Genomic DNA, 72,089 nt, shown 5'->3' with positions numbered 1-72,089 from the left:
TAGTGATGATGGTTTAGTGCAGACCTTTTTAAATCTTTCCCCTGATGAACAGAAATTAGCTGGTATATATATGGTCCAGCATCTCATTACATTATTCAAAGGCCAACATTCTGATCCAGGTCCCTTACCTGATATATTAATAGAACTACTCTCGCCACAATGGAGAGGTCTAGGTACTGACTTGATTAAAGTAATTCTAGAACATCGACACAGGTATAATACTTTCCTGAATACACGGTTTGTTCCAGCTCCACCCGTAGAGAGAAAAATGTATTACATAGACAGACAGAACCCCTTGCGAGAAGTGCATCCAGTCCAGAATGCTGATAATTCCTTTAGACGCGTGTTTGTGTACACGCCCATAACGAAAATGGAACTGTTAGAAATGAAGAAATTAGTGCCCTGTCACGATAAAGATCCAGCAGGTTTCCACCGCGAAATCAAAGACATGTTACTCATGGGGGATTACACCTACCCCGACATTATGAAAATATTGAAAGTGTTAATGCCTTCCGGTATTTACGAGAAACTGAAAGAAAAGGATTGGGAGGTAGGAGACCAAAAGATAGATTGGGCTGCATTAGAAGACGAAGAAAAAACTCGTACCCCAGGAACAGGGCTTGGGGACAAATCTAAAAAATTACCAGGATTGTTAGTGCAAGTATTGCCACGTTTATTAGCAACCAAAAAGGAGGACTGGGATGCTATCTCAGCCTGTAAACAGAAACCCGATGAAGACACTAGCAATTTTTATTCCCGATTTGAAAAATGTTTTGGTATTAATAGTGGCCTGAAAGCAAGTAGCGAGTCATATCCACATCTTTTCGTAACAAAGCTAGTCGAAAATTCCCTGCCCCAAGTTAGGAATCGTGTACAGAAAGTCGAGAGCACATGGCAAGCAAATACACCTTCACAAATGTTACAGATGTTACAGTACCACCAGAATAGAATTAGAGAGGAACACGAACACGAACAAAGACGCATGAAAGACACGAAAATGAAAATGTTAGTTGCTCAGTCAGTTCCAGCTGACGGTCAGAAAAAGGGCACAACACAGTCAAATAATTCACCAGCTCCTGTTAAAGGGACATGCAACTATTGCAAACAGCCAGGTCACTATATAAACGATTGTGCAGTTTTGAAACATAATATACTTACTGGAAAAACTAAAGAGAGACCGCGTCCTCCTAGACAGGATCAGGTCCAACAACAAGTACCACAGAATATCCAGCCTATGCAAGCCTCACAACAGACAGTACAGACAGTAGCTGTGCCACAACCACAACCGATTGCTGCAACTCAACATGCATCACAGCAGATCTACCAGTATGCCCAGACTGATTATCCCGATTATCAGCGATACACATGAAACAGCCTAGAGAGGGAAGTTGGCTTGCCTCTTATTGAGGTTCCTGTAGATCAAGAGGGTCCTTATGTACACAGTCAGGTATTAGGGAAAGACAGAAAGTTTTTAATTGATACAGGGGCAAGCCGTACAGCGATAAGTCATGACGAAGTCCCAGGGGCACCCCTCTCAGGCTCACAGAATGTTTCCCTTGGTTTTTCAGGCAAGCCTATTATTAATGAAGTATCGCAACCACTTCCCCTTGCAGTTGGTCCATTAACACGTACTACAGATTTACTGCTCACGAAGTCATGTCCAGAAAACTTGTTAGGTATCAAGACTCTGAAAGCTCTAGGAGCTGTTATTTGCTGTTCTCCGGAAGGAGTACGGTTGTTTCTACGTGACTTTAAAGGTCGCTATGTACAGAGAGATATTGATCCCCGATTACAGAATGTACCTGCACATTTATGGGCGCAAGGCCCCACTGATGTAGGTTGTATGCACATTACACCGTATCGAGTCACACTCAAGCCAGGTGTTGTCTTACCACGAATTCGACAATACAAGTTACCCCCCGATGCTGTAGTGGCTTTACTGAAAATCATTGAAGAGCTCATTGCACAAGGAGTGGTTGTAGAAACCAACTCGAATTTATGTAATTCACCTATCATTCCAATTCTTAAACGTACAGATCCCAATGCACCACCAGTTTACCGATTGGTTATTGATTTGCGCGAATTGAATAAATGCATTGTACCACAGTACCCTGTGGTCCCAGATATCTCATCTCTATTGACAGCCATTGATTCTGAAGCAACGTTCTTTACTGTTATTGATCCTAAGAACGCCTTCTTTAGTGTCCCTATTGATCCGGAAAGCCAATACCTTTTCGGATTCTGTTTAAATGGACGAAGCTTCAAATTTGCACGCGCACCTCAAGGATTCACAGAAAGCCCCAGCATCTATAGCCAAGCGCTGAAACGACAACTCGACAGTATACACATGCCTGAAAACACTGCCCTACTCCAGTATGTCGATGATCTGCTGATCACCGCTCGAAGCGAACCTGAATGTGAACTAGCGTCACTGACGGTTTTACATTTCCTGGCTGACAAGGGGCACAAGGTATCCCCTTCGAAGCTGCAATTCTGTGTTCAGCAAGTTGTTTACTTAGGTCACTTGCTGTCCAAATGGGGGAGACAGCTAACGCCCGATCGCATCCAGTTAATTGCCAGTATGATACCACCCAGGACACAAAAGGAGGTGTGGGCTTTTATAGGCCTCACTTCTTACTGCAGACAATGGATCCCTCAGTATGCATTTCTAGCAAAACCACTCATTCAGTTAACAACTCAGGAGGCAGCGTCTTCGACTGTCCTCCCTTGGACTCAGGAACATACACAAGCTTTTGACGACTTAAAGAAAGCCTTATGTCAAGCACCAGTTTTAGCGACACCATGTTACAGTAAGCCTTTTACACTTTTCGTCACAGAACGTGAAGGTACTGCATTATCGGTACTCACGCAGGATCAAGCAGGTTCACACAAACCGTGTGCTTACTTCTCTAGCACATTGGATCCAGTAGCCCAGGCTCTGCCTGCGTGCTTGAAATCAGTTGCAGCAACAGCTCTAGCAATCAGACAAAGTGATTCAATAGTGTTAGGACATCCATTGACAGTACAAGTTCCACACTCCGTGGAAGTTCTTTTAAATCGAACACAGACTCAACACTTGACTATAGCAAGATTGACAGGTTATGAATTGACATTATTTCAGCCACACATAGAAATTAGACGTTGTAATACATTGAATCCTGCTACACTTTTGCCATTAACTGAAACAGACCCATTGGCACATGATTGCATTGAAGTCATTACTATTACGACGAAACCCAGACAAGACTTGACAGACACTCCATCACCAGATCCAGACCTGACACTTTATGTGGATGGTTCATGCATGAGAACAAGTACAGGAGAATTAGTGGCCGCCTACGCAGTCACAACAGAAACTGAAGTCATAGAAACAAATTGTATTGACATCTTGTCAGCACAAGCAGCAGAGCTCATTGCTCTGACCCAAGCCTGTATTCAAGCCAAGAACAAGAGAGTTAACATATACACAGATTCCCGTTATGCATTCGGAGTTGTCCACGACTTCGGTGTCCTCTGGCGAGAGAGAGGTTTTTTGACTTCTCACGGTGCCAAAATTCAACACGGCCCCCTCATTCAAACTCTATTAGATGCAATACATCTGCCTACAGCGATATCCATCATGAAGTGTAAGGCACATACAAAAGCTACAGATACTATTTCCCAGGGTAATGACCTGGCAGATCGAACCGCAAAACATTCAGCGCCGAATCAGATTTACGCCACCGACCTGACAAAGACAATAGTCGCGACACCGACACATTGCATGACTGTTAAGGATCCCTCCCTAGATGTAATTGACATACAGACACATGCTACACCAGATGAAATCAAGAAATGGATTGAACTAGGAGGGACCCAGACAGATCAAGGATGGATGACAAAGGGAAAATCCACATGGTTTCTCCCCGACTCTATGGTTCAAGTTATCATTAATACCGTACACAGTCCAGCACATTTAGGAGAAAAAGCCATGTTAGACAGTATTCAACATCTCTGGTTCAATAAACACTTACGAGCAGCAGCCAAACAGAAAGTGCGTACTTGCATGATTTGTTGTCAGTTCAACCCAGGTAAAGGCGTTCCCGTAGAGCAAGGTGGTTTTCATCCTCCCGATCACCCTTTTGAAGTCCTCCAGATGGATTATATTCAGATGGAACGTTGTCGAGGTTTTAAATATGTCCTCGTAGTTGTATGTGCACTTTCCCGTTGGACAGAAGCATATCCAGTCCCAGATTACACTGCTCCGACCACTGCCAAGCAGCTGGTTCGTGAATTTTTCCCTCCATATGGTTTGCCCCGTGTTGTATACTCAGATAACGGTCAGCCATTCTCGTCCGAGCTTATGAAGCAGGTATCACTCCTGCTAGGCTACCAATGGAAGTTCCACTGTGTCCGACATCCTGAAGCAGCAGGTCTCGTAGAGAGACACAATCAGACCCTGAAAACTCGTTTAGCAAAAATCTGTAAGGAGAAGGGTGTCGACTGGATCGTAGCTTTGCCGTTCGCCCTTTTTTACATGAGGATGGCCGCCCATTCCAGAACAGGGCTATCCCCGTATGAGGTGGTCTTTGGTAGACCACCGAATATGTGGGGGACGCCTTTGCCAAGAAAGATCACTGATGTCGATTGTAATATGTTGACAGATTACCTTGCCTCCTTGATGTCTGCACTACAATCATGTCGTTCACAGGTCGCTGCAGCTTTTCCCGACAACACCGAGGTGAAACCGCATGACGTTGTTCCAGGAGATATCGTCCTTGTAAGAAATTTCGACAGGAAAAGTCCACTGGAGCCCAGGTGGCAGGCGCCGAAGTTGGTACTTCTCACGACGAGGACTGCAATCAAGATCGAGGGCCGCAAAGGGTGGCTGCACTCCAGTCACGTGAAGAAATTTCGTGCATTGCCAGAGACTGACTCACCCTCCCCCTCTAAGGACTGTCCAGATTCTAGTGACTCTAAACTTCCCCTGATAGAGAAAACTCCACAGCAGGAGTATAAAGAAAAATTGAGGTCTAGCAAGTCAGACAGTTTAATTGTTTAAGTCCTCCCCTAGGTGAATCGGTTAGACGTGTTTTCTGACATGTATCCCCTAGACCCCAACAGAGAGAGAGATAGACAGAAACTGCTCAAGAAACGTGAATATTGCAAATCTCTTCGCAGCCACTGTATTGTGACTTTATTGATTATGTTTTTCCTAAGCCTTCTGATCATTGCTGCAAGTGTGCTTCTCCACATATACTATCCTATATTCAAGCGTGACAATTCTACCTTCAACGTCACTGCCGAGCATTCCTTTAGTGAACTGCCCCCACACAAACTTTCTTACAGACTTGCGCTGCGCAACAATACATTCATTAGTATGTTACATCATTCCCATCAGACCAGTAATGCTACTAATTGTTGGATATGTGGCCGACTCCCTCCCTATCAGAAATACAAAGGAGTTCTGCCTCTTTTTCCGGACCCGTTCACACATAATGGGTCCTGTGGCGCATGGTTTAGTTTAATAAACTCTCTAGATTCAGATTCCGTAGTATATCAGGGTAACTGGGTATGGGGAAACCTGAACGTCGTTCTGCATAAAGTCTGTTTCCCTGACAAGGAGGGTCTCCCCAAAAGGACAGGAACTGATCTAGAAAATGAAGTATATGGATTAGGTAACTTTACACTTAACCTCATGATTCTCAGTGTTGAATCTGAAACAGAATCAGTCTTGCCCGCCATGTCCGTACTTCCGGTCAAGGGTGAATTATGTGTCAGAAAGAATGGTTCAGTACACCTGGGTCATAGTAGATGTACTACTGTGATCGAATTCAGTGATAAGGGCAAGTCTACCTTCAAAGCTTCACGTCATTCCTACTTCATTTGTGGTCATACTGCCTATATACGCTTACCTCTAGATTGGGATGGCACCTGTTACATTGCATTTCTTCTACCACCTGTTTTCCTAGCCCCTCCTGATTATCATAGAAACACCCATCTAGTACACAATAGACCACAGAGAGATCTCCCGATTGTCGACTATACTGAAACGGCATGGGAACAATATACAGATTTCAATAAAGGTTTCTTTCCCTACCTAGGTGCTGTCTCTAATAGTAAACTGATACGAAGATTAACTAGAACCCTTGAAGCTGTAGTGAATGAAACTACTTCCGCTTTAGGCAACTTAACAGAGGAGCAGTCTGCGATGCGGATTGTTGTTCTTCAAAATCGTCTCGTCCTTGACGTCATCCTGGCCGATAGGGGCGGAGCCTGTAAGGTCATCGGGTCGAGCTGCTGTGTTTTCATTCCAGAAAACGCGCCAACAGTATATAGAGCCATAACTCGCCTTCATAAGATTGCAAGTCTGATACATCAGAATCCAGGCACCTGGACTTGGTCCGGTTGGTTCTGGACAACGTTGTCAGCCTGGGGATGGAAAGTCCTATCCTTCCTAGGTATTGGCCTTCTCATAGTATTCAGTTGTTGCCTATGTCTGCAATGTGGGCCAGCGATTTGCGGCTTGTGCGCCACATCATGTATTCCTCATTCAAGTCCTCCTTCAAAACGCCATAAGAAGAAAGAAGAGCAAATTATGTTACATGAACAGATTGATAGATTAATGAGGATTGATATATCATGAAGGGTCCGTAGGGAACAAGGAGGGAATGAGGTAATCTGAATTTTTATGGTCAATTGTGTCCCCTATCGTAGACCCCAACGGCTCCACGTACATGCTTCTAGTACATGTAAGTTCCCTCCACAGCCAGCTATGAAGACGCAAATATATTTGCGTCCAACGTTAACATGTCCTCTTTCAGATCCACCATGAATGGGTCAGATCTTCCGTTCCTAAGTGTGCCTTGCCAATGTCTTTATGTGGTGCACTTTCATGATTTCTAGCTCTGGCGAGTTAGGCCCTGATTTCTGCCATCGAGCCTCCTTCTGCCTTCTGCCTCTGAAAGCCACAGCCTACTGCTTCCTGACCCTTGACCTACTCCCTGCGCGGCGAGCTGTGCCAGGCTCGGCCAGCCTTGCTTGCCAAGACCGTATTCAACCTTCAAGTTATCTGCTCCGCTCCTCGAAAAATACATTCCTGTCTAGCAGTTTAGGTAAACATCCTTCCCAGCTGCAGAGCAAAGGGCCCGGCCTTTCTGTCTCCATGCAAGTAATTCATAGCCTCCGTTACCATGGTAGGCCCATGGTCCCTGCTTTACACGTAGACACGCAGTTGCATATACACGCATTAACAGTCAGTATAGAATAGCCTCTGCCCAAGAGACCTTTCCTTCTAGATAATACAGTTCCTCAAACACAAGATATTAGATATGATTTGGGATTAGGTTGTTCTGACACTCCAGACTTCTGTCTCCACATGTAGGGCTAAAAATGTCAAGTCCCCTTCACCCTCCAGTTCCGCGTCAATCATACGTCATGCTGCTGCGCGCGCATCCCTGCCACCTGTTTTTGCTGACTCTGCAGGATCCTTCCAGGGATCCACCCACTTATGACACCTTTATGTGACGTTTCTTGCACACACCTCCGTGTACGCCCTAGTGCACGCCTTCTGTTACGTATTTCTGTTCTTATCTCGTTTCTCTCAGCTGTTACGCCTTCTGCATTCATGTACTGTATGAAATGACTATATATACGATTTCTTGTTAATAAATCATTGTACATGTCCATTGCAATTCCTACCCTGAACCCTCGTGGCGATGGGTCATGCTACCATTGGTTCGAACCAATTCCTTTTTAAGGAATAAACCCCACTTTTAAACCTCAGATACCATGGACTCTGCCTTCTTATTTTGACTGAGTTATTCTTATTGAACTTTACCGCATAAATTAAGTATAGGTAATTAAGATTTACCAAGATTTACCAAGTTTAAGCTCGGCAATAACCCATCGTCCCAGTTGATCTTCTTTAACTCTCATAACTTCTCCCAACCGAAGCCTCTTTAAAATAGCCACCCCCCTTGTCGTAGAACTTTGAGACGCATTTTCAAACATAAACTTATCCGACAACACATAGAAAACCTGTTCACAGACATCTACCACTCAGCCTCCAAAGGTCCTACTAAGATGGACCTTATATTCCACACTGAGAGTCCGGAAGACTGGATCTCCATGATTAGAACGCAACTGTGTATCGCCAAAACCACTTCCACTGTCCGACAGCTGCAAACTTACCTCCATACTCCTGAACCGTACGACCAGAAGAGGGACCACATCCGTGACCATCTACACGAATAAAGTGATACAAAAGGGGATGATGGACGGAGCGTTTGAGCAAATCAAACAATCACCCCCAGTCAACTGATCTGGGTTTAATCCATCACCATTCTTTAGCTCACTCAGCCACCCCAGTTCAGACATGGCCATATGCAAATCAATCTGACCCTGTGCCTCATGGGAACAGTCCAGCCCGAACTGCCAAGCCCTGTCTTCCCTGGACCGGAAACAAGCATCCTGGGACTGGTTTCGGATTCATAATCCTTATCAGCTAGGCTATCTTGAATCCAGTGGCCAAGTGAGCAAGGGACTCACGTCTGAACATACCCTGCCAACTTAGGGCGAACAAAGTGATACAAAAGGGGATGGTGGACGGAGCGCTTGAGCAAATCAAACAATCACCCCCAGTCAACTGATCTGGGTTTAATCCATCACCATTGTTTAGCTCACTCAGCCTCCCCGAGTGGGATGGGTATGCTCAGACGTGAGTCCCATGCTCTCCACACCACTGGATTCAAGCAAGCCGGGCTGAAGACGGCTGGAATGCCAGAAACCGGTCCTCGGAAGCTTGTTTCCAGTCCAGGGAAGGCATGGCTTGGCAGTTTGGGCTGGACTGTTCCCATGAGGCACAGGGTCAGACTGATTTGCATATGGCCATGTCTGAACTGGGGTGGTGTGGAGTGCAAAAAAACGATGGATTTAGGCCCAGATCTCTGCACTGGGGTGAATGTATGACATTGTTCTGCATTCTGTCCATCAACTGTGGTTTTTGCATCTACACAAATGGCACGGTCCTTATTGAGGCAAACAATGAAAACCTTGAAGCTTTCAACTCCCTATTTCCAGCACTAAGATCTGCCCTCCCTTGTCTACCGCACCATGCCTCAATCCCTAGCCCGACTACAAACACAGCTATCGCCGAAGCCTATGTTTCTCTCTTCCACCCACCCGGTACCGCTCCGGCCCGCTATGTTCCCCTTCACACGCCGGGCCTCGCCATTTCCCAATTCACGCATACAGCCAACCAGCCACAACAGGAAACGCCATCCACACCGTCCCCGCCCCTTCCCACCAGTCTCACTGCTCCTACCAAGCTTTTCCCCCAGCCCCTTATGGTAAGCGCTTCCGCTGGATCCCTCCTCAACTAACTCTCAGACGTAACTCGCCGATAGAGACCACTTCACCCAATAGCTGCATCCCAGCGCTCAGACACTCAAAGCCCCCCAGTCCCTCCCCAGCCCCTCCATCTGACCTCTCCCTTGATGTCAAATAAAGCCAATCTGCCATGCTCCACCAACAAAAGACCTCAAGCCCTCAACCTGATCCACCCCACGCAAGATGATGCCTCTGAAACCCCTAACTCTTCCCACGACGCCTTGGCGAAACGTCTCGCGGCTCTTGAAAGCCAAATTGACGTAATCACCCTGGGCTTAACTGAAATCCTCTCTAACCTAGTTAAAGCCCGCAGGCCCCTGAAATCCCCTCCCGAGACTCCCCATACCTCCTATGCAAACAGCCCTTCCGGGCCCACAGAAACCCCTGATATCCAGCAGCAAAGCCCCCCCACCAGGGCCTTGAAATCATGCCCACAAGAAGCCTCTAAAACCGGAGCCCCCTCCCCTAGGACCAAGATCAGTGCATTGTTCGATATAAATCACCTGACCTCAAGGCCCATTAGAACCGTAGCTCCTATGTCAGATAACGAAGCAGCCATCCTAACCTCCGCATATGACACTTCCTCCTCGGACTCTCCTCAATCCAAAATCCAAGTGATCACAGGCCTCCGGAAAGACATTCCCTGCACAAAACCCCTGAGACGGACTGTCCTCACCGCCATACCTAGGGCAACCAAAGAAAGAACCGCCAGCAATCAAAAGCTTTTCACCAACTGCTTACTGATCAAATGCAGATCGGCCTCACTTCACGCAACGGAACTAGCTGAGGCTATCCTCTCACATGACATAGACATTGCGTTCCTCACGGAGACCTGGCTGAATAAGACATATCCCCGTTCCTAGATATATTGGTACCTCCTGGTTTCTCCCTGATCACCAAAGACAGGATAGATCAGCGAGGAGGAGGGGTTGCCATTATCCACAAAAATTGTTTGGTCATCTTGGAAACCACATCTTTCGATTACGATTCATTTGAATGCCTCTCCTCCATCATCAAGACCAAAGATAGTGGCTCCCTACTGTGTCACTTACTCTATCACCCCCAGGCAGAAACGCCACATTTGGAGATCAATTATCCGACATGATAGCGCAAGGGGCACTCGGTGATTCCAATAACTTAATTCTCGGTGACCTGAATCTACGATGGAACGAGAGAAACAATCCCCTAATCCAATCGCTTTCCAGTCTCCTATGTGATCAAAATCTTGCACAATTCAGTACAGAGGAGACACATTACAAAGGAGCCACACTGGATGCCATCATTGCGCAAAAGAACTCAATCACGGTCAACCACATACTTCCCGTCGATTGGTCGGATCACCACATGATATTATTTCATATCAATCACCCCACCCTCTCCCAACAACACCCACAACACCCTCCCAAATGTATGAGAAACCTTTCTCAAGTGCCCTTGGATATCCTGGAAGATCAGCTAAGCTCACTTCTCCTGGCTAACATAGCCTACCTCTCCACCAGTGACCTCACTGACCGGTATAATTCCGAACTAGTATCCTTACTTGACAAAGTAGCTCCACTTAAGCTCAAGAGGAGCAGAATCACTACATCCAGAACATGGTTCAACTCTGACCTCAACTCAGAAAGACGAACATTAAGGGCCAAAGAAAGAAAATGGAGAAACAACCCGACCGCCATCCTTCGTAATCAACTGAAATCAGCCCGTAGAAAGTACAACAACCACATCAAAAACAAGAAATCCAGCTTCTTCCGCGAGGCACTGGACAGTGCCAGAAATAGACCGAAGGAGCTCTATAACATCATCAGACAACAAACCTCCAAGCCAGTGGCCTCATCCGTACAGGCGTCCAAAGAACTCTGCGACAACTTTGCCCACTTCTTCAATGACAAGATCACAAAAATTGAACTATCATTAGCCTTCAACAGTTCACACCCCACAAAGAATATCACGGCTGTTCCTCATGGTCTCTCTCCTGGCTCTTTGCCCACCCCTTTGCTTAGCTTTCACCCTGTTCAAGAAACGGAGATAATCTCGTTGATCTCCACTGCCAAACCATCAGCGCATATCTCTGAGCCAATTCCTCCCCTTCTAATCAAAAAAATGGAACACGCTTTTGCACCACTTTGGGGCAAAATCATAAACAGCTCTTTAAAAAATGGAGCGGTTCCTGATTGCCTAAAAATGGGACAAGTCACCCCCTTGCTGAAAAAACCTGGTCTTGATGCATAAGATTTGAACAATTGTAGACCTGTATCAAACCTCCCCCTGCTCTCAAAAACACTTGAACAATGCGTTCTTCATCAACTAACACAGCACCTGGACAACATCAACCTATTGGACCCCCACCAGTCTGGTTTTGGAAAAGGTTACAGCACAGAAACTGCAATACTGAACATCATGGATGATATCCATGGATCACTAGACTCCGACAAATACTGCCTCCTCATTCTCCTTGACCTCTTGGCAGCTTTTAATACGGTGGACCACAATCTCCCCATCGGGGCTCTTCAAGAAAGAGACGGTCTTGGTGAGGTAGTTCTCAAGTGGTTTTCCTCCTTTATACACAATCGCACACAAAAAATAAAAATCAAGAACTTCACCTCCGAAATGCAGCAAGTCAACAAGGGCGTCCCCCAAGCATCGGTGCTCTCTCCACAACTCTTTAACATCTACATGGAACCACTATCCAAACTACTCAGCCAAGCCAACATCTGCTTCCACCTCTACGCGGGCGATACGCAGATCTATTTGGAAACTACCTCTCTCAAAGACATCCAAAGATTAAACGATGTCTTGAAAGATGTTCAAAACTGGCTGACTAACAATCCCCTAAAACTGAATCCAGACAAGACCGAGACACTCCTCATCTCGAACAAGGAGGATGACCCACAAATCGCTGAATGGTTAAAGGCTATTGATGCGCTCAAAGGGAATCTTACTCTAGCAGACTCTGTCAAATCTCTAGGCATCACCTTAGACCCAAAACTGAACATGATGAAACACATTAAGAACTCGGCCAAAAGTGCATTCCTTAACCTTAGACTTCTGAACAAAATCAAACCCTATTTTCCAATAAAGGATCTCAAACTGGCCACACAATTTCTTGTACTGTCAAAACTGGACTACGGGAACGCAGTCCGAACAAGAATTCCTAAATCAAATCTAGCACCGATAAAAACAACATTACATGCGGCAGCCAGAATGATCACCGGCATCAAAAAATCTGATCATATCTTACCTGCACTTAAAGAACTGAAATGGCTTCCTGTAGAAATGCGGAGTAGCTTCAGAATGGCCTGTCTAACCCACAAAGCCCTACATACAGGCAAACCTGACTACCTGGCAAAAAAACTCAAAAAGGCAGGTCAAGCCAGAAATCTGAGAAGCTCTAACTCCCTCCTACTCATCCCACCTAAAACCAGAAAGAAAAGAACAGCGGACTGTTCTTTCACTGAAAACGCCCCAAAGTTTGGAATTCCATCCCTCCGCACGTCAGAACCATATCCTCTTTTGTGGAATTCAAAAGTCAACTCAAATCCCTATTCCTTTCCCGTTCCCTTTGTGGTGGACAACACGGGACAGTTGGCAACCATAGAGCTATGTGACCCATAAGAACCTTGAAACCAAAGATGCTCTACATGACAATTATGCTGCTCTATACTATGTCCCTCGTTCATTGTCTATCGCTCACTTGTCTTGTTTCTGTTGTTTATATATTTTGTTCCCACTGTAAAGCACTCTGATACCTTCAGGTCTTGACAGCGCTATAGAAAACTTCTAAAATAAATAAAATAAATACTCTGCCTGATTGAGGGGGACCTCAGGGATCCGTGGGGAGTTTTGAAGAGGTGGCCCATCAGCATCCTGGTAGGGCCCGTGCCCATTGCATCACTTTCTCCCCCCTCCTATATTATACATCATGCGCCGGCGGTCGGCCAGGCTGTGCAGGCGACATTGCAGGGAACTGGCGGATCTCTGTGATCAAGACTCCTCTGTGAGGTGCAGTGGGGCTCGGCGGCCATACAGGGCCGCGGTGTTGCAGCGTGTGAGTGGCGCAGTTGACTGGCCGTTACCTTGTTACATTGCTAAGTGGCGGCGGTCAAGCTGGGCCCGGGTCGAGAGGAACGCCCAACGCAGCATTTGGGGCTTGGTATGGGGCTGCGCCCCTTGTAGGTCTCTAGACTTCAGTCCATCCCCCCATCTTTTCTTGTGTCCATCCGTTGGAGGTTCGGCGTTCTGGCTGTGCCGCGGGGGAGTAATGCGTGTAGGGTCGTCATCTGGGGACCCTGCTGGGAGTCCTCCTGATGTGTTATTGAGCCGCAGGGACTGGGGTATACCTTTTGGGACTCTGCCCGCTCTGTCGTGGGGTGCATTACTGGTTCCCTGGAGCTGCTGAAAGTGGGGCGGCGGGGCAGAAGAGACACATACTGCTGGATTCTACTCAACTGGGATATCCTTGCTTGCCTGCAACTGGGTGCCGTGATCGTTGCCGACCTTCGCCTCAGGCTTGGTGGGGGTGAGTGGGCCACCATGACGAGGGATAAGACGGGCGGCGGCCCAACCAAACAGAGTACGATTGACAAATTCACAGGCCCGGGGTCCAAGGCAGCGGCAACTGGGGGTTCCCAGTGCACAGTGCCAGGCAATACTGCCCTCATGGCCGCCATCACACAGTCCAGGGATGCCCTGGAGGCCAAAATCAGGGCGGTGGGCTCCAATGTCATGCTGCTGCACCAAGACTTGCGGAACGCAGTTACCTGTATCACAGAGGCAGAGATGAGGGTCTCTAGAGTGGAAGATGCAGTTACTGTGCTGCAGCAAAACGTATCATCTCTCGAGACCGCACAACAGGGCCTAGCAGCGAGGGCAGAGGACGCGGAAGGGAGAGCGCGGCACAACAACCTGCGCTTTGTGGGCTTCCCGGAGGGCTGCGAGACTGGCAACGTGGAGCGGTTTCTTACAGAATGGCTAGAGGGCTGGCTTCCCGCCAGGGAGCTATCAATGTGTTTTGTGGTGGAACAAGCACATAGGGCCCTGATGCAGAAACCTCCTCCGGGAGCTCGCCCGAGGCCTATCATTGCTACACTTCTCAACTACCATGACCGGGATGTCATCCTGAAGCAGGCCCGAGCCAAGGAGCCGTTGCTATTTGATAACACACGTATATTGATCTTCCCAGACTACACGCAACAGGTGCAGCAGCAGTCCTTTTTGGTGGCCAAGGCCTCCCTTTGGGAGCTCACCCTCCCCTATGCCTTGCTGTATCCGGCTCGGCAGCTCATGGTGTATCAGTCTCCTACACACTTCTTTGATACATCGGAGGAGGTGTACCTATGGACGACGAGATGGTGCGGCTGGAACTCATACACCACCTGGGAGGGAGTCTGACTCCTCTTCCAGTGGACCCGCCAGGAGCCAAATCAGGCAGAGGGGGAGAGGTGGCAGGCGCTCACAGTCCAGACGTCGGTCCCAGTCGGTGCGTGCATCAGCGCATAAGGGGTCAACTTCAAGACAACATGTTTCGGCAAACTGATCGCAGTGGGACTGCGTAATTTCTTCACCTTAACTGATTACATTGACCGGAGGAGCACATATGAAGGCCGATCTCTCTGTGGGGACTTATGTACGGAGAGAGGGCCAGCTGACAATGGGGTGTGACATGGGGATCCATTGGTGGGAGAGGGGTGGGACCTCCTGTCGGGGTCGCGACAGGTGATTCGCAGTTCTTGAGGTACAGGGTAGGGGGGTCAATTGGGTTGTGGTTGACCTCTCAGCAGCTTTTAATACGGTGGACCACAATCTCCTCATCGGGCTCTTCAAGAAAGAGCCAGTCTTGGTGAGGTAGTTCTCAAGTGGTTTTCCTCCTTTATACACAATCGCACACAAAAAATAAAAATCAAGAACTTCACCTCCGAAATGCAGCCAGTCAACAAGGGCGTCCCCCAAGGATCGGTGCTCTCTCCACAACTCTTTAACATCTACATGGAACCACTATCCAAACTACTCAGCCAAGCCAACATCTGCTTCCGCCTCTACGCGGACGATACGTAGATCTATTTGGAAACTACCTCTCTCAAAGACATCCAAAGATTAAACGATATCTTGAAAGATGTTCAAAACTGGCTGACTAACAATCCCCTGAAACTGAATCCAGACAAGACCGAGACACTCCTCATCTCGAACAAGGAGGATGACCCACAAATCGCTGAATGGTTAAAGGCTATTGATGCGCTCAAAGGGAATCTTACTCTAGCAGACTCTGTCAAATCTCTAGGCATCACCTTAGACCCAAAACTGAACATGATGAAACACATTAAGAACTCGGCCAAAAGTGCATTCCTTACCCTTAGACTTCTGAACAAAATCAAACTCTATGTTCCAATAAAGGATCTCAAACTGGCCACACAATTTCTTGTACTGTCAAGACTGGACTACGGGAACGCAGTCCGAACAGGAATTCCTAAATCAAATCTAGCACCGATAAAAACAACATTACATGCGGCAGCCAGAATGATCACCGGCATCAAAAAATCTGATCATATCTCACCTGCACTTAAAGAACTGAAATGGCTTCCTGTAGAAATGCGGAGTAGCTTCAGAATGGCCTGTCTAACCCACAAAGCCCTACATACAGGCAAACCTGACTACCTGGCAAAAAAACTCAAAAAGGCAGGTCAAGCCAGAAATCTGAGAAGCTCTAACTCCCTCCTACTCATCCCACCTAAAACCAGAAAGAAAAGAACAGCAGACTGTTCTTTCACTGAAAACGCCCCCAAAGTTTGGAATTCCATCCCTCCGCACGTCAGAACCATATCCTCTTTTGTGGAATTCAAAAGTCAACTCAAATCCCTATTCCTTACCCGTTCCCTTTGTGGTGGACAACACGAGACAGTTGGCAACCATAGAGCTATGTGACCCATAAGAACCTTGAAACCAAACATGCTCTACATGACAATTATGCTGCTCTATACTATGTCACTCGTTCATTGTCTATCGCTCACTTGTCTTGTTTCTGTTGTTTATATATTTTGTTCCCACTGCAAAGCGCTCTGATACCTTCAGGTCTTGACAGCGCTATAGAAAACTTCTAAAATAAATAAAATAAATACTCTGACTGATTGAGGGGGACCTCAGGGATCCGTGGGGAGTTTTGAAGAGGTGGCCCATCAGCATCCTGGTAGGGCCCGCGCCTATTGCATCACTTTCTCCCCCCTCCTATATTATACATCATGCGCCGGCGGTCGGCCAGGCTGTGCAGGCGGCATTGCAGGGAACTGGCGGCTCTCTGTGATCAAGACTCCTGTGTGAGGTGCAGTGGGGCTCGGCGGCCATACCGGGCCGCGGTGTTGTGGCGTTGCGGCGTGTGAGTGGCGCAGTTGACTGGCGTTACCTTGTTACATTGCTAAGTGGCGGCGGTCAAGCTGGGCCCGGGTCGAGAGGAACGCCTAACGCAGCATTTGGGGCTTGGTATGGGGCTGCGCCCCTTGTAGGTCTCTAGACTTCAGTCCATCCCCCCATCTTTTCTTGTGTCCATCCGTTGGAGGTTCGGCGTTCTGGCTGTGCCGTGGGGAGGGTTGCGTGTAGGGTCGTCATCTGGGGGCCCTGCTGGGAGTCCTCCTGATGTGTTATTGAGCTGCAGGGACTGGGGTATACCTTTTGGGACTCTGCCCGCTCTGTAGTGGGGTGCATTACTGGGTCCCTGGAGCTGCTGAAAGTGGGGCGGTGGGGCAGAAGAGACACATACCGCTGGATTCTACTCAACTGGGATATCCTTGCTTGCCTGCAACGGGGTGCCTTTATCGTTGCCGACCTTCGGCTCTGGCTTGGTGGGGGTGAGTGGGCCACCATGACGAGGGATAAGACGGGCGACGGCCCAACCAAACAGAGTACGATTGACAAATTTACAGGCCCGGGGTCCAAGGCAGCAGCGACTGGGGGTTCCCTGTGCACAGTGCCAGGCAATGCTGCCCTCATGGCCGCCATCACACAGTCCAGGGATGCCCTAGAGGCCAAAATCAGGGCGGTGGGCTCCAATGTCATGCTGCTGCACCAAGACTTGCGGAACGCAGTTACCTGCATCACAGAGGCAGAGATGAGGGTCTCTAGAGTGGAAGATGCAGTTACTGTGCTGCAGCAAAAAGTATCATCTCTCGAGATCGCACAACAGGGCCTAGCAGTGAGGGCAGAGGATGCGGAAGGGAGAGCGCGGCACAACAACCTGCGCTTTGTGGGCTTCCCGGAGGGCTGCGAGACTGGCAACGTGGAGCGGTTTCTTACAGAATGGCTACAGGGCTGGCATCCCGCTGGGGAGCTATCAATGTGCTTTGTGGTGGAACAAGCACATAGGGCCCTGATGCAGAAACCCCCTCCGGGAGCTCGCCCGAGGTTTATCATTGCTAGACTTCTCAACTACCATGACCGGGATGTCATCCTGAAGCAGGCCCGAGCCAAGGAGCCGTTGCTATTTGATAACACACGTATATTGATCTTCCCAGACTACACGCAACAGGTGCAGCAGTAGCAGCAGTCCTTTTTGGTGGCCAAGGCCTCCCTTTGGGAGCTCAACCTCCCCTATTCCTTGCTGTATCCAGCTCGGCAGCTCATGGTGTATCAGTCTCCTACACACTTCTTTGATACATTGTAGGAGGTGTACCTATGGACCAACGAGATGGTGCGGCTGCGAACTCATACACCACCTGGGAGGGAGTCTGACTCCTCTTCCAGTGGACCCGCCAGGAGCCAAATCAGGCCGAGAGGTAGAGGTGGCAGGCGCTCACAGTCCAGACGTCGGTCCCAGTCGGTGCGTGCATCAGCGCATAAGGGGTCGACTTCAAGACAACATGTTTCGGCAGACTGATCGCAGTGGGACTGTATAATTTCTTCACATTAACTGATTACATTGACCGGAGGAGCACATACGAAGGCCGATCTCTCTGTGGGGACTTATGTACGGAGAGAGGGCCAGCTGACAATGGGGTGTGACATGGGGATCCATTGGTGGGAGAGGGGTGGGACCTCCTGTTGGGGTCGCGACAGGTGATTCGCAGTTCTTGAGGTATAGGGTAGGGGGGTCAATTGGGTTGTGGTTGGGGGGGGTTTGTTGTGTTCTTGCACTGCCCGTTAGGGTTCTGGAGCTGATCAGATTCTCAGTTTCTATGGAATTTTTGCTGTATATGTCAATGAGTTACATGGGGCCCGCACAGGACAGAAATGACGGACAGTACACTGAGGCCTCTGGGCTCCTCCAGGTCCTCAGCTGTAATGTTAGGGGGGCGCTTGATAAGATCAAACAGGGGGCAATTCTGAAATTGGCTAAGCGCGCCAAGGCTGACGTGCTAATGCTGCAGGAGACCCATCTCATGGGAACAAAGGCACTGTGTTTCCAGTGCTTTGGATTTGTCCAGGTCTTTCGCGCAGGGTTTATTAGGAGTTCCCGGGGTGTCGCTATTTTTATACATCGCACAGTTGCGTACACACATGTTAAGTCATGGGGTATATACAGGGCAGATATTTGTTTGTGCAGGGGACAGTGGGGGGAGATACTTTGGTCCTGGGTAGCGTTTGTGCCCCCCCACCTTTGTCCTGGGTTCTTTTTGAGAAAATTATAACCATATGGGAAGATGTACCTGAGGGTTTGGCGGTTGTTGGTGGCGACTGGAACAACGCACTGAATATGGCCAGGGATCGATGGAAGTCAGGGGGTCAGTTGGAGGGCAGACATCCCACAAAGTTATGTTCCCTGGTGACAGGTCTCGATTGGGTCGACCCCTGGCGTAGGCTACATGGTACAATGCAGGGATACACCTATTTTTCGTCAGTCCACGGCTCCTTCTCCCGCCTGGACTACTTATTTGTCCCAAGGGCATTTGATCATAGAGTGGTGGCAGCTGACATTCTCCCACTGGGACTATGAGATCACTCACCAGTGGCCCTTACTATACGGGCCGGTGAGGCCCTTCAACCTGGAATCTCCAGAAGGAGGATTACAGGGACCAGCTGGAGGAGGCTATAGAACAATACCTGAGGATTAACATTGGCTCGGTTCTGGGGTGGCTACCTTATGGGAGACATTGAAGCCCACGATTCGCGGGGTGGATATCTCTTTTTGTGTGGCTTCTTGTAAATTGCGCAGAGAGGCTCTGGTACGGGCAGAGGCCACCATCCTTGAGTTAGAGGCGGGCGGGAGGGAGGAGGGAGGGAGACCAGCTTGATGCCAATTGCGGCTAGCGCAGCAGGAATAATCTCATATTCTTCTAAATGAGGCTCATCAGGCGTGGCTGGCTACCAGCAGCAGGGTATATCAGTGAGGCGATAAATCGGGTAAGCTGTAGCATAGGCTGTGTCAGGGGACACTTCGCCCCCAGCCTCTTCCGGACATTACGGGGCGTACGGGCTACCCTTTTTGGATGCATCAGCTATTGCTGGGAGCTTCGTTGAATACTATGCAGCCCTGTACGTCCCCACGGAAAGCCTATCTGCAGAGGTCATTGGTCACTTCTTGGATTACCTCCCGCCTAAAGCGTTCTTGGATGCTGTGCGAAAGGAGTTGGAAAGCCCACTCACCGAGGAGGAATTAGGGGTGGCCTTGGGGGACTTGAGCCCTGGCAGGGTCCCAGGCCTGAATGGCTTCCCGAGCAAATTTTAAAAAAAATATTTCCGGCAAATGAGGCCCCACTATCGCAAGGAAGTGGAGGAGGTCAGGGATCAGGGGAGACGACCGGAGAACTGGAGGCACGCGCAGGTAGTAGTCTTTCATAAGCTCGGCAAACCACCCGAACACCACGCCTCATACCGTTCCATCTCCCTCCTGAACGTCGAGGCCAAGATAAGGTTCATGCCCCATCAGGTGACCCGCCACAATATTCGATGGGCTCATGTTGCAGTAGCTAAGATTCAGGGTCTAGGAGTACGGGCAGTGCTTCTGCTGGCAGATATGGATAGGGCCTTTCTGGGAGTACGGGCAGCCCTTCTGCTGGCAGATAAGGATAAGGCCTTTGACTCTTTGAGCTGGGTTTATTTATTCATCCTCTTGCGACAACTGAATTTTGGAACCCGATTTTTGTCATATTTAACCCTGCTATACACGGACTTAACGTGCGGGTAGCGGTCTTTGTTTCTTCTACGTTTCCATCGTGCGGGGCACCAGGCAGGGGTGTCCGCTATCCCCTTACTTATTTGCCATAGCAATGGAACCACTCACTGTTTGGGTGAAAATGGATGCACAGGTCTCCGGCTTTGAGTGGGAGTATGGATTGTATGATCGTATAGCTCTGTATGCCAATGAAGTGCTATTCTTTCTCACTAACTTAGATAAGACAGGCCAATGGTTGATGCGAATAATGCAGATCTTCAGGGAAACCTCTGGATTATATATGAACCCTCGAAAGTCCACCCTGTGGGTCCTGGGTGAAGGGGGTGTGCTCAGTTCCTGGGCTTCATCAGTGCAGGGGGTCCATGGGGGACTGAAGTATCTGGGAGTCTATTTGTTTGACTCCCCTGTCACGGCGTGGGTTCGTAATCTGGCACCCATATGGGACCGAATGCCGGCGGATATTAAGACTTGGTCTCATATGCCCTTATCAATTTATGGCCGGTTAGCCATATTTAAAATGGTTTCACTCCCACGCCTGTTGTATCAATTACAGAATCATCCCTTTCCGGTCCTCCCACAGTGGTTTCGCCGAGTGAATGCGGCCTTGGGTCAATTCCTCTGGGAGGGTGGGGCGGCTAGGGTGGCGCTACGGACCTGTTTTCAATCTACGTATTGAGGGGGACTGGCAACCTCGGATATCTGGGCATATTATACAGCTTTGCACCTACTTGTATTAAATGAGTGGTGGTATGGGGATAGGTCGGACCCGGCATATGCCGTTGAGCGACAATGTATGGGGGACCACACGCTACATACGATTCTTTACTCTGCCCCGCTGAGACGCTAGTTACCGTCTGCCACACAAATTGTCTTTCAAATTTGGAGACAGGTGCTACGGAGGATGGGTTGGTGGAATAGCCCATTCGGGAGACCCCACTCTGGTACAACAGTCGTTTTCCGCAATTGGCGTCCCTATAGGGGTTCAGCGACTGGGATAATATTGGGGTTTATACCTTGGGTGACGTTATGCGGGGTACGATTCTAAAATCTTTTCAAGACATTCAGAAAGATTTTCAGATTTTCAGCGTCTTTACTATAGCCAGACCACGAAAATATGCCTTAAGAGAGTCCCAAACAACATGAGGAGGAGCTGTTACATTATTTCTTGCAAGAAATGCCTTTATTTCTGTTTTACAGAGTAGTACCCAACTCTCTTCCAGTAGATATTGCCTATTAAGAGTCAATCACTTAGAATGAGCCAAGATTTTGCCTAATTCGACCTCTAAAATAATCATGGAGGATTCTCTAATTAATAAAATTCAGGGCCTTGGATATAAGAAAAAAGTCAATCCGTGAAAAAGTGGGGAATCTGCCCGAAAAACAGGTATATGCGATTTTAGTCGGAAATGCTTCCCTCCGGGGATCGATTATGTCTAAAGTCTTACTATAATTTTGAATAATTTTAAAAGTTTTAGGTTTTAATTGATTTTTGGAAGTGACTGAGGAATCAATCTTTGGGTTTGCTAAAAAATTGAAATCCACCCCTATGATAACTTCACCGGGAACATGTATTAAGGATTGAAATACTTCTTCACATGGCTCAGCATTATCTTTAACTGGGGCATAAATACTAGCGAAGGTTGGGTATCTACTCCCCAGCTTACAAGTCTCCCAACACCACCTTTCTCTCTTATCTCTTACAAAAATTCACTACCTCTGCTTGAAATTTCTTACCCATAAAGATCGCTGTGCCGCAATGTGTTGGGGAGGAAGAGGATAAGCCACGATATGCTGCCCAGGATCTAAACATAGAGAAATCCACTAACTTCCCAACTGGTATATGGGTCTCTTGAATTAAATTTACAGCTGTATTTTCCGTCTTAATAAATGATTCAATGGTCCGCATTTTCTTTTTATTATTGAGGCGGTTACCATTAAAAGCGACCACTTTTAGAATTTCCTTTTTATCCATTAGTGCACTATACTTTTTTGCTCTGAGAGGGGTCTAAAAAATAGGCTGAACTTTGAATTAGATAAATCCTCCATTCTACTGGGGCGCCCCCAAAGATCTATCATTGAAACCACTCTAACACCCACAGGGTGTAAATTTCCTAATATAATTTGGATGAGTTAAGATATGGATCTCTTTTTCTCTTGTTGTTCCAGCACACCCCCTCCACCCTACCCCCCATGCCCCTCCCACCCCCCGAGAAAAGCCACGGTGAGCAATCACCATCCCCGCTCACACCTGAAAGGGTTACCCCACTCCCCAAAACTGGCTCCTTGATCTGTGCCAGATGTTATCGGTAAACCTACCCCCCGACCTCCACCCCCAGGACGTTAGGAAAGAGAATATAGCACCAAAACCCCTAAAACAGCATCTGGGCAGGAGCCCTGCGCTGAGAGGACTTGTTGGAAATTTGTTGCAGTAGTTCATGGGCTTTGAGGACATTGCAGAATACATGAAATCTTCCTTTTACAAGCACTTTTACTGTTTTGTGCGATCATTGCCTGTGCCCCCTGTTCTTTAAATAGATGCAGCATTTTAACAAATTATTTCTGCCTTTTGGCTGCGGAGGCAGCCATGTCAGGGAAAACACAACATAATGGTACTTAAGAAGAGTAGAACTGTCGTTGCTTTACTGCTTTGGATAGAATTTGTTCCTTCACCCTATAGTCTCCAAAATGGACAAGGATTGTCCGCAGGAATTTGGCGTTGGGAGGAAGATATACAGGCGCGCGATGGGCCCTCATGTGAATCAAATCCCCATTATATTCTGGGAGGATATTTTTTTTAATAAAAGAGTCGACCCATTGTAGTGTCTGCTGACCCTAAAGGCTTTCCGGAATACCACAGATACGAAGATTAGAGCATCTAGAGTGATTCTCAGTTCCTCCAATTTGTATTCCATTGCGGATTTTTAGCTCTGATAAGCGGCTACCTTATCATTCATGATAGGGACTTGATCCTCCAGCTGTGATATCCTACTTTCTCTCTAGCGCCTCTAGATACTCTCTAGCACTTCTGTGCCAGGCGTAGATCCAGATTTGGTTTTAAAGAATACAGGGTATTTCTTAAATTCCTTAGATTTTCCAGCCTCAGCATCACTTGTGGAAGTAATCATCTCTGATTCCTCAGATATTTGTGCAGTTGAGGCCCCCCACAGTAGAAACAGTGAGGACGGGGCTAAAATGTGTGTCCAAATCGGCTGAGGCATCTCTCGGATAGTCTTTCTGAGAAAGCTCTGTAGCAGCCATCTCCAAATTTTCTGTAGTCACTACCAGAACCTTTCTTGAGGATGCAGCGTGATTTGCCTCGGCTGCTGTTTCCCCTACCCATTTTTTAACCCTCTGGATCAAGACTGGGTAATCCAGATCAGTTGCAGCAGAACTTTTAGAGACGTTTTGCATGTTGAGAGTTCCATCAAAAGGTTTCTTTTCTTTTCTAATTTACACCTTTGCTCGCTTCTCCCTCGTCTGTACTCTGCCTCCCTTCAAGATCTGAAGAAGAGGGGGGGTTTGGCCCTGTGGGAATGAGGGTAGGTTGGGCCACAATATATTTGAAATAGACAGTTTACCTATACCTCAATGCTGAATTCAGACAATGAATGCTGACTTAGGGATAAACCAACTTTATTAGTTTTATCCCGACATTGATTTGTGTCATTTATTTATAACTTAATTGTCAAAATCTTTCTTTTGTGCAGAAACAAGATCGTTATCAACTTCATGTATTGCCATATACTTAAATACAAACAAACAAATCCTCAAAATAAACAGTGAAATAAACACAATGGTGAACATATGATTGCACATACAAAAAAACTTTTTTGCTTGTAATTGTGGCGTGTCATGGAGCAATTAATCAAATACTTCCATCTGCCATTCTGGAGGGCCGATCTGGAGGGCACAGGAAAACTTCCTTGTGCTGCAACTCCTGGCAACAACCCCCCACATTGCAAGCACTGCAGTCGCACGTGCTCCGGTCAATAAATCAGCCGCTGACATTCCCGGCTGTGCAACCATCGTCTTGAAGAGGTGAGGGGGGAGTGTCCTATGGCACGCTCAGCCGACAGCCCGCATCCATCTTCGACCTTGCTTGATCCAGTATTAATGTATTTATCAGCTTCTAAAATTTACTTGTTGTATTTTCTCCTTTAATAATGTACATTCCTTGCCAAGAATGTACCTGATTATCACACTTTACTGTGAGTGTGCATCATTATATTACTGGCGACGATGGACCCAACAGGTGTTGAAGAACCCTGCGTGACTCGCAATTAAGGAATTCCTGAAACGGCATGTTTTTAAAAACGAGGGAAATTCAAATCTGAAGTGGATTTAGCGACTGAAGCGAGTGAAACGAGAAAAGCGGGAGCTGCAGCTGAAGCAGTAAAACTATTTTTGGCAAGTACGTTGTACAAAGTTAAAATTTGCTTCTAAAGTGCCTACCTCCTTCGCTGCATTTTTTAAATACCCCGTGAGCTGTGCGAACTGTGCCTCGAGCGTCTTTGTTTGTGTGACGCGTTGGGAAGCAGGCGTGTTTCCTTTTCATCACGCAGCTCGTCACACGACGTCTCCTGACTTCTCACTCGTCACGCAAGCTCAAAAGTGACGCGCATACTGTTTTACACGCATCTAGCAGGGATATTCTAACTTTCACTCGTATTTCATGTCTGAGGCAAGTTTTTGGATGTTTCGAAGCGCATTTTGACTGTCTCTGCGCGAATTCGACCAAGGAAAATGGAATGAGGTGGTAAAGATTAACTTTTCAAAGGTATGCAGAAAATAAAAACGAAAAGGAATACAGATTATCTTTTTCTTTGTTGAATATTGAAGGAATCAATACTGTGTGCCAGAAAAAAGGAAGTACAGTGGATCCTGCGACTATTTCCTTCTAAAGAAAAGTAAAGCAGATTTCATTATTTTTCTTCATTATTTTAAATTGTTTGTGAGAAGTTGGCCTGATATGTAGTGCTCACTATTCTAGTGATCACTGTGTATCATTCCAAACGACCCTTATTGATGATTGGTTGTAAGTCAACCTTATAGACCAGCTATCCTAGTAGCATGGACAAGAGCAGTCTTTAGGCTAAACTCTAGAGGGCGTGTTAAGCCAGCTGTTATACCATCACATATACCCCTTGAACACCAAGTGAAAGGACACCACACAAGTTGTTATGAAAATAAAAGGATATTTATTTATAACACAACAGCCCTGGACTCTTTATGAGGACAGGGCGCTAAGCACAATACAAAACTCTTAAAGAAATACTGAAAGTCGCACAATTTACACAAATGCCTGAGGGGCACGAAAAACCATATACTATGGAAGTGGAATGCGAAATTACTAGCAGGTAAGTACTACTCTCAGAGGCTTTAGAACCGCTGGGCCTACAATGCTGAACCCTTAGATTAGAAGCAGGAGGCCTAGGGGCGTCGTGTGCAGAGTGGAAACTCTCACGCGTAATGCGGGACAAAGTCTATGGATACTAGTAAATGCAAAGTTGGTGTTCTCGGGCGAACCCGACTGGGTAGGTCAAAAACGAAAGTGGATCTAGACACTTAGAGAGTGGATCTACGCTGGAGCACCGTGGTACTTGGTTTACCTAGCCCAGGGGCTGCGGCTGCATAAGGTTCAAGTGTCGTCTGGAATCCTCGTTGACGAACCAGGAGCCTGAAGTGGAAGTTGCTGGCAGGCGACCAGTGAAGATGTTCCGGGCTGATCCGGGGACGGATCAGTGAAGAAGAGTACCTGTAAGCAGAGGGGACCAAGTTCTGAATCACTAGCCAGTGATTACGTGGGCACCAGAATGGCACCGGACGAGGTCACTCAGCCAGGCGAAGAGGTGACACTGGATTCTGCTGCTGCACGGACCAGTGGCACTGATGTCGACCAGGCTGGAGGTCTGCGAGCGGTCCCACGTCAGATGTCTGCTGCTGGCGATGCTGGATCCGGTGAAGGAGGCAACAAGCCTTGGCTACGGCAAGCCCACGTGGCGACACAAAATGGCGTCTTGAGTGGACCAGGAGGGTCCGAGGAAGGTCCCCTTCAGGAGGAGACTAGGGCCAGTCTAGAGGAGCTAGACCAGCGGTGTAACAATCGTAGGACGTCGTCTGGAGGGTCACTAGCCAACGGGCAAGTGACCGGACAACGTGGCAAGCGACACAGAAGCAAAAGGGCCCCACGCAGATCTGGAGGATGCTGGGGGGCTGGTCTTCGGGGCTCGTGCTGCTTGGGGTTGGGGCTTCTCTTACCCCAGTGCACCCACTCTAGGGTCCCTCGGTGGTCGTGCTAGGTCAGCGTCGTGCTGGTTCTGATGATCGCCGGGTCCTCTGGTCTTGTCGCAACTACGGTTCTCAGCTGTGCTGTAGAGGCAGGTTGCGGTCAAGAAGGGCAGGGAGTCTGGGTCTCGTCGAGCTGGGCAGTCTGGTTCCGGAGGAAGGACGTTTCAGCAAACCGCAAGATACTTAGTTGGTGTCTGCTGCTGCAGGGTGACTACTCCTTAGTCACAAGGGAGAAATCTTGAGAAGAAGTCTTGAGTTCCTTTCGTAGAAAGTAGTTTCAGGATTCAAAGATGATCTAATTTGGAAGGGTCCCCGCTCCTACCTTTATTCTAAAGAAAGGGGCTGGTACGCGACTAGGTCCTGCCCATGGGTGGGACCAGGAAGGGGGTTGGTTACACCCCTCTCCCCTGTGCGGACTTTCCCCAGCGCAGGGGCTGGTGTGCCCCTGGAACTGGTTCAAGCCAGCAGATGCATAGTGAGCACCGGGGTGCCACTTGCAGTCACCTTCCTCCTGAGCCCTGCCTACCTGGGATACACAAAACGCTGTCTGGGATGGTGCTAGCACCGCCCCTGACAGGAAACCCTTTGTCCAAGCTCTCCTCGCTGGAAGGACTCCCAGCAGCAGGAGGTCAGACTTGTGTCTGTGGTGGCAGCATCCATTTTGTGATGCTGAGGATCGAGTTAACTTTAACCGGGGTTCACAGTTACATACATGTCGTGTCCCTCTAGAAGGGTGGAATGCTAACCCCGTCACCAGAATTGGTGAAGGGTTAGTATTCCAATTCGTATGACACCTTACTCGACATGTTTTGATAAAGCGATACCAAAGATAGCAAATAACCGCGAGGATTATAATGCACTTAAGAGTATATGGTACGCGTTATCATAGAACAGCTATTAGGACTTGGTTCCGCAAGCTGCAGACGGGCTCAGCTCATGCCAGAGCACCATCTCACATACTTCCAAGCACTCTGCCTTCAGGATTGTTAAGGCCTGCCATAGGAGTGACTGATAGGAATACATGTGTCCATTTTAGGGTTAGGTATAGGAATACTATATCTAAAGCAAAGGGTGATTACACCACCTTGCCCCAGCTGTCGTGCAGCCAGTTGTGTCAGATTTAGATGGCCAGCCAGGGTGGCATAATACATGCTGCAGCCCCTGGTAGGCCCTGGGTACACCTATGCCCTGGATACCTAAGGTATACTGTACAGGGACTGATAAGGTGGCCCAGTACCAATTGGTATGTACCTAAGGTACATGGAATCCATTTTACAGAGAGAGCAGTGGGCCTGGGGCCCTGAATAGCAGGGTCCCAGGTCAACTAAGTCGAAAAACCAGCAAAACACCAGGCAAAAAGTTGGGGGTAACCATAGTCAGGTATCCACCTTCAACTAATTTTGCCATGGAAAAAATGGAAGCCAATTTTTGACTCTTATTTACTGGCTATTGGTGGTGAAAAGTTTTCTGCAGTCAGGAAACAAGCTGTTTTGTTGAACAATTTAGGTATTGAAGGAAGGAACATCTATGATAGTTTGGATCCCATACCTATTGGTAGAGGTGCTGGTGAACCTTCTGATGTATATGAAATGAGTGTACTACTCTTGAAAAACCATTTTGGTGCACAAATTAATGTTGTCATGGAGAGACACAAGTTTTTTATGCGTACACAAGGAAAGACTGAAAGGGTTGGAAACTACGTGGCAGCTCTTAAATCTCTTGCGCAAACTTGCGAATTTGAACTGTTAACTGATTCTCTCATTCCTGACCAACTGGTTCGTTGCACTAATGATCTGAAGATTCAAGAAAAACTCTTGTCCAAAAATCCAAATTTGAAGGAGGCCATGCTTATCGTTGAAAGTGTTGAGCATACCTCTACTTGGGTCAAAGAGATTAGCAAGGGTCCTACTCAGTCTGATCCTGTTTCCAATATTAACAGTGAAAATCGACACATTTTTCAACCTGAAATGAGTGTGGCTGCTGTAAGTAAAATTCCTTCAAAGCTAGAGAAACCAACTTTAAAGACTGAGAAACCTAGACAAAATTACAGTTTTAACAGGGAAAATAAATTTAGATGTCCCAGATGTGGAAGTGAAAAACATGGACAGAATTACCCAAACTGTTTTGTCAAAAGTACTGTTTGTAGGAACTGTGGTAAGAATGGTCATTATGCTGGGATGTGTAAAAACAGCAAAGTTAATTTTGTAGATGACGAAGAAGAGTACTCTCAGGATTCTATTCACTGCATTACTGATTCGCAGGATGATGTTGTTAACGGAGTGAATCAAGTTGATGATGATATTGTGGTTATGCCCTCTTGTGACATTCACATTGCCAACAAGGTTGTTCCTGTGCTAGCTGATTCTGGTTCATTGTACAGCCTTATTAGTCATAAATTCTGGTTCTCAAATTTTGAAGGGGACAAGATCAAGCTTTTGACCCCTGACATTAATCCTGTTGGGTATGCAAAACAAAAGATTGATTTGATTGGGTACTCCATCCAGACCATTTCTTTTAAGGGTAGAGAAACTGTTGGTAAGGTGTATGTTGCGAAAAGGGGGGATAATCTTTTGGGTTGGCGTCATCAAAGGAACCTGGGGATTACAATAAATCCCAATGCTCCTGAACAGGTCATGTTGGTCTCTCACCTTGGTGATTTTTCTGACATTTTTGAAAAATTTCCTGAGGTGTTTAGTGATGATTTGGGTCTTTTGAAAGGATTCAAGCATAGAATTATTTTGAAAGGGAATGCAAAACCTGTTGTGCACAAGGTTCGGAAAGTGCCAAACCTTATGATAAAACCTCTTCAAGATGAAATTCATAGGTTGTTGAAGTTGGGTGTGGTGGAGGAAATTGAATGCTCAGAATGGCTTGCGCCAATTGTTTTGGCACCTAAGGACAAGGGTACCAAGATTAGGATGTGTGTGGACCTCAGGAGTCTAAATAGTTCAATTTGGGTGGACAGGCAGCCCTTGCCTAATATTAATGAGATTTTGACTAGGTTGGGTGGGGCTACTGTTTTTAGTGTTATGGACTTGTCAGCAGCGTACCACCAAGTCTTGTTGGATGAGGAATCAAGGCATCTAACGTCGTTTGTGACTCCTATTGGTGCTTACAGATTTATCAGGATGCCTTTTGGGCTGGCTAGTGCAGCTGCATGTTTTCAGAGGATCATGAAGAATGTTTTATCTGGAATTGATTCCGTCTTGTTCTTTCAGGACGACATTCTTGTGTACGGAAGTGATATTGGCAGGCATGATGACGTTCTTTTTGGAGTTTTAGCTAGGCTCAAGGAATCTGGTTTGACTTTGAAACGTGAGAGATGTAAGTTCAGAGTCAAATCGGTATCTTATTTGGGGCACAATATATCTGGGGAGGGTATCAGTCCCAAGATTGATCTGGCGGAGGCTATTCTTCAAGCTCAACCCCTTCTAACAAAGATCAAGTGAAATCTTTTAATGGTTTGTCTGAGTATTACTCTAAATTTATCCTTAACTTTGCTAGTGTTATGCAGCCTATTAGACTGCTTTTAAAGAAGGGCGTGGTTTTCAATTGGGACAAAGAATGCTCGATAGCTTTTGAAACTGTTAAGTCTCAGATCGCAAAGATGCCAACTTTGGGGCATTTCGATGTACAAAGGAAAACAATTCTGTCCACGGACGCGAGTTTACGTGGTTTGGGGGCTGTTCTTTCTCAGTTGGTGGATGGCTCGGAGAAGGTCATTGGTTTCGCCTTACGTTCTCTGAAGGGTGCCGAGGAGCGCTATTCAGTTATAGAGCGTGAAGCCCTTGCTTCTTTTTGGGCTATCAGGCACTTCAGGTTCTACTTATGGGGTTTACCTTTTGTTGTCAGGTCTGACCACAAACCTCTTGTGCAGTTATTTTCCTGTAGGAATGTAGAGTGTACCACTCCAAGGATCAGGAGATGGGTCGAGGACTCATGGAATACAATTTTTGTGTAGAGTATTTACCAGGGCTCAAAAACATTCCTGCTGATTTTCTTTCTAGATCGCCCCTTGATAGGTTGGTCTTGTGTGATTCTGAGCCACCTGTTGTTTCGTGGGTGAGGGAATCTGCACTGAATAAAGTGGAATGGAAGGATAGTTTTTCGAGTGATCCGGCCAGAGATTTTGTTCTGGAATCAACGGTCAATGGATGGCCTGTTTTGAAGGACGTTCCTGATCCTGCCAAGGGATACTGGAATGTGAGGGATGAATTAAACATTGTCCATGGTGAATTGTTCAGGGGCGACAGGTTGATTCCTCCGTTTGGGATGAGGGAGAAGATTATAAATTTGGCACATGAAGGACATCTTGGTCGTAGTTTCACCAAAGGCTAGAGTCAGGGAAACCTATTGGTGGCCTGAGTTAGACCTAGAGGTAGAAACTGTTGTGAAGGACTGCAGTATTTGTGCTGGTAATGATAAGTCAAGGAAAGTGAGCACTGCCCCTCTTTCCCCTGTTGCTATACCTGAGCGTCCTTGGTCCAAAGTAGCTGTGGACATCATTGGACCTTTTGAGAACCTAGCTCCTTCACAAAGGTTTGTTGTTGTCCTGGTTGACTATACTTTGAAATGGTTATCTGCTTCGTGCATGGGTTTTGTTTTGAGTAGGAATGTTATCGAATTTTTAAAAGATGCCTTTACTTGTGAAGGGGTTCCCGACATCTTGGTTTCGGATAATGGTGTTCAGTTCACCTCCCAGGAAATGTCTGACTTTTTGAGAGATTTATCTATCACCCATCATAAGACTGCTCTTTATTCTCCGCAGGCAAATGGCCTGGTAGAGAGCATGAATAGGTTAATTAGAGCGTGTGCTCAGACTGCTTTGGAGAGAAGTCTCCCGCTGAAACCTATTCTCAGGGAAAAACTGTGGGCGCACAGAAACACTCCTAATAGCGTGACTGGTTTATCACCTTTTAAGAAACTGAAAGGTAGAATTGCTGGTTCTAAGCATAATCCTTTGTGGCTTTCGGTTAAGGACAGAGGTTGTGTGGTCAAAGATGAAAGGCTGGAGAACTATCAGGAGAAGTACAAACAAAGATTTGATTCTTTAAAAGGTGCAAAGAGTGTTTCTTGGAAGGTGGGTGATTTTGTTTACGTTAAAAAAGCGGTTTGGTCACCCAAGGGTGAGTCAAAGTATTTTGGGCCTAGGCGCATTGTTAAGGTCATGAAAAATGTGGTTATGCTTGCTGGCGGTGATGTTTGGAGTATGTCTCGCTTATCAAGGTGTGCGGAGGGGGGTGGTGTTGTGAAACCTGGTTCTGACGGATTTGTGGAGAAACGTTCCAATCACTTACCTCAGAATGTTTCTTCCAATCACTTACCTCAGAATGTTTCTTTTCGCAGCACAAGCACAAAAGTTAGAAGACCTCCTTTGTATCTTCAAGATTACTGCTCTAAGTGAATTGCTCTTTTGTTTTCTGTTCTTCTTGATTTGTTCTTTTGTTTTTTGTTTTCATTCTTTTTGTTTTTGTTATTATAATAAGGGAGATGTGTTGTATTTTCTCCTTTAATAATGTACATTCCTTGCCAAGAATGTACCTATGTCATTGGATTGGAATGTGATGTAGGGAGGTTGGGATCAGTTATTACTTGGTCTTGGATTGAGCAACTTGCCTCCCTGTTGGGTGTCAATAAACCTATTATCACACTTTACTGTGAGTGTGCATCATTATATTAGTACTGTTACCCCCAAGGGTGTCCTCCTGGCGCAGGGGGATAAGGGCAGGAAACATCAAGGAAGAATTAACTGTCAGAGATAAGAAGGTTTTGATTTTTTACGGAACAAAAGATGATTGAGACTGAAATGGAGGCATAGGGAATAGTATTTGGAGGTCAAGAACAAAAAGGAGCTACCGCCTGCTTTGAATTTGTATATTTAAATCCCTTGGAGTAGAAATGTTTTGCGATTTCCTAATTGCGAATCTTAAAGATTCGCAATTAGGAAATTGCAAAACAGAGCCTTCATACATTTGACCCTATATCTTTCTACACCATTTTTCGAATGGCCCTCCCCTAACGATTATTAGATAGTACATTATTTAGTAGGCCAATCCATAAAACTGATCGGACAACTATTCAATTTGCATTTCAACTATTTTGGTCTATGCAATTAATCAGTTTGAAATGTTTCTACAATTTTCATGTTCCTCCCTTTCTCTTCCTTCTAAGATCCTAGTAGCAGTAGTTATCACTGACATCTCTTTTCAGTGACTGTCCTCACTCCTGTGTCCCTCTGTTGCATCACTTTCAGTGCCTTAGTAGTTTTCTGAGGAATGCTCTTGGATTTTATCTGGTCCTGGATCACTTAATTCTATCCACCATTGCTTATTTCTTACCTTATCTATTTTTCTTTCCCAGGCTTCAATTCATTACAACCTACACTCTTGTATTGACACAGTCTCAGGTGTGTTGAGATGTTTCATAGAGCCATACCCGGATTTTGTCCATCACTTTTAGTGTCGCTGAAATAGGAAATAATTGCTATTTATAAAGCGCAGACATATCACCCCTTAAGGTTTCAAGGCACTGGGGGCCTTTGGGGAGATTAAGTGAGCTACTGCCCAGAGTACCATGGTGCTGAGCTGCTGCCATTGCCCGGTTCGAAACACGAAACCCACGCTCCGGAGTCAGCTGCCCCACACCTCTCCCATATGAGTTGAGATAAATATGCTTTTAAGCTGCAATTATATGCTTATTTTCTCTCCTGGATTTTTCTTTTGCATTCACTGGCATGGCGTCTAGGCTAGTGTTGTTCTGTGTGAGTTATGCAACTTATTTTTTGCAACATATTTATATCAGGAGTCCGTGGTATAAGAGGTCAATTATCTAGTGGAGACCACCTCACCCATGCAAGTGCCGCTATGCATGTCAGGTGGTGCATGGTAGAGATCACAAATTTGCGTGCTACTGATGTGCATATCAGCACCATGGGGAAAGCGTTTAACATTACTGTCATATGGCACTCACAGGTGCATTCGTTCTCTGACCATGTTTGCCATATCGTCACATTGGGCCCCATCTGACATGCCATCATAGGTGACCACTAAAGAGCAATCTGCCATTGAGTACACCTACCAAGGTCATGGCAGACTGAGGCAGCATAAGAGCTTACCTTGCACTTTACTCTCTGCCTGGCAGCAATGAGAGCTGCATGGGTTTGCCTCTCCTAGTTCACACCGTCAAGCTTTGCCTGACATGTATTTTGTTGTTCCCCTGTGAATAGTTTTTATTTGTGTGAGTTCTTTCTCAAATTGCCAACTCTAACTCTCCAGCCTGCTATATGTAAGGTATCTTTTGCTTCCTTACCCGCTCAATGACCTGAAACCTTACTAGACTTCAGGCCAAACATTCTTATTCCAGAGGTTTGGAGTCTTGCCATTATTACATTAATGGTCTATTCTTTATATGCATTCATACCTTGATGTCTAGTACTGCTGACTCTTACTTTCTTTATGATTCTCTTTTTGGCAACTGGGTACTTTAAAATGCCCTTTTAGTGACAAGCATTTCTCTCCTCTCTCTTTTACCCATAATGCCCTTTGTATTGATGCCATCGCCTCCATGAACTATATAGTCATCAGAGACCTCAACTTTCACCTCGACAACCTCAGCGGCCCCAACTCTGCCATCCTCCGGGACAACCTGGACAACCCCGGACTGAAACAGCTCGTTACCACCCCCACCCACAAGGCAGGACACACCCTCGATCCCATCTTTGCAGGAGGAAACAACATCCTCTTCAGCCACACCACCCAACCTCCCTGGACAGACCACCACTTTGTACACTTCTCTTTCAACAACACCACCACCCACAAACCCACACCACGCCCACCATGAAGGTACTAGAGCAAGGTCACAGAGGAGCAGCTCATCTCCACCCTCAACCACGATCCCCCTCCCGCCTCGTCCAACGCCAACTCTGCAGCAAAAGACATACACCTATGGATCACCAACTGCGCAGACAAACTCGCCCCCTCCACAACCCCAACAGACAGAACCCCATGAAGGCCACCTGGTTCACCACTGAACTGACCTCCAAGAAACCGGATGCACCTGCAGACATCTCGAGAAGCAGTGGGGGAACAGCAAAGACCAAACCACCTACAAGAACGCCATGACAGAATACCACCAACTCATTAGATCCACCAAAAGGACCTTCATCTGGAACAAAATCGGCACCAACTGCAGCAACTTAAAATAACTCTTCAGCATCATCCAGGAATTCATCACACCCCCCAGAAAAGCCATGGATGTCACACCCTCCCAGGACCTCTGCAACAAGCTCCGCTCCTAATTCCGTCTGAAAATCAAGGCCCTCTACGACAACTGCAGCGAACAGACTCTAGAAACCACCCTAGCAAAGAAAGCCAGCCTACAGTCGCCGCCTGGACCCCGGTCACCACCCAAGATACTGCCACGACCATGAAAAGCACTCACTCAGGAGCCCCTACAGACCCCTGCCCACTGCATATCTTCCACACAGCTGCTGCCGCCATAGCGCCCGAGCTATGACGTACCATCAGCGCCACCTTCAGATCCGGCACATTCCCCGATGACTGGAAACGCACAGAAGTCACGCCACTCCACAAGAAACCCTCTGCAGACCTGACGGACCTGAAAAACTACCGACCCATCTCCCTCCTTCCCATCATGCCCAAAGTCACATAGAAGATCATCAATGCCCAACTGACCAACTTCATTGAGGAGAACGCCATCCTTGATCCTTCCCAATCTGGATTCTGCAACGACCACAGCACCGAGACTGCCCTCCTCTCTGCCGCTGACTACTTCTGCACATTCCTAGACCAAGGCCACACCGCGGCCGTCATCCTACAAGACCTCTCCGCAGCCTTCAACACCATCTCCCACCGCACTCTAACAGCCAGACTCCACGACGCCGGCATACAAGGAATCACCCTCGACTGGCCCAGCTCCTTCCTCAACGGCAGAACTCAAAGGATTAGACTTTTGCCCTTCCTCTCTGAACCCACAGAGATCAACTGTGAAGTACCCCAAGGATCGACACTCAGTCCCACGCTCTTCAACATCTAGATGGCCCCACTCGCCACCATCGTCATACAGCATGAACTCAGCATAGTACCCTATGCCGACGACACCCAGCTCATCCTCTCCTTCATGAAGGAACCCAATGCCCCAGACACAGCTTCCAGTAAGGAATGAAAGACGTTGCATCCTGGATGAGCAGCAGGTGTCTGAAGCTCAACTCGGAGAAGACAGAAGCCCTTGTCCTCGGACAACACTGTTGGCCCACTGCCCTCGGCAAACCACCCACGAACCACCCCTGGAAACTCTGCATCATACTCGACTCCTCCCTCCACATGACCGGCCAAATCAGCGCAGTCACCTACACCCGCTTCAACACCCTCTACATCCTTCGCAAAAACTTCAAATGGGTCCCCCGAATCCAGGAAGACCATCATCCACGTCCACATAACAAGCAGACTGGACTATGGAAACGCCCTCTACCCTGGAATCAACAAATCCCTTCTAAGCAAACTCCAGACCATCCAGAACACCGCAGCCAGACTCGGCCTCGGCATCCCACGTCATGAACATATCACCCAACACCTGCAAGACCTCTGCTGGCTCCCCGTTGAGAAGAGAGTAACTTTCAAGCTTCTCACCCAAGCCTATAAATCCCTCAACAACACCGGAACCAAATACCTCAATGAAAGAGTCTCCTTCTATGTACCCAGGAGAAAACTCCACTCTGCTGACCTCGCCCCTGCAGAAACAACACGCATCTGCAAAACCAGAGCTGGTGGAATGGCCTTTTCCTACAACATGGCAAAGGCCTGGAACGAGCTCCCGATAAACATCCGACTAACCTGCATAGTAGCGCTATGTGTAGCTACGCTAAGTGCACTTTGCAGTGTAAGAGCTACGCGTAGCTATGCGAACTGCGTAGTGCGGTAGGAAAAATACTGTTCGCACTGATTGCACACTGCCGGATGCTTGTCCGCACTGTGCAATCATTGCAAACGGCACCTTGCCCAGTGCAAGCGGTCATTTTCTGCCGCTCAAGTAGATTTGTGCTCGAGCGGCAGCTTTCTCAACGCGGACTGGTAGTTTCTCATCACGACCACTTGCAATGAAAACCTGACCTCCCCGCGTTGAGAATCTCGCCGGGAGGTATATTTTCCACACTCGCGATCGGCAAAGTGATGTTGCTGATCGCGAACGAGGACAAAGTCTCACCAGGATGTTGATTTTGCTCACTCACGGTCACCAACTTGATTTTGAGGACTGCAAGCAAGCAAAAAATGCCCACTACGCTACGTGTTTTTGCACAGTGCTACATGCAATTCACGTAGCTCGTAGTAGCGCAAACTACGCACGCTTCACAAGCGTAGTGTAGTCTACGCCCAGGGCTACATCCGACGCTCCCCCACTCTGCACACCTTCAGGAAGAGCCTCAAGACCTGGCTCTTTGGCTGACCTCGAGCTGCACCTCCCGCCCCCAGCGTCTTGAGGCCCCCATGGGTGAGTAGCATGGCTCACTATTCCCTGATTAATATGTTGTGTTTGACAGAAGATTAACATTTAGGTTTGTTGTGGTGAGTGGTATGGAGGGATTGGGTGTAGCTACTATTGTATTCAATGATTGACCCTTCTGAAGTCTTCAGCTTCCAACAATCTTACTGCTATCTCAGGTACGTCATCTGCCCTCTTCTGTTTCTTATCAACAACAAACCTCTGGTTATCACGCCCAACAAGGCTAGGTGTTGTCTGTTTTTACTCTCATTCAGAATGTGTGCAGTGACATGAATGTTACACTGGTCTTCACATAGCTTCTGTTTAGTTGTGCTTTCGTGTATCATCAGCCTTTTTTTGTGTGGAGTCAATGAATTTGACTTGCTTCCTAATTTTTTGCCTTTGTCATGATTGTTGGACTTAGCCCTTTTTGGCTAAAGTTCCTTAAACTTTTTGCCTTTCTCCTAGACCTTTTTCTGACATGATTTTGTCAACTTAGATACTTTAGGCACTTTGCCACTGCTGCTCAGTGTCAAAGTGCAAGTGCTCCTGGTATAAAGTATTATGGTAATTGGTTGTCCATAACTGGTATGTAAGTCTTACTAGTAAAGTCCCTAGAAAAGAGCACTATGTGTGCCAGGGCTGGTCGTGCAAATCCTACTAGTGGGCCTGCAGCACTAATTGTGCCACCCACACAAGTAGCCTTTAAAGAGATCTCAGGCCTGCCACTGCAGTTCCTGTGCACTGTGTGTTAACTGTCTTGTTGTCCTGATAAGTGCACCCACTTGCCAGGCCTTACCCTCCTCTTTTTATGCACATCAGACACCCCTATAGTAGGCCCAAGGTACCCCCCTGGGCAGGGTGCAGTGTATGTGAAAGGTTGGACATGTACTAAGGTGTGTACCATGTCCTGACAGTGAAGTACTGCCAAATTCGTTTTTCACTGTTGCAAGGCCATTTTGCCCATAGGACAGAATGGGGAATACTGTGTTACATGTTTCCAGCAAATCTTCCCATAAGCATAAGATGGAGAAATGGAGTTTAGTGTGCCTGAACTTAGAATTTAATAACACATCTTTTTGCAAAGATGATTTTTAAACTGTGTGTTTAGAAACCTTGTTTTTAGAAGTGGCTGGTTTCTTATCTTAAACCATCCTGTGTGCCTCTGCTTGGTTGTGTATTGACTGGGTTTGGATGTGACAGGGTCTGGGAAGTGTCCTTACCCCAGGGAGGAGGAGGTGAGACAGCAATAGGCTGGCCTGTATTTGATGTGTGGGGGTAGCCCCCTTGATGTGAAGAGGGCTGTGTTGCTGCAATCCAAGGATGGCTCCACCTCCAGCGAAGCGTCTGGGGCCCAGACCCTTACTGTCAAAGGAAGAGGGTGTGCACTGGCAGGAAGAAACCCAGGTCTGGTTTGGACCCGGCTCATAGCCCCCTTAACACAAAGACTTATGAGGCATTTAGGGGTATAAATATGAGTGCTGAAACCCCTGAACTCAAGACTTAACTCAAACCTGAAAAAGGATTGAAACTACTTTGTGATCAAGAGGAACCTCTGCCAAAGAAGAACAGCTGAAGAGACTGAAGAAAAGGACTGCCCTTGCTAAGTGTTCTGGGGCTGGCCAGCAGTTTTCTGATTTGACTAAGGAGAGGACAAGGGACTTTGGTGTGTGCTGCGTCCCCCTGCTTGAAAGGACCCTGCTGTGTGCTGTGTCCTGAAGTAACTTGTCTCCAAGGGCATGAGGAGAGCTAACCCCCTGTTGTGGAAACTCAGGAACATCAGTTTCCAACCGTGTCTCAGCGCCGCTTGGTGCATGGTGCCTTTACAAGCCTGAGACTGCTTTCTGTGGTCCTGTTTACAAGGTGCCCTGTGACTGCATTGCCCCCGCAGCGTGAAACATCATCCATGCTGCTGTATTGCTGTTGTGGCCCGAGCCGTCATCGTAATTGAGGCTATGAGTAAGGATCGCCGCCGCCAGCCCGAGCCGCAGCATGCTAAAGGATTTCTGGAAGCTAAGGAAGCTGCAAGGTGAAAGGGATTGTGATCATGGTTTGCCAAGAGGAATTTGCCCAAGATCGTTAACGAAGGAGAAGGCACCACCTAACCCATCTAGCTACAGCGTTGCTAAGCACCAGAGCTGCAACGTTATCGGGACCGCCCAGCAGGACGTCTGACGAGCGGGGAGAGAGCGAGCGAGGCAGCGCACCCTCCCCCCAGGTAAGGCTTGGACTCCGGTTGGGAGCCACAAGCGTGAGTGGCCTAGGGAGGCGTGCAGGAGTAGTACAGGAGTGCTCTCTCCCGTTGCACCGCGTTAAACGTGCTGAGTCCCCGAGCAGCCCGTACCTGCCCAGCAGTACTGGGGAGGCCCCTTTAAGTTGACAACCGTTGTCTCTGTTGTCGGGGCCTAGTGGTGCCTGAGCTGATCGCGCAGATTGAGTATAGCATTGTTCTCGCATTTTGAACTGCATTATTCTTGCATTATGAACTGCATTATTTCTGCGTACGTACTGCATTAGTACTTTTATTCAGGACTGTCTTATTTCTGCATTACGAACTGCATAGCATTGCATTAGAACTGCATTAGATCACTGTGAACTGCTCATTAATACCGCAAGAACCTACAAGTGATTGTGTTGGCCTAATAATCGACCCAGTGAAATATTACGAATACGCATATGCTGGATATTTTTATCATTTGGTCTCATTGTATTTCTTCTTGATAAACATACCGCTATCTTCCTAAATCAGTGTGGTGTTTATTTGTTGTGTTATCACTGGGTTACTTGGAGTGTGTTTGCAAATACTTTACGCATTGCCTTGGAGATAAGCCTGGCTGCACGTGTCAAGCTACCCAAGGGTGAGCAGGGGTTATCTAAGAAGGTGTCCCTCCTTTCCCTGACTAGAAGCAAGGGTCCCTATTTGGACTAAGGTACCTACCTCAGCCAACTAGAGACCCCCAGGTCTAACAGTGATTAATTGCGAGTATACTTTGTATGGCTTCAGCAGGGGATGTTATCCAAGTCCATGCGTATTATGGATTCTCAGGACCACTATATTTTGCTAAGATCTTGTCTTGAGGAGACACCATCCTTGCCGACTATGGTATCTGCTGCCATTGAGAATGAGTATTGATGGTTTTATTGTTTTAAAATAATTAGCGCAGCTTTGCCTCTTTTCTTATTCCAGGCATTCAGTGTTGTCTGCTGGGGTGAGTTGTTGATATTATCAGTATCCAGACAGGCTGGTCTCTGTGGGTAGTCTTTGGTGTCAGCTTCTTAATAGAAACTATGCCCTCTTATCTACAAGGGGTCTGTGTTATGCACAAGGCTATACAAAGTTACCCATTTGTCCTCTCTGCTCTACTGCCTGTCTAGGTTGGTTGCATTGAGATGGCTTTTCCCACATACTGTGGCACCGGCTTGGTATATCACATGGAGTGTTCAACCTCCCAGAAGCCACCACTGCAAAAAGGAGTCGACTCCAGGTTTTCATATTCGGGCCAGTTTCTGACCACTGGAAGTATTGGTGATGGTCCACCTAACTGATCCCTCACCTCATGCGTTCTTTACAAGCAGGAGCTTCTAGATCATCATCTCACTAAATACGCTGTGAGGAAGGCAGGACATGGAAACTAGTTTTTGGTAGCGCTGAGTAGAAAAACGTTTCTACAGTGACCCTAATTACGAGTGTCCTAGTTCATTGCGATCTGTGCAGCAGCTGGTGTTATGCCACATATTGCATTATGAGTTTTGTGATAAATATCAGCAGGTCAATCCTGTTGATGTTTAGCAGGGTGAAAAATTTCCAGGATTTACAAGAACATGCAGATTTTGGCGTGTTGTCTGGTGGTTGTTCTTCCTGTTGCTTCCCCTGTGCTCAAATGTTTCTCCCTTGTGCAGAGGTTTTTAAGTGAGATGTGAAGTTCCAGAACATAGGCACATCGGTCCAATCCTAAGCTGACCCATCATCATTCCAACACTTTCCAACTCTCCTCTACAGCATTTTGTGACTTTCCAAATTGGCAACTTAAGGTATTTTGTTGAAAGATCTCCCCTCTGAGAAACAACACCTCTGCATGCCATAGCTGCCTCCTCCCTTCTCTCCAGAACTTTAAAGAAGAGTCCCTCATGTGATTTGCTCTAGAGGTCTGGCTGCTTCCATTTGATTTGTTTGAGTTGATACGCCCAAGACTACTGGCACTGTGAAAATTGCATCAGCACATGCAGATTCTGTCCCCACCATTTCCTCTACCCAGAACAAGCCTACTCACTGTCCAGTTGCACTATTGTGAGGGGAAGGCTTTGATGCCCCTAAAGCAGAGTAATTAACTTGGGGTTTTTCAAAGCCAGGATAAAATTAATGTGCCACTCTTGTCTCTAGGTCCAACTATGGCCGAACAGTACTTTGGTACACTGCTTTTGTCACTAACGTACAATACTGTTAAGTACAGCTCAATTCAATTAAGCATTGATAATTTACACTATGAATGCATACTCAGATTGTAAGGCCTGCACAGGTCATCACCTCTGCTGCCTGTGGACATGTGCCAGGTTGAAGTGGACATTATCCCACAAGTTTTCATGTACAACCAGCCCAGAGCCTCTTCCCCCATCTGCTTAGAAGCACAGATTATTAAAGGGTGGGAAGTGGCGGCAAGCACTCCAGATCTGTTTTGACTGAGCTTACCGTGAGTGAAACTCAGTTAGTGAGACTCTCTCACAGCAGAGGTCCGAGACCAAAAGGCAAAAATCCTGTACCTAAGTGGCTTAGAACTTTATTTTTCACAGCCTCTCTCTCCACCAACCCCAGTGACACACTCAGTCTTATAATGTAAACCCCAGCATTCAGTTCTTCTCGGGGGTCACCAGACTCCACTAAGGGCGCTATGAACCCCTTATGCTGTGTCAAAGTGACCAAAGTCTTAGAGATCAGATAGCGCTGGTTCTACCTGGTGCTACCAACTTCCCTCTACAGCACATAATTTCTGCAATGCCTCAAATTCAAAGTAATGTCATTAACCCAACAAGCTGACCTATTAGACACACGGGCTATGCTTTCCCTCAACCACTAAACAGTCCGTTTCATTCTCTGAACAGCATTCTGCAGCCACAAGAGCTGCGGTGGAGTTGTGAATAACATGACCATCATGGAGGCTATAGGTGCTTCATCCAGGCATTTCTTTTAAAATAGATTGGAACTTATTATTTCTGAATTTTCTTTCATGGATAAACACAATAATGCTATTTACAGCAGGCCAAACCAGCAGGCCTCCCTAATTTGCAGATAATCGCACCATCTGTGGTGATTCTCGGCACACCAGCTACCAGGACACCATCAAACGGCAGACTAAGAATTGTAAAAAAGAAAAAAAACAAGAAATCAGGCCTTTTCCTTCTACGCACCCAAGATCTGGAACAATATCCCAGTATCCATTGGGTACGCCTCAACACTGCTCCAATTTAGGAAAGAATTGAAGACTCACCTGCTCAGGGAACACTATATCAAGGTTCATTAACCGTCCACAACTCTGCTTCCTTTCCTATTACTCACTGACTTTAAGCGTGCCTTTGACCATACAGAGTGCTCCACTACCTTTGGGCTAGGTTTGCACTATAGAAATACCATTTACTTACAAACATAAATACAATGTAGCTTCACGTTTGAATTCTATTGTCTAACAGTTCCAAATGTAGGCCATTGTGTCATTCATCACTTCTAGACTATTTTGAAAGCCTAACCAATGACATTTCATAAGAAATTCAGGTACCCTTTAAAGAAATTAAGGTGTGATGTTACCAACATCTGTATAACATAAACACTGCTATTGCAAATTTTGTAAATGATGGTTATTTTTTGAATTGCAATCTTATTGATAAATCACACGAGAGAAGATGTACACCCGCCTTGATGTGATTTTGCATAGTTTGCCATTAATATCAATTGTATATTTTGCATATTTATGTTTAGTTCTGGTGTTGGCCAACACCTTTTGATTGTAATAAATTCATATGCATAACTTACTTATAGGGGTTTCAGTCAGACCTCTTCATCCATTGGTCAGTTGTTGAACCTTTCACATTTTATTCTATCTTCTACAGCATGGTGCAAAGGGTCTGCCCACTTCAGAAACCACTGGCAAACTTCACTGTGAGTGATGGCATTAAGGTCTTTCACAAGGAGGGCATCCATACAAAACACAGTTCTAAAACAGTATAACATCTTTAATTTAAATATTGGTGAGTGCCTGGCACCTCCCATGACAATGTGTTATAAAAATCATGACAAAACAAGCATTGACAAAGCCAAAAGACTGGTGGCCTATGCTGGACCTATTGACTTTGACACGGCTTGTTACTTTTTGCATCAGCATTTTTGTGTTTTGTACAAATGTCTGAACTGTGTTGGAGAAAGCAATGCAACATTGTTTAATGAGAAACTTTGATTGAATTACCATTGTGTCTGTCTGCATTTTATTGGCAGTGGAGTTTGGAAACACTCCCTGGCAGTGGGTTTTGTAGTTTAACACACAATCACTCGGTCTTAGCCAATAGCAACAACTACTTTGTTTTTCTTGAAATGAGAATGCACATTTGCAACAGTTACAGAGAAACGACGAAATTATGAACAACTAAGAACAAATGGAAACAACCAAGGGAGTTAACAGTGGAAAATAAGGTTTTGTTGCTCATGCTTTATGCACTGTAAAAGGAAAAGGAAATGCAATAGACAGTATGGAATTTGTGGTAAAGCAGGACTATTTTGAAAACAATGTAAAATAGGTGGTTTTCAATTTTGTATTTTATTTCTGTAATACGTATTAAATGATGTAGCGTGTCTTTGTTTTTCAGCACACATTATGAACTTTAAATGTTACTATACACTTTCTTTATATGATGAGTCTGTCCCTCATAATTGAGTTCTCTTCTCCAAAACTTAATCTCAACATCCTAGTATGTGAGCCCTCTTTCGCATGTCCAAAATAATATCATTAGAAACCAAATCAATGAGATCTAAATACAGTTAGATTTGGAAACTTGACATAATCCAGCCAGTTACTGATAGCATGGCATGATGCTCTTTTACAGTTTTCTGCCGCAACCATTTTACTATAGCCCACATGATCGGTCTCTAGTAAATGGTCATCTTTGTTCACCTTATCATGGTGCAAGTCAACACACCCATGCTTACTTTTCTCAGTTCATCTCCAGATCTGTAAAGTGGTCTCTCGGTGGCATTCACAAGAAGCAAGTGGTTCACTTCCAATGCTTAGTTAAATAGATTTTTATCACGGTACACTACCTAAAGATGTTGGGAGGTAAATGTTCTCTTAATTGCATTTTAATTATATTCGTATTACAGAAGCCGTATAATTCAGTGTTTGCAGAAAAATATTGGTTGACACACTGCAAGCCACTCAGTGTGGCAAAGACCATTGCCTTCCTGTAGTAACCATTGAGGCACTTCCATTCCTCTGTAGAAGCCTCTGTATGCGAGAAATGCAGTACCAATAAACAGATTAGATGAGTAATGCATGTTTCTGTAAACTAGCAGGAATGGCTGTGCTTGAATCCCGCATAGACTGAATTTAAAAATGGAAACCTAATGTGCCTGCTCTCCCTTTCCTATGGTGTGGACACTGAATTGTCAATACCAACAAGAGAGAAAGGGCATGAGTAGGCACTCCTGTACCCCAATCAATTGTAAATTAACAACAAAGGAGTGACTGTGATAAAAAGTGCTATCAAACTTAGATATTGAGGTGTGATATTATTTCGCTCTGTGCTGCAAATGTGATCAATACTCACACACGTACAGCGCGGGACTCCTTCACGCGGTGTCTATTTCGGCACCCGTGACTCCCCGCTGTATACCTGCTCTCTCGGCTGCTGTCTTCCTAATTTGGGCACTGTTACACTCACCACATCCTGCTCCGCTGTAATCAGGCGTTGTAGCACGCTGGGGGGACATTCGGTCACCCCAGCGGGGACCCAATGATGAAGCATGCCACCAACTAGTGGTGAGTGAGGGTCCTTCAAAAAAGCAAGGTTCTTTTCCCCTTTCTAACACTGGGTGATCAAAAAGCCCATTAGGTTTCATCCTCAGAGAAGTACCTGTTGGGCGTTCATAGGGAGACCGAGAGATTTTGCTTTGTACATGCATGTGTGTGAGTATTGATCACATTTGCAGCACAGAGCGAAATAATATCACACCTCAATATCTAAGTTTGATTGCACTTTTTATCACAGTCACTCCTTTGTGGTCACTGAATTAACACATCTTTGTACAACAGCCAACCACCACTGGATAAGATTTGTGTAGTATGAGCAAATGCTCGATCAGAGGATGCTTTTCATTTTCCTTTCAATTCAGTGCCAACCATTTATCTTTGATTAAATACTACACATGTAAGTAAACTTTGCTATGCAGCACTCAGCGATGTGGAAACATGTCTGAAGCCAATGGTTCTTCGTGAATAAACTTGATAGCTCAAGAGATACAGGCAAATATGCAGCCATTGTTTCAACAATTCCCGAAACTGATGCATTATACCTGTTTTTGTGCACTTTGTTTGTTGTTGAATGTACTGGTGCTTGTTGTTAAAAATGGTAGGGTCCTGATGAAGGCCGGAAGGCAGACTGGGTCTTTAACCCCTTTAGTGCTAAGGTACAATTACTCCTCTGCTGCAATTTCCATTGAAATCAATGGAAAGTCCATGACGAGTTACCCTTGTCATTAGCGGCGAAGAGGTTAAGGAATGAAAAGGCATGTTGATATTTCATGTTTTGGTAGGATATGCATACATTACATCAACAAGGTGCCACACGAACACCAGTTTAATTTATCCAGGGAAAGTTTCGCTAATTTTACAGATGCACTCTGTAGTCTGGGAGGTTGCTGTGGTGCATATAGTTGAAGAATTTGGTTTCAAACAATTAATCAAGCAGTCCATCGATTGTTCAGTCTGTGCCTTTTACAGTACACCTCCATTACAGCACATTTTACAACGCAGCCAGTTCCATGCCTGCAACATTCGTTTTTTAAGCTATCCCCAGTGGTTTAAATGGGAAAAAATAAGTGCAGGTACTCATTAAATTGAGCTAGGGGCGTGGCTAGTGGGCGGGGTTAGAGGCGGGGCGAGACATGATACAAAAACACTTCCATTGAGTATTCATTTTGCCCTTGCATTTCCTGGAGAGTGGTCTCAAACTTTACATATGTGCAGATTAATAGCTAAAAGCCTGAATGTGCCAAGCCATCAACAGTACTTTTACAACTTTCAGGGTAATAATTAATGTGCTCTAGGGCGAGAGAGACTCTGCCACATACATCGGTTACGGGACAGAACAAAACATGTGAGAAATGTATCAATCCCAAAAAAAGTCCAAACGCCACATGTTCATGTTTCCTTGTTTTGTAATATTTACAGCTCCTTAATATAATAATTCTAATGTTCCTACTTGGTTGCATCTGGCGCAATCCTTATAGTCACTTCAGGGCCACAGGACCCCCTGCCCCAACATATACAACATCCCGCAAATAACACACAGACACAAGTGTTAAGATTGGGAAAAGTTGCTGCAGGTTTATTATTACATACAACATTATGTAATCACGGTGGGTTATCTTACGGGCGATCCAAGGGCAGGCCGCATTCTCGCCACCTGCCCGCCTGTTGAGCCAATCAGCACAGTGGCGAACCACCCAACTGCTGCACCATTATGGTAATAAAACTACTCACGCTCCTTACGGGGCGTATCTAGGCAAACCCCCGGTTGCACAGGCCCACAACCGCCCGAAGGACTACTGGGGCGCCGACACGGATTCCTGGACCTCCCATGAGGTTCTAGGTTAGGCTCTGGCACCCCTATGTGCCCGCTGAAGTACAGTGTTGCACCTCTCTGCTTCCAGATTGCCCTGTAACTCCGCCTGCAATGAAAAAGGAACACATTAACAACTCCCTTAGGATCCCCCCCCCCCCCCGGCTGACACTCTGGGTTAGAGGTAGGGAGGGAAAAGTGTCCCCGATGTAGTGCGCGCGACGTCCGGAGCAGCAAAGAGGCCTGAGCAATGGCGAGGGGGAGAGATATACCCCCTCTCCCTGCCTGCCGCCCAGGACGCGCGTCACCTGACCCGCCCACCTCCATCCGGGCAACGCCTACCCTGGGGAGGAGTGGCTGACCACATTAAGGGACGGGGGCAGCCCTCCGTGACTAAAGGCCCGCCCTCCTGATGGCCACCGGGTGGCCTCGGGCAGGCACATAGTCACTTCAGGGCCACAGGACCCCCCGCCCCAACATATACAACATCCCGCAAATAACACACAGACACAAGTGTTAAGATTGGGAAAAGTTGCTGCAGGTTTATTATTACATACAACATTATGTAATCACGGTGGGTTATCTTACGGGCGATCCAAGGGCAGGCCGCATTCTCGCCACCTGCCCGCCTGTTGAGCCAATCAGCACAGTGGCGAACCACCCAACTGCTGCACCATTATGGTAATAAAACTACTCACGCCCCTTACGGGGCGTATCTAGGCAAACCCCCGGTTGCACAGGCCCACAACCGCCCGAAGGACTACTGGGGCGCCAACACGGATTCCTCGACCTCCCATGAGGTTTTAGGTTAGGCTCTGGCACCCCTATGTGCCCGCTGAAGTACAGTGTTGCACCTCTCTGCTTCCGGATCGCCCTGTAACTCCGCCACAGCCCGGCTTGCGGCCACCGTCGCTGTCCGGGCCCCCCACCACTTCGCTTCTTAGGGAACCTGAAACCCTAGTTATATAGAGCTTCTCGCCAGTCCCACGGAACAAGACCAAGATGACAGGGGAGTGGTGGACTCTTTCCACCTCAAAGCAATCTTAGATCCAGACATGAACATTGCCTGTCTGAAGAAACCCAGGCCCCTCTGCCACTAATCTGCAGATACCCCCGAGTCCTTATTCCTTTACCACATTAGAGTAACCAACCCCGATACGAAAGGTCATACTAACAGCAAATGACAAAGGAGAGGAGGGGCCCCACTGCTGAAGGCGATTCGTATCGTGCGACCGCGCTTCATCACATGCCACTGAAACTCCACCACACATCTTACACAAAGCGTCAGCAGACCCACCTCGATGAGTTACACACTGCTGTAACGCCGTCCTCGCATATCATAGAGGAAGTGTGTTACATAGTACGCTTGTGCCGCTAACTCACAAGATCACAGGGGCCTCGAAGGGATCCGTACATATAATACTATAATACTTGGGTGATGTCCCTACATATGCTGATGCATGAATGCAATGGGAAAACCACTGGCTACACCTGGCCTCTTGGGTTTTAATCTCAAAGCAGCTAGGCCATGCTACCTCGGAGAGCTAGTCTATAAGGGAGACTTACGACCACCACCAAGGGATTGCTGTGACTGGATCATGTGCCCCTTTAAGATACAGACCTGCAATGACATACCGGCTGAAACCCATGCACATCTGACACAATCAGCATAGTACCCCCGGGTACTAATACCTCTACCGCAATGGTGAAGACTATCCCAGGATCGTGAGGTCATACCCCTAGGTAAAAGACCAGGTGATGCGGGGGCCTCCCCTGCTGGTAATGCTTCCTATATCTATACAATAACAGAACCAGAGCATGCCACTGAGATCCTCCACACACCTACACATCAAGCATCAGCAGGCAACACCCAGAATGTACAACTTCTGCCGAACGCGGTACTCCAAAATTCAACTGTAAACTGAGCTGTGTTTAAACGCTTGTGCCACTATGCTCCAGAAGAGTACAGAGAGATCTTCAAAAGTGAAATACATAGATTTATAGTATGTCACTCATCTGGTGGCCTTACATATGTTACACAGGAAGCAAAGGTGAAACAGCTGGCATGAAATGCCCCCTAGTTCGGCCTGGCGGCTGCTTAGTCCATGCTACCTAAGGTTGCTTGTCTATAATGTTGACTTACAAACCCCCCAAAAGGGGTTTATGCCACTGAACCAGGGTGCCTCCAGAAATGGGGACATCAGTACCTCGGCCAACTACTCTACTGTGGGAGGGGCTCCAATGGGATCTAATGGTTACTCAGGGTTATACACGAGGCTGTACACGCCAGCCAGGGGGGTCCCACCACACTAAACATGATAAAGAAGCTGTGTGACCAAATCCTGATAGGGACCCAACGACCAAGACACCACCCATATAGTGAAATGAGCCAATGGGGGTGGAATGCCAGATAGAACATGTGAGCCCCCGCACGCTAAGCGGGGAAAGAAATGAGGGCCCCTCCCAAATGCACCACGGTAGACCTGGCAGCAAAACTGAAATATGTTTGATACAAGGTGCCATAGCATGCTACCGGGGGGAGACAGCGTGAAGGGATGTAGAGCAGAGACATCTGGCCGCTGGGTTGAGGGAAGCTGAAATGCTGGCAATGCCACTTGCTCGGTGATCGAGTGGCCTACCACCTTCCCCGGACATTGGGGAGGCGTGCGCCAAGCACGCGCAGGAAATAGCCCTGGAGACAACGCCCCACTTAGACGTATAATTCTAGGAAGGGCCTGCTCTACACTGTAGTTGAACAGACCCAAGGACGCCAAGTACTGAACACGTGACTGAAACCTATGGTACACAGATGCCACACTGTTGTGGCCTACGTACATACTGAACTGACAGTCGAAGCACTATCCTGTTTTGTAGGTAATGTTCAAAGTATTCCAGTCATAACGCTCCCAATGGCCCTACCAAAGCCCAAGAGCAGGTGTTCAACATATATATGTACCCTGAGCGCACAATTACGCACCTCTCCCGGACCGAGCAGTCATACAAAAGTCTGCTGTGCACACATGACCTGTTGCTCGGCACCTGTCCTGTGGGTGACAGGCGTACATTCGCATATACGCTGAGCACACCTCACACAGAGTCTTGGTCCATGCAACTCCTCTGCATGGCCACACATTTACGTGCCCTCAGACCGCAGCATGCAGGGTTTGGTGCGACCACCTCTCCTACAAACCTGCACACAGTCACATGTATACATTTATCACACAGTGGACAGCTTGCTCAGTCAACGTCCCGTAAAGATGGACACACAAACCCAGATATAGTTTAGCCACATCTTCCCGTGTCTGAACGCTGGTGGCCTAAGTACTGCACATCTCCTATACCCCAGCAAACAGTTGTGTGTAAATATTGACCACACTATGCAGTAGCATTTGCTTGGCTGGTGTCTCGCATATGTCCTAGAACTGGATACCGGGCACCTGCACATACTGGTCACCTCATGCATAATAGGCTCACTGTTTGTCTGGAAGAACCCAAATTTCTTTACATGGGTCCTCAGTTACACGTACACATTAATCCCATCATACAGTTCTAGCTTGCTGCTTGCCTGATGTATCACACCTCTTGCACAGGGGCACCCAGTCACACGTACCTCTAGCGGCCTTACGCAGAGTACACACATTGATGGTACCGCACCCCAACTGCAGGTACTCAAACCGTATACATACTCAGTATATCTTCTAAACTAATGCAGGCACACAAGGGTATGTACTTACTTAGTGTACATGCAGAATCGGCTTGCTGCTAGCCTGGTTGCCTCACACTCACACAAGCACTTCATACAGGTGTGCACAATCCCCAATGGCACCTCATAGGTTGTGTAACATTGCAAAGCTACCACTCACCACCTTTCCTAGGCATCTGTGAATGATTCTGTCTAATATAAGATTATTCGTCCAGCGTAAATGTGATGCAACTGACTCTCAGTGATGCGCTCTGACACCTATGTGCAAAAATCGCGCTATAAACAACACCCTTAACTAAACGACTACAGCTCCTGCCCCGCAGCCTGATGGAAGCATAGCTATGGCTAGTATAATGAAAATCGGTTCTTATATGCGGCACTCAGACCTAGAAAAGTTCGCTCCAGATCTAGGTTCGATTGGGTAACATACAAACGCCTCTTATCTCCTGAAACACAGCTTTGTGCGGGGGCAGAAGGCGTACTGGAGTTACTACCAATCCTACCACCCTGTCTCCATCGCCTCCTACAGCACTGTAATGATCGCCTTTGCATTACTGTAACACAACGCATCATGCCTGCTGAGAGGCATGGCCCTATACCCCAGACGATGCAGCAGGGCAAAAAGCTCCCGGTAACGTTACCCGTTCATCGGCAAAGAAGAGAGGCTGGATAATATTGGAGACAAAAATGGAAAGACGCCAAAAAACGGCCTCTGTGACCAACGGCAGCCACAGCAGGGTGTAGGAAGCACCCCGATGACATCGCGCATGCCTCGACTTGTATTGTGCCCGTTGTAGTCTAAACTACTGACCCGCACTAACTATCGGGGGACGCCCTGTTGTACAGACCGAAGCTACCGGGAAACAGTAGGGCAAATGGGAATGCTAACACTACGCTTATGAAGCCTGGACACGTCTCACTGATACCCTCTGTAAAGTACGTTTGCTAACTATGTCACTCGGACTCTATTTACTGACACTTTGCCGCGTGTCTTTTGCGCTTGCTCTGTAACTTGCTCACTTCACTTATTTCCCCGCCACGAGTGTGAATACTGTACCCATAGTGAAGCGCTCTGAGAGCCTCGGTCAGTCGACGCATAAATTAACTTAGAAATAAAAGAAACTGGCCGTGCAAAGAACTCCAAATGTTGTAATTTGACAATGGCCGAGTTAGCGCTTAGCTGTGCTACACGTTTTTCCTCTTAAATTGGCTATACCTAGAAACGCCATTTTGTATGTTACGGCGGCCATCTTAGATCATGAGCGGCCTCGTGGCAAGCGTGCCCTTTAGTCCGTTTTCCGTACCACTGACCACTGGAGTTTGCCCAGCAACAGGCTATTTTTAGTACTGGTCAAGCCCGCACATGCGCAGTCCCCACTACCAGTAACCCCTCAGGAATGTGTGCCAAACTGACCAGCGGGGTCGTAACCCTCCAATGAGCTGGCTGTGTTCCAAAAGATGACCATATATGTACATAACGCTCTGTAAACCTTGTGCCGCCTATCTTTTTATTACCTGCAAATTGTATAAAAGAACGGGTCACACCGATGTTCGGTGTGATACTTCTTGCATTACCGAAGGGTGCTGTAGGAATGTACCACCACCCCATGGGGTCTTAATAAACTTGTTCTTTGAATTTTACAGTTTCCGTGCCAACAGTTCTTGAATGTAAGTGGGTTATCTTTGGAGCATGTAGGCCTTGGGAACCCGATAGTACAAATTGGCGACCACGAAGGGACTCATCGGCGACTCGGATGCCCGAAGGAGAGGTCGTGACGAAAGTTTGGAAACTCGCCATGGAAGCGCGCGCTGCCATCGAGTGACCCGAGTCTTGGCACCCACGGTGTTTCTTCCTTTCCTTCTGATCTGACCTTCCAGGTGGCGCCGGTCTCCGACTGAGTTCTTGATCGTCTGCGTTGCTGGATAAAGTGCCGTTTGGCTGATTCAATTAAAAGACCTTGGCAGTTGGAATCTGGACCTTTGAGATTTTGGGTACGATTTGTGATCGGTAAGATAGTCTACGGACGCTTACTGAAGTTCTATGATTTGTGATCGGTGAGGTAGTCCTCGGACGCTTGCCGAAGTTCTATGATCTATGATTTTGATTTGAGTTAGCTAACATTTGTGAATTTGTGACCTTTGAATCTATATGTGTAGTGCACTTCACATAGGCAGGCATGTAGAGATGTTTCTCTAATTTTGTTTTTTTCCTTTGAGCGGCACGTTTGTGTGGAGTACTGTAAGTGCCATTTTGTACGGTGTCGCGCTTTCGTGATACTTTTTGAACATGCCTGTTTTAAGCACACTCCGAGGGATGTGCTGTCTTGGAAATGGTACCACAATTAGGTTAGCGGAAGCACAGCCGGCTCCCCCAGAAGGAACACCAAATCGGGAAATGTACATTAAATTTGGCCTTCCCCCTATAATGTACAGTAAATTATGGAATAAGTATACTAAGTCAGATCCTGAATTGCAATGGCCTCTACATGGGTCGTTCGATTTACGTAAAGTACAGTTTGTGGAGCAATGTTTGTTTCAACGCAGGTCTAGACAAAATATGTTTGATTGTGTACGAATGTGGGAGAAAGCGGTGCGTGAGCGAATGAAACGTGAGGTTGCCTTGGCGGATAAAGAGCAGCGCAAGGCTGCTCGTGATAAGGCTTTACAGCTTGAGGAAAAGGAGACTCAGGAGAAGAAAGAGAGGGAGGAACGGGAACGTAAATTGCAAACGACTGGTCAATTCCCTATTCGCCGACCGCTTTATCCTGTCCTTAATAATGAAATTGATGATTTTTCATTGCTAGATCGATCACCGCCTCCGTACGTTTCGCCTACGGCTCCAGCTGCAGAATCGGATGATGAAGGACAGGATAAGCCAGGGAAAAAGGGTGTATCTGCTCTCAGGTTTTCTGCGGAGAGATCCGCACATTTACGTAGTTGGGCTCGTAAAGTGAATACGACTTTTGTTTCTCAGTCTGAAGTTGTTACTGAAAGGGGTACATGGACAGATCAAGAATTACTGTATTTCTTGCTTACTTTGGCAGATGAAGTTGTTACCGCATATCGTCAAATTTCAGATACATTAGAACCTAAGGTTGTGTCAGTTCATCGTGAGAATTTGGATAAAGGTTTATTTGATCTTGCAGATGCCGATGCCCTTTACAAGCAACTAATCGAGCTGCGAGATGAGACTACCAGATTGCGGGACGAGCGGAAAAAGAATAAGAAGTCCGGGCCGGAGACTAATGGGCAGTCTAAGGAGTGTTCTCTCCGGGGTTCAGATAAGAGTCCTGCAATGCATGTTATGCCTATGCGTGAAGCCGCACCCTTGTATGTTCCACCAAAAGGGGAAGGTACAGATGATGATAAATTGTCGAAGGATGCGAAGGGATATTTTGTATATAACTGGGTGTATACGCCTTGGAATAGAGCAGATGTTATGGCGTTGAAAAATTCTTTACCTGACCTTCGTAAAAATCCAGCGGCATTCTATGAAGGGGTGGAAGGGGCTATTTCGTCTTGTGTGATGACTCTTGTTGATATAGATCTGTTTTTTGGGTTAATTCTCCCGCCTGATATGTGGAGACAGATTCGGAAAAATAATGATGAAACGATACTTGGGGGAACATGGAAAGAGATAAATGCAGCTGATTTAGACAGAGAACCGGCATGTAAGCCATGCCAGTTGATTTTAGACCTCCCAGCGGCTATTTTGATCAAATTAAAAACGCTCGTCCCTTCTAAGAAAATTGATTGGACTATGTTAGCTTCGTGCAAGCAAAAGCCAGATGAAACGGTTTCGGATTTCTTTACACGCTTCGAAGAAGCATTTCATGATTATAGTGGCCAATCGTTAACAGACGATACGGGTAGGCACTTGTTTGTAGATAAGTATGTGGCTAATCTCCTACCGGAGATTGCAAAACGATTGAAGTCGAGTGAAAGTTCCTGGGCCACGGCGACCCCTGCGTCATTGTTAACTATGGCTCAGTATTATGAGCGGCAGGAGTTGGAGGCTAAAGAAAGTGTTGATAAGAAGGCGAAAGAATTGAAAACGAAGGTGATGTTGGCGCAGGTTTGGGGACCACGGGGTAGAGGGAATGATAGAGGTAGACGAGGTGGAGGAAATACGTCGTACGGTCGTACGGATATAGCGGAGGATCAATGTGCCTATTGTAAAGAGTTTGGGCATTGGGCTGACGATTGTCCGGTACTTCGGGAGCAGCATAGCCAGCGTGGTCGAGGAGGTGGTAGGTCGAGGGGAAGTTATACGGGAGCAAGAGGTGGCGGAGGTGATCATGGAAGGGCTGAGGAAAGGGGCCGTGGCCAGGACGAACGAAATACTTTTGATAGACGAAACCAATATCAGATATCGGAAGGCGAGAATGTGGAGCACCAGGAGTATGTGCATGCATAGGACTGCGTAGGATGGGGTACGGAATCAATTGAAGTGCCGGTAGATCAGAAGGGTCCATATGTAACAGCGGGTATTCTGGGTTCTACTGATCAATTCTTAGTTGACACAGGGGCTACTCGTAGCGCTTTGTCAAAAAACTTGGTTCCGAGGGCTCCCCTGTCTGGCGAAATGATAACATGTATAGGGTTCGATGGCACACCCTCCCCTAGCCCATTGTCAAAACCACTTGCACTTTGTATTGATAAATTTTTTAGTTTTGGCCAATTTTTGTTATCGCCCCATACACCAGATAATATCCTGGGCATTGATTTACTTAAATATTTTCGAGCAACGATACGGTGCGCTCCTGAGGGAGTGCGGGTCATTCTGAATGACAATTATCCTGATTCAGATAGGTTCTGCACTATATTAGACATTCCAGCTTTGGCCTCTCTCCCACACACGTTATGGGCGACCCCAGACACGGATGTCGGAGAGATGCGTATTCCACCTATTCATATTACTGTTCAGGAGGGGGCCTCTCTGCCACGGGTACCACAGTATAAGATTTCGAGGGAAGGTGAAATTGCCCTGACACATATTGTCCAAGATTTGATAACTGCAGGAGTGGTGGAGGAGGTTCCTTATAATGTTTGTAACAGCCCTATTCTTCCGATTCTTAAGAGAGATACTGACGACAAAGTCTATCGGTTTATTATTGACTTGAGAGAGATTAACAAAATTGTCATTCCCCAATACCCGGTGGTGTCCGATATTACGACATTGCTTACATTGGTGCCACCAACGGCCACGACCTTTAGTGTAATTGACTTGAAAAACGCATTCTTTTCCATCCCTGTCCATCCTGATAGCAGATATTTGTTTGGCTTCACGTTAAATAATAAATCGTATAGATTTTGTCGTGTTCCTCAAGGTTACACTGAGAGCCCGAGCATCTACAGCCAGGCTTTGAAAAGACAGCTTGATTCCTTTGAGTTACAGTCGGGGGTTGTCCTTATCCAATATGTGGATGACCTTTTACTTGCTGCAGACTCTTATGGACAGTGTGAGGAAAGTACGATTGCGTTGCTTTCTTTTCTGGCACAGAATAATCACAAGGTTTCTAAGAAAAAACTTCAATACAGTAGACCCAAGGTGACCTACCTCGGTCATCTTTTGTCTAAGGAGGGGCGTGCATTAACATCAGATCGAATTCAGGCGATTTTAGACACACCAGTCCCCCGCACGCAGAGAGATGTACGAGCCTTCATAGGGTTAACGTCCTTTTGTAGGCAGTGGATCATGGGATTTTCACACATTATAAAACCCTTGCTAGCGTTACTGTCCAAAGCTACACCAATGCCCCTTGAATGGACAGACGAATGTCAGAATGCTTTTGAACAATTGAGACAGGCCCTTTGCTCTGCTCCTGTATTAGGCACACCAGATTACACGAAGATTTTCACATTGTACGTGCACGAGAAAGATGGGTGCGCGTTATCAGTGTTAGTGCAAGCACACGGGGATAAGCAGAGACCATGTGCGTATTTCTCTGCCATTCTTGATCCTGTAGCACGAGGATTACCTGGGTGTTTTCGAGCAGTGGCAGCAACAGCAGTAGCCATAAGGCAGAGTGAGGGAATAGTGTTATCGCACAAATTGTTGGTGCTCGTTCCCCATGCAGTAGATGCTCTGCTAAATCAAACAAAGACTCAATACCTTACGAGTGCACGGTTAACAGGATATGAGCTTACACCTTTGGCGCCACATATCACACTAAAAAGATGCGCTACCCTGAACCCTGCAACTTTATTGCCCTATCCGGTTGAGGAGGGTCAGGAAGACAAACAACACAACTGTGTTTTTCTGACCGAGGAACAGACAAAGGGTCGTGTCGACTTACAGGATATGCCACTTCCAGATGTAGATGGGGAATTGTGGGTTGATGGATCATGTCTGAGGCTGCCAGATGGCACGACTTCCGCAGCCTATGCGATCACGACATTAAAGACAGTGGTAGAAACAGCTAGAATACCACAGAAATCGGCTCAGGCAGCGGAGCTGATAGCCTTGACAAGAGCCTGCGAATTGAGTGCTGGCCTATGTGTGAACATATACACAGACAGCCGGTACGCCTTCGGAGTAGCACATGACTTCGGGCTGCTCTGGAGAGAACGTGGGTTTTTGACTTCTCATGGAGTACACATCATGCATGGAGAACTAGTGTGTGACCTCCTAAACGCGTTGCTTTGCCCAAAGAAAGTAGCGATAATAAAATGTAGTGCCCATAAAAAGGTCACTGATAAAGTGGGTCAGGGAAATGCCTTTGCGGACAGCATAGCGAAACAAACGGCTATGTCTCGAACTGACTCCCCCATGTATGTGACACAATCACAGGCTGAGCGATGGAATGATGCCAGAGCGGAGATTTTAGATATTCAGAAATCAGCCACTGAATCAGAACTTGCGGCATGGGCAGTAGATGGGGTGCTAGATGATGAAGGTTGTTGGAGAAGCAAGGACATGGAGAAATGGAAATTGCCTGCAGCTTACTTGCAAGCGATGGTCCAGATGACACATGGGTTGGCGCATGTGGGAGCTCTCGCAATCACTCGACTGTTAACACGAGTATGGGAACATCCCGAGATTGCTAATACCGCCAAGAGAGTAGTGCAGACCTGCCTGGTATGTTTGCAGCACAATCCTGGAAAGGGGACCCAGACTCCGAAAGGAGGGTTCGTTCCACCTTCTGCACCATTCGAGGTACTCCAAATGGATTATATCCAGCTTGAGCGTTGTAATAACCTGAAGTATGTCTTAGTGGTGGTATGTGCTTTTAGTAAATGGGTTGAGGCCTTCCCCACGAAAGACAATACGGCTCTGACAACAGCCAAGGTGTTGCTTAAGGAGTTTTTCCCTCGCTTTGGAGTTTGCAAATTTTTGTGGAGCGATAATGGGCCTCATTTTGTTGGGAAAATCGTGGAATATGTGCTAAAGGGGCTAGGGATTCAGCAGAAGTTTCATGCTGTGTTCCACCCTCAGTCAGCAGGTCTGGTTGAACGGTACAATGCCACGTTGAAACTCAAGCTGGCTAAGATTGTGGCATCCACGTCGTTGAAGTGGCCGGATGCTTTGCCGTTAGCATTACTCTCTCTTAGATCAGTGCCCCACTCGCGAACTGGCCTCACACCATATGAGGTGGTGTTTGGACGGCCTATGAATATCTGGGGGGTGCCCAAGCCGCGGTTAATACATGATGTGCCTTGTATAATGATGAACGATTATTTGGCACGATTAACAAATGATTTGCTTTCTATTCATCAACAGGTTCGAGAAGCGCTCCCTGACAACTCTACTGGAGAGGGCCATGATCTTCGCCCTGGTGATCATGTCATGATTAGGTCGTTTGAGAGGGCGAGCAGCTTGGAGCCGAGGTGGCGTGGCCCCGAGCAGGTCCTCCTGGCGACCCGGACAGCTGTACGAGTGACCAATAGGAAGCGGTGGGTTCATTCAACACACTGCCGTCGTGTCTCTCCTGACTTGGTGAATCCTGCTGTGTTGACCGACTACAAGGAGATTCTGGAGAAAGAAAAGAGCCCAGCTGTGACGTCGACCGAAGTTGAGGGAGCCTTCCCGGACCATACTGTCGCTGGACGAGAGCGTTACAATTTGCGGCCACGATAAGAAAATTTTTGGTTTTTCGAGACTGGTTGGTTACCGCTCTGGGGTTTGTGAAACGGAAACCGGGAATCTCAAGGGGGGGGGATCAGTTCTGCCAAGAGTAGCGACACCCGTCTTGACCCCGGAGAAGAAAACAACGGCTACCTCGGAGCTCAGCACCGTATTTTTCTTTTTTAGGGATATACACATGTATATCTGAGACTTTGTGAACAATTTGAACTATGGCATCGTCTGCATCACGAGACAAGAGAATACTGGGTGCCATTCTTTTTGTCTTGACTATCGTAATCATAGCTGTGACAGCCTGGGTAGTTGAACTTGTGGTACCTGTACGTGAACATTTGCTGCCGACTACCCCGGCTCCATCTGAACATTTTCACTTCACCTTACCCTACCATGAAGAACGGCACCAACAGACTTATTTGAATAATAGTTTTATCCAGATTCTGCATCACACGCATAATATGACAAATACGTCCAATTGTTGGGTGTGTGGGATGTTGCCTGGGCATCAGAAGAAAGGGGGCACTCCACTCATTCCTCTTCCGTTTTCACATAATGGATCCTGTAATGCCTGGTACACTCTCCTTTTCACTCTGAGATGGCCAACGAAAGGGGGGGTGCTTTTTCGTTTGAATAAAATTTGTTTTAATGACAGGGATGGGTTTCCACGAGCTGAGGGTACCCGATTTGAATGGGAGGAGTACCGCCCTGATAATGTGTCTGCCCCGCGTGTGTATAGCAATCAACGAAACATCAATGTATCCAGCTATCATGTTATTAATGTTATTGCCACTAAAGCTGATTTATGTATACGCAATAAAGGGTTAATTTCGGTGGGGAGAAGTGATTGCAACACCACACTTACCTTTGATAGCCCGAACGGCATATCGTTTGTAGCATCCCGTAATACTTACTTTATTTGTGGAACGAAAGGTTATCATCAGCTTCCGTTGGGATGGTCAGGCACTTGTTATGTATCCTTTGTACTACCCCCTGTATTTATCGCCCCACCAATGTATCATAACGACTACATTTTGTATCATTATTTTGTTTTGAATCGTGTTAAACGGGCTGTTGCACTGAATGACATCGACCAAACTGATACTGCCTTACAGCAATATGTGGACTTTAATTTGGGACTGTTTTCCTTTGTGGGGGCCGCTTTAAATAGCCGGAAAATACGACGATTGACTCGTGTTGTTGAGGCTGTAGCCAATGATACCGCCATTGCACTTGGGAATATCACGGAAGAACTCCAGATTTCTAGAATTGTTACACTTCAAAATAGGATGGTGTTAGACGTAGTTCTAGCTGACCGTGGGGGGGCATGTAGAATTATCGGAAGTAGTTGCTGTGTTTATGTGCCTGACAATTCACCATCCGTTTATGATGCTATTTCCAAATTACATAGGATAGCTGCTGAAATACATCCGGACAATGGAGCTTGGACTCTTTCAGGGTGGTTTTGGTCAATGCTTACTACTTGGGGTTGGAAGTTGCTGACGATTTTATGCATCATTATAGGAATACTGTTCGCTGTATGCTTATGTATTCAATCTGGCCCAGCCTTATGTTCTTTGTGCTTATCAGCTTGTATACCATCAAGACGAGCTTCTTCTCATGACAAAATAATGCTTCATAAAGAAGTAGCCCAAATAATGTTAATTGATATAGAAGATGAACACCCTGATTATGTCCACTATGAGGTAGCTTCAGCTAAACGCTAAAAGGGTCGTCTGTTGTAATTTGACAATGGCCGAGTTAGCGCTTAGCTGTGCTACACGTTTTTCCTCTTAAATTGGCTATACCTAGAAACGCCATTTTGTATGTTACGGCGGCCATCTTAGATCATGAGCGGCCTCGTGGCAAGCGTGCCCTTTAGTCCGTTGTCCGTACCACTGACCACTGGAGTTTGCCCAGCAACAGGCTATTTTTAGTACTGGTCAAGCCCGCACATGCGCAGTCCCCACTGACCAGTAACCCCTCAGGAATGTGTGCCAAACTGACCAGCGGGGTCGTAACCCTCCAATGAGCTGGCTGTGTTCCAAAAGATGACCATATATGTACATAACGCTCTGTAAACCTTGTGCCGCCTATCTTTTTATTACCTGCAAATTGTATAAAAGAACGGGTCACACCGATGTTCGGTGTGATACTTCTTGCATTACCGAAGGGTGCTGTAGGAATGTACCACCACCCCATGGGGTCTTAATAAACTTGTTCTTTGAATTTTACAGTTTCCGTGCCAACAGTTCTTGAATGTAAGTGGGTTATCTTTGGAGCATGTAGGCCTTGGGAACCCGATACTACACAAAGGTCGGACAGCCTATAGAAGCGTGGGCGGGGGTCCTCGTTGGGCTAACATGGAAACCGGGTGGCCTAAGACCGACCCGAAAAGGGGGGGGGTACACGGGGAATGTCTCACTTCCCGCCCCCACCCCAACAACTGCAATTAGATTGAGCCAACGCCAGGCAACACCTGTACAAGAAGGCCTTGTATCCTTCCTGTAAGGAGGGGTAGACGCCAAGGAGACACATCACCCAAGAAGTGCCACGGAGAAAAGTTGTCAGAGGATATGGAACGCCACAACTGGGAAGTACTCGTATCCAAAGAACCTGAAAATGCGCAGATGAACCTCGCATTACAGACTCCTGTCCATGCTACATGCAACTGCGCAGATGAACCCTGCATTACGGCAACCGAGGCAACCTGAAAGGAAAGAGCTATGACTCATAACACGTAACTTGGCCCTCGTAAAACCGGACAAGTGATACCTTTTCGCAAATGTCAACATCTGTTAATCTTTACCGGTCTGAGCCGTAAGCAATCCTCCCTTAACAATACACCCCTCCCTACACGCAAACGCATCTCATTATAGTTGTTGTTACAAGGATTGCTCATGTCTCACTGCCTAGCACATCGTCTACAACAGGCCTGCTGAAATAGCCAGGATCAATCTTTTACGCAGAACGCACCCCAAAAGAGCAGCCCGAGGACCTGAACGTGAGTGCGTAGTTGCCCAAACAAACCGCGCCACGGTCCTCAGATACTATGGCATAATGTTACTCCTCACCATAATTAATTAAGGACACTGGTAACAAATTACGTGTGTAAACGGCTTACCTCTCGCGCTGAAATCTGCAGAGCCACGTGCAACCTGAATAGATCACTCGATTGAGCCTCGATATACCATGACCCCATGATACCATACCCCATATGAAAATATGGACACCATGAACAAATATTGCGCACGTAGAAGCATAACCATCGCGCTAATATGCGGTGTCACGTGTTAACAGACATAGGTCACTCGATTGGGCTTCGAGATACTATGGCCCAAAGATACTATACACCATTTGTAAACATGGACCCCATCAACCAGATTGCGCACGGAATAGGCTTACCCCTTGCGCCTAAATTGCAATGCCACGTGTAAACCTGATTAAGTCACCCGATACTGCCTCAAGGTACTATGGCCCACTGAAACTATCCACCTTTTGCAAATACGGACACCTTCGAACATTGGCGCACGAAAAGATTACCCATCGCGCTGACATAAGCGATGCCACGTGTCAAATGAACAAGTCACTCGAATGGGTCTAGAGATGCTATGGCCCAAAGATACTATACCCCTTTGTAAATACGAACACCATCCACCACATTGCGCACAAAACTGCAATGCCACGTATTTCAAGTTCAAGTGCAAGTTCAGTGATTTGTATAGCGCACTACTCACCCAGAGGGTCTCATGGCGCTTGAGGGAAGGTGGGTGTATTACTTATCGAAAAGCCAGGTCTTTAGCTCCTCTCTGAAGGAGAGGTGGTTCTGTGTAAGGCGGAGGTGAGTGGGGAGAGAATTCCAGGTTTTGGCCGCTAAGTAGGAGAAAGATCTTCCTCCCATGGTGGATCTATTGATGCGCGGAATTGCGGCGAGGGACACAAATGTGACACAAATGGGCCCGATGTACTATGGCCCGAAGATACTATACACCATTAGTAAATACGGACACCCTTCACAACTTAGCGCACAGAATAGGCTTATCCATCCTGCTGAAATTCCATGCCACGTGTTGAAATTGAAAAGACACCCATTTCGTGGCCAAAGAGCATTTGCTAAAATACACTTCTCATCCCATACACAGTTATCACATAAAGGCCTGTTGGCAAGAGGCTCACACGTGCTGGGTCCACCACTGTGCTCGATATTGGGACACAAGCATAAAACAAAACACTAGTGGCAATGTGGAAAATTGCCAATGCTTCCCACCTAAAATTATAACTGTGGGGATCTGTTTCGCGGCACTGGCTGAAAGCGCCCGGATGTTCATCACTCTACGACGTGAAAAGGCCGCTACCGGTGCTCTACACCCCACTCGGCCAGTCGTCCCTATAAAACATTTTAATTCCAACTTGAACAATGACACATTGACAAAGGCGTACACTTGGTGCACAGCAGCTTCATACCGGGGCATAGCTAACGTGATTGTCCCAAGAACCTTGCACCTACGAACTGGACACGTGGGGAAGTAAGCCTAGGAGGTCCGCTTTTTGAGCTTAAAGAAAAGTGGTCAAAACTCAAAGAAAAAGCAGTGCCCACCGATCCACTGTACACTGCTTCGCTGCACAACCCTACGATGAATCAAACAATAGCCGGGTACCTTGCAACGATCATCTGTTCATGCTCACCGGCCAAGCACTTGGCTGCACGGGCGCTTCGCATCCGCATAATGAACAGTCTTAATATAGCAAATAAAACACGCGATCTGCTCCGAACACGGAATGAAGCGCTCGCCTAACCACACCTGTAATTTTTTAAACCGTCGAACACCGGAAGTGCACACTCCGCAACTACCGACTGATAGGCCGGTACAACCAAATAGTATGCCCGCCTGGCTGCAACCAACAAGCGCTCTCATGCCCCGACACACTCAAAGAAGAACTTCTGCCGCCCTTTAGATTACCCTAACGCAGCTAATTCCAACACAAATAGTGCATCAGCGCACTTCACATAGCACCAGCTTTGCCATATGAGGACACAAATCGTTTCTCGGAACTATCCTCACTACTCCGATCCCCTCCACAATACTCTTATTGCACACAGCACGGTGGACCCGGCCGGAAAACCCTGCCCCCATCGCCAAGGCAGACAAACCTGGCCCACGTGTAATCCAGCCAGGCCATGCAAACCGGGCCACTAAGCCCATGTCACCCAAGGTAAGGGGATGACTGGAGGAGGCTGGGAATGCCCCGCCACGTACCAAAAGCAGGGCAGATCAGGGACACGACGTCTAGAAAGATAACCGCAGCCGCTCCTCGACACGATCCCACTAAGCCAGCTAAACGAGGACGACAAGAGTGTCCCTAAACCACTCACCACGTAAAAGGGAAGGACCGGGAACACGACGCCTTACAAACGCAGCAGCTCCTCGGCACTACCACCTAGGCCGGAGAAGACGAGGAAAAAGAGTGTCCCCGACATAGTGCGCACGACGTTCGGAGCAGCAAAGAGGCCTGAGCAATGGCAAGGGGGAGAGATATACCCCCTCTCCCTGCCTGCCGCCCCGGACGCGCATCACCTGACCCGCCCACCTCCATCCGGGCAACGCCTACCCTGGGGAGGAGTGGCTGACCACATTAAGGGACGGGGGCAGCCCTCCGCGACTAAAGGCCCGCCCTCCTGATGGCCACCGGGTGGCCTTGGGCAGACACATATTCCAGAGTGCATGCACACAAACAAGCATTCCTCGCTTTTCTTTAAAATACGTCCCAAATCTGTTCCTCTCAAATATATACTGTCTTCATATCTCAAACCTCATGATCCCTCCCACACCCACCTCTCTCCCGTTTGAGGCTAATTCTGTCCCCTATTGTATCCTATCAGTCTCTCTACCATCACTCTTTCTATTTTTAACTGCCGTCTCAGCGTCTTTCCACCTCTTTCTATCACCTGTCTGGATCTCTTACATATCTCTATCTGCGCTTACCCCTTCAGCCTCTCTATGTTTCCGTACTCTCTGCTCCTTCCCCTTCACCTTCCTTCACCCCCCTTCTCCCTCCTTTTCTCTCGATAGAAGGCCCCGCGGCCGGAGAGCATGCAGTGCTCACTGCAGGGTTCAGAGTGCGTGCAGAGCCCAGCAGGGTCGAGGTCGGGGAAATAAAATACTGTCCTCCAAAGGAAAGGTCAGTTGACCTCCTCCCCTTCACCTGGGCACCTGGGAGTCTACCACCTCATCCCCGCCCATCATGGACTCAATGTCCCAGCAGGCGGGCGGGAAGGGGGAGATTTGCAGGCCAAGTGAGAGAAGAGAAAGACAATCACACCCCACTGGGAGGAAAACACTAACCAGACAACCCAGCTTTAGGCCTCCAATTCACTGTACAGACCCCATCAGGCAGCTTGCCAGTTGCCAAAACTGAATAACACAGACAGACGGCAACAGCAACATGCTGCTAAAAAAAACTCACGTAGCTGGCCCTCGGGCACCAGTACAGTGCCCACGTTATCAGTCAGAACCGGAGTACTGGTACTCTCCTTGACAGTGGAGAAGTGCCGGTACTCTGCTTGGTAAAAATAAAAAGTGCCGGTACTCAGTACCGGCGAGTACCGGCCCATTTAAAGCACTGGCTATCCATCACATGTATGTGTCACAAGTGGAACAACATGGATGTACAAATGTGGGACATCTTTGAGAAATGTTTTTCCTTGGCTAAAAGATGCTAAGCTGTGCTTATAGTGGGACTGGCTTCGATTATGACTTCCTCCCATCTTCATGGACCCACTGATACAAAATAGTGGTGAATCCTTATTTGAAATGTCCCTGCATAGGCATAGTTACAGGAATACATTCTTCCTAATGAAATCCCCAAAGCCCCCTGTGGGTCCTTAAGTTCTTAAAACAGTTTCCTCTCAGCACCACCAGGTGGGGTCTTACTGTGACTTAGATTTCCTGTGGACATGGTGACATTAAAGCACAGCTTGACGCTCTGGTGTCACTCATTTCTTCTGCTGCTAATCCGCTCAGTTCTGGAGCGATTTTAAAACATGTTTTAACCGAGAATGTCCCCAAAGTTAGTACTTTGATTGGCAGCTTTCAGGTAATAATAATGTCATCACCTAAAGTCTCAGGATTCAAGCCTTGTTGCAAGTGCCACAAACAGATGTGTCTTGCTGAAATCTCCATGACATCTATATGTGCTGTCTGGAGGCTGATCAATCATCATGCAACATGTCTACATTGGCACACTCTAAGGCCATGAGGAAGCAGGATGCAACAAGTTTTTTTGCTAGAGCATGCACGGCGGCCCCTCATCTAGCTGTCTGTCTCCCCATTCCCCTTCACATAAGCACCCCTAAGGGGTTAGATAATCCTTTCAGGTGTCTTCCCGCAAAGCCCATAAGATTGGTGACAGATGAGACAAAGGATCTTCCTCCTTTAGAAAGAGGGCTAGTGGCATCCTTCTTCTCCCATTCCTCCTCTTCCTCTTTGTCAGAGCTGACCCTGGTCTTGCTGAATCTCAAACTAGAGTTTACATCTCCTGTGGCCAACGCTTCAAAGGTGGAGGCCCTCTGCTAGGCCATGCTGGAGTTTTTCAAGGCTGTCACTCCTCCCTGAGTGTTCGCTCCAGCTCCCAGGGGCTTGGTTTGTCCTTTGAGATTGGCTTCTTCTCTGCCTTTGGCCTTGGCGCAACCTGAATCTGTTTGTCCGTACGCAACCACCTCAGCACAGTCTGTCTGGTGATCCCTGTTGTTTACAGCACCAGTTTCCCTCCTGCCAAGTTGCAGCTATTGCATTTTAAGACCACGTCATATGAGGACGCTGGAATAAGGTTTTGTCCAGAAAATGGGCCAGCCTCTATCACAGACTAGCTGATGGCAGAGCATTTTTAGAGGCCCCAAAGTTTGCCACACTGGAGGAACTCTTGGTTCAGACTCTAGGGTCCTGGAAATCGGAAGGTGGAATTCCAGTGTTCTGTGAAGGATGAATCCAAATGGATGATCTTCCATTCCACTGATGCCGGGCATCAGTGGCTTGAATGTACTGCCAGAGAGGGACATCGCATACCTATCAGGGCCACCCCTAGGAGTTTTGCTGCTTCACATCTCTGCTATTAAAGCTGCAGCCGTCCTTCAGCTTCAGCCTTCAACCTCAGCACTTTGCTCCAACCTCTTTACTGAAATATTGCAATCACCTGCTGCAGCTTCTATGCCTCTTTTTCTTTGAATGAAGCTGTGCATAAGCCTCTTTTAGTAGTGTTGAAGATGCCCTTTTATGCTCTGGCACTGCATTGCCAAATTGCTTGTTACCGCAGGCCCACACCAAGTAATCCAAAACTTTTGATGGCTCACCCTTCACACGAGAAGCGTGGTGGTGCAGGTCTTCTTGATGAAGCTCAATGCCAATACCTCCCCCACCACTCTCCCAATCATGACTGCAAATGCCTGGATTTCATGGGGCCCAAGGTCTTAGCATCAGATGCTTACCCTATATACATCTAATGCCACTTGCCTTCTGTGTTGGTACATCCATGCCCTCTGGGAATAGCCATCTTGACTATTCATCTCCCTGTGTACATGAAGGGTCCTTTTTCACAATTGGTTAAGGGCAGGTGGATGCTTCCAAACAGATCTTGAAATGCGCCCTCCAGCGAGCTGAGAGTGTAGCACACTTCCTGTGGCTATGCACAGGCCTGCCTGGACGTGCTCTGCTGAATTTTCATTGATATGCACTTTGACGGGGAACAAATCTTCTGGGGAAAGTCTGTCTCCTTGTTGGAGTGATATGCATTGTAGATGTATGTCTCACTCTTTGAGGCTGGGATCACCGGCTAGACAAGTCCACCAGTAGTATTGCCACTTTCACAGTTTCTCCAGAGCACAGCCTTCAGGGCAGAGTGTACCATCTCCAACCCCTTTAGTACTTTTATAAACACATATGTGATGTAAGGCAGTCGCAAGGGCTGAGAACAGCAACAGCAGACCCAGTCCCCTTGAGCTTCCTGTGATTCTATGAGGGCAAAATGTTGTTAATCTTTCGTCCCACACCCTAGATCATCAGGGCAGGGGAGGGTCTTATTTTTCCTGGATCAGTGGAGGGAGATTACCACAAAATAGTTGGTCAGCCAAATAGTTCCATTGGATACGCTCCCTTTTTAGACAGTAACCTTGGAGCTTCCGAATTGCATTCTGTATTGATCCTCTAGTTCATGTATTTGTTTTAGAGTTAGAGGTCCTTATCCTATTTCAGAATAAGCAATAATAGTTGTTCCTGATTTGGAAATATGAGAAATGTTTCTACTCTCACTATATCATTTGCACCCATTCTGGATTTGATGATCCCGAACTCTTTTCTCTTACAAGAAATGTTTAAGATTCTGTATGTAGACCGTGTTGTGTTTTTTTCTCTCACCTGTATAACAGGATGGTAGTTATGGATTTGCAGGAAACCTACTTGGACATTCCAGTCTTCTGGCCCAAAGTCACATTCTCTGTTTCCAGGACTAGTACCCAGTATTATCATTCGCCCTGATCACTGCATCCTACATATTCCCCAAGTTGCTTGAGATGGTGACTATTGACCATAGCAGGTCAATTATTCATGTGTTCCCCACTTGCACCTCTGGCTGGGGGAAGGCAAGTTCTCACTAGTTGGTCTCAAACTCATTGGCACACATGCTAGTGCTTCACCATCAGTTCTCTATCGTGTGCTTTGCAGAGGTTCTACGTGAGAGCTTTTCCCCCACCTGTGCATCTGACATGATTTAATTTTTTTGAGCACATGCTGTTCTTCCTGTGTAGCAAGTTTTTCATCTTCTGGGGCTGTTCGCTTTGTTTATGTATCCTCCTTGTTCTCTCCAATGGTGGGGCTGGCACCAAAGGCTGAAAACACCAAGGCTGTCTTTAGGGTGATCATTACACCTTCAGTGGAACTGAACCTCCAACAGTGGATGAGCCCTTCAAATCTCACGGTGAGCTATACATTGTTTCCATCAACATAGCTTTATTTCGATCAAAACAGATCTTAAAAGCACAAATGCAGATTTCCTTAAGAACAAATATTGCACATTTTAGCCCCACACATCCATACATATTACAATAACCACTCCACTTCCATCAGACAACTGCCCCATATACTTTACACAGTGTTAACTGAAAGTATGTAAAACCTGTTTACAGAAAAAATGCAATGGCTCCTCAGCTCCTCTTGCTTCCGCAATATCTTGCATACAATTGTTGTTTGGGGTGGGGAGGAAAGCACAAGATTCATGTAAGGTGATAGGGCATCTAGATTTAAAACAGACAATACAAAAGAGATTCGTAATATTATCAGCACAGAACAATACATTAGATCAGCTAAAATCATGATTTAAAAATGACGTGTAAATATAAAATCCAGCTAATTAAGGAGTGCTTATGATATGAATGTATTACTTTGATAAATGAGAAGGGTAGCCTTGCCTCTTGTTCAGGCTCATCCTAGTGGTCTATGTCAAGAGAAACAAAAATGCACTTGGCTCGTCAAATCCATGCTGCCTGGAGGTATCTTACAACAAAGGAAACCACCAAACTTGAAGAATCCGTGTAGGAAAGTGCCCCTTTATGCATAGTTACCCCCATTTATTTGCCTGACATCTGATGCACCTTGACTTGATGTGCCTGGGTCCCTGCCAATCAGGTATCCAGGGTCTGTGTTCTTTCCCAAAACTGTACTTTTGTACCCACAATTGGCACACCCCTGTGTTAATATAGAATTGTTCTTGCTTGCACATTATGCTATGTAAGTTAGCATTCGCAGCACCATTTTCTGTTAAGACGCCATTTTGAATCATGATCGTAACTAATCTTTTGCTATTTCTGAGAGAAGGCTTCTGCTAGGTTTCATTTCTCCAAGGTTGGGTTTTGCTTCACTAGTGAACAGACAGTTCTTATTAGTGCATACCTTTCTCACTAGATACAGGCCTTCTCCCACTTGTCTGGTGACAGGCCTAAATAGAGCAACCTTGGACTTTGTAACTTTGTAAGATATGGGCACTGAGATTGTTTTTCTCTTGTATTCGATTGCTTTTCAGCACCTGCCTGGAAAATTCCAGTTTGGGTGTGTGCTAGTCCACTTATGAAATGTACATAATGTATCTGTATGCTTGTCGATTTCAGACCCTCTGCAGCACTCCTAGAAATTGGGCAGACTGAGCTCCACTCTGAGTGTACTTGAATTAACAGATATTGGTTTGTATTCTCTACTGTCTGACCGACTCTTCATTTGGTATGGAAGGCTGAGAGGTGGTAATTAGTGACCCGGGTAACCCGAATCGGGCCACTTCCTTCACCTGGCCAGAGGTAAGCCCCTTGTAAAAGGTACCATAGTACCAAGGGCACTGTGACCAGTGAAGGCCTCTAAGGGCTGCAGCACCTATTGTGCCACCCTTAGAGGCCCTGTTCTTCAACACCCACACACTGCCACTGTAGGCTATCTGCTTTGGTGCAGAGAAAAGTAAAGAGTCAAAATGGCACACATTCCTGTGTGCCATTGTTGCAACCCACTGCCTGAGGCCCAGGGTGCACGAGCCCCTAGGTGAGGGCATAGTGGCATGAGCCTATTGTCCCTACATTGCCTAAGTCCATTCATAGACACTGTAAGTGTGGTAAAGCCATAAAGAGTAAGTGGGCTGGGAGTTGGTCATTACGAACTCCATGGCTCCATAATGGCTTTACTAAAAACTAGGAAGTTTAGCAAACCTCTCATTACATGAAACCTGCAACTGACGCCAGTATGGGATTTAATGTAAAATGCACTCAGAGGGTATCTTAGAGATGCCCCCTGAAAATCGAACAGCCCTGGTGTGGTTCCTGAATGGCTGCCCGCCATTTGCCACCACCAGATAGGTTTCTCGACCCTGGGGTCGAGAGCCTCCGCTCTCTGGGTCCGGAAACGAAGCCCAGCCTGGGCAGAGGTGTGATACCTCCTCCCCCAGGATGGCCTGGGTCCACTTAAGGGGAAGCTTCAATGGCCGGCCACTTTTGAAAGCTGTCCCTGCCTTTTGCTGCCCCCAACAACTCGCTCCCTCTGGTTCAGGCCCCACTTTGGGCAGGAGAATCGGTGGGAAAACCAAGTTAGGAGGCAACCCCCCGCCCCTTAGGTGGGGGAGGGGGTTCAAGCACACATCTCAGTCTCCTCCATTTGAAGATGAGGGGACCTAACCAATCAGGAAGAAGCTCATGCCCCCGCCTCTGCAGGGTGGAATAATAGGGGTTGTACCCACTTCAAGGAAGGGACCTATTGGTTCCCATCTGCACACCCCGTTAATGCCCCTAAATCTAGTATTTGGGGGCAACCCTGAATGTTGCCCCCTCAGATTCAAGGAAGAAAGAAGAAGGACCAAAGAGGCGTGCTGATCCAGGAAGATGAAGACACCTACTGCTTTGTCCTGAGCCCTGCCTGCCTGCCCCGACTCTGACTTACCTACAGTGAAGAAACGGACGTAGCCAGCAGCCAACCAGAGCCCGGAGGACCTGCCCCTGCCCTGCACTCACCTTTTAGACTGTGAGCATAGGATTTACTCAAGAAAGTCTCCAAGACCATAAGCCGGATTCAGGTGACTCCACTATTCTGCACCACTCTGCATCCCACGCCCACAGCCCGAGTTCGACTGGCCCAACACCACATGTAGTCTCTTCAGCAATCCAGACCTTGAGTCCAGTGATCCCGACCTCCCTCAAGCTTCAAGACGACACCTGCAGACTTAACCTGAAGGGTCACCGACCGGATCTGGTAAGAAAACCAGCCACCAGAAGACAGCCCTGCACCCGACACCCCACAGCCTTGGGGGGGGGAGGTGGGGTGGGCAATGAATCGTGTCAAGGCATCCCACAGGAACCAAACTTACCACTCTAGCTGGTAGTCACCTTCAGGAAGTCTCCCTGCCTGAGCCTGCAACAACTTCACCGAACTAAAGGTCTCCATTGAAAAGCACAAGGTCCCCGATGTATTTTTGGCACCCTGCACCTGGCCGCCCCAGTGCTGCTGGTGGTGCAGCTCCTGTACTGGTTGTCCGCTCCTGCAGTGCTGACCTTAATCCCAGGAGCTTTTCTCCCACACCCGAGTGGCCTGCTTGTCAGCAGTCCCCAATTGAAGGCCCCATTAGCCCCATTGGCTAACACTTGGCCCCTGCACTCTGCACCCGGCCGTCCAGTGCTGCTGGTGTGCCCATCTATACCTTAGGGACCCTTGTTCCTAACCCCCAAG

Source organism: Lissotriton vulgaris, chromosome 5, assembly GCF_964263255.1.
Source record: "Lissotriton vulgaris chromosome 5, aLisVul1.2, whole genome shotgun sequence".
Lineage (NCBI taxonomy): Eukaryota > Metazoa > Chordata > Amphibia > Caudata > Salamandridae > Lissotriton > Lissotriton vulgaris.
Note: the sequence above shows the minus strand (reverse complement) of the source record.